At 37.2% G+C, this 72,089-nt stretch overlaps 1 pseudogene; it reads right to left on the bottom strand.

The window, feature by feature from the left end:
- Nucleotides 1–39,537: 39,537 nt before the first annotated feature.
- On the bottom strand, nucleotides 39,538–41,928 carry LOC105074233 (cysteine--tRNA ligase, mitochondrial pseudogene; annotated as a pseudogene).
- Between the last annotated feature and the right edge of the window lie 30,161 nt (nucleotides 41,929–72,089).

The following is a 72,089-nucleotide window of genomic DNA, read 5'->3' as shown; positions in this document are numbered from 1 at the left end:
AATTTCTCAATAATGAGAAAACAGTAATGATATTCATTATATCATGTTAAAAGAGAAATAGCATTGGAACTTGCTATCCAAAATGCCAGACTTAGCATATGAATTAACCTTCCTTTCCTTTCCAAATTCAGTTGATACAGAGAAGATGCTTAAGAAAATGTACATGAATAATAGCTCCGGAAAACAGCAATAGATGCTAAAACCAGACCAGAAATCTGAAGCATGATGAAGTATTTTCTAGAGGTAGAAATAAAGGTAAATATTGAATACTTGATTCTGTTTACATTCAAAAATTATATATTGCCAGGAAAAAAAAAGCCAGGTTAGAGGGCAAATAAGTAGCTCAGGAATGTATTTGCATCTTGTATGACAAAGGGTTAATTTTCTTTATATACAAAATCATTTATTAATCAATAAGTAAAAAGTAAAGCTCTCTAACAGACACAGCTGGTTTTACTAATCAGAACTGTATACTTCAGTGAAAAAATATATATATATACTTGTCTCTTAACACTCACAATGACTCACAAAGAAACACGTACACAAACACATGTGCGCACAAACATGTGCTAACACTCAAATATAAGCAAGTATCAGTACAATAAAAATTACTCAACCTTGTCAAAGAAGTGTAAATTAAAACAAGACAACATATGTTCCCAACTCACTTTAAAAAGAAGGAATAATAATGCAGAGATTGAAAATAGTTTAAGGGAAATAAGGTATTATAATTACTTCTGTGTGTATATGTATGTGTATATATATATATATATATATATAAATTTTGAAACATACAACAGAAGTATTCAATACTCTGATCCTGGATTTTCACTTCTAGGAATCTCCCTAGAGAAGTCTGTCTTTGAATGAGTGTATGCTGTTTTTTAATAGAAAATATTGGAATGTGCATCAGCATCTGACATCAGGATGTAAAGTTAATTTATTATGATACTTCAGTGCAATACAAGTCTAGGCAATCACTGATATGATGATGTGATGGATATGTAATTACTTACATGGAAGTATTTTTATCTTGTGTTAAGAAAAATAAGAAGTATTGCCTGTAAATATTAGCATTTGTAGTACTGAGTAAAATAAAATGTTGCAAAGCATAGTGTAGTGTCTTATATATGCACTGATTCTCATTATTCACAGAAGTTATGTTCTATAAAGTCACTGCAAATGCTGAATTAGTGAGCACTGAACTGATGTTCCTAGGGGAAATACAGGATTCGATTCCTGCCAGCCTCTGGCCACAACATTTTTATAAACCTCAACATACAACTTTGTTCTGGTTCTGTGTATATTTCTGTTTAAAGACATCATATATACATATATAAGTTTATATATATATATACATGTGTATGATTCATTAATTGAACTTACAGCCATCAGTGCTGTAGATCAGGCCTGTAGGAAGCTCTCCTAACACATTTCTTTTCTCCATAGGGTTTATCACAACCTTCATGCACATAGGAACTCCAGACAGTACTCCAGCACTACACCTGGGAGGTTATTTTAAATAGGAAAATCAATAATAAACACAAAATTATGAAAAAAAACAGGCAATCAATAGAGAAATGACATGTGTTTATCGTATGAGAGCTGAAACGGGTAGGCAGAATGTCACCTTGTTTGACTTCAATAGTCAAAGACAAATATATGATATCACTTATATGTGGAATCTTAAAAACAGATACAAATAAACTTATTTACAAAAAAGAAATAGACTCACAGGCATAGAAAACAAACTTGTGGTTATCAAAGGGAAAAGAGAGGTGAGGAGGGATAAATTAGGAAACTTGGGACAAATGCTACTATATAAAAAATTAGATAAACAGCAAAGACCTACTGTGTAGCATAGGGAAATATATTCAATACCTTGTAATAACATATAATGGGGAAAATCTGAAATATATATAACAATCTGCTTCTGTATACCTGAAACATTGTAAATCAACTGTACTTCAATAAAATGTTTTAAATTAAAAAAAGATGCTTATAAGGTGATCTTATCCTCCATATTTCATAAAGCAATGATCTAGTGTGATAAAAATCTACTGTGTCTTCATAAGAATATATCCTGAACTAAAATTTATTTAAATTAACATTCAGAAGTAAACATTATTAGATAGTCATCAAAAGTAAGTATCTTCATGTTCACATATTGTAGGTGATTTTCAACTGAAAGCAAATACCGTGTCATATCCAGATCAAGGGAAAATTTTAAAAAGTAAAATGTATGCTCTTAAAGGCAGAATAGAAGTTTTTTATATTCAGAGACTCAGATCTTACAGAAAAAATACACTGATAGACTTTAGGATTTGAGAAAAGTAATAGAGTAAAACAATGATTTCTTTCCTGCCTTCAACCAGAAGAAAGAATCATATCTAAGAACAGCAGGGGACTGAATTAGAGGCAGAACTAGAAGAAACTGGGACCTGGGATAAATTTCCAGCAAAAATATAAGTGAATCTACTGCTACGGTCCTTGAAAACTAACTTTATTACAGTGTATTCTGATTATAACCCATGCCCTGAGTTCATGGATTGCACGATTCATGGTATCAATTTTCCCAATTATTTTTATATCATTCCAGCTGGATGTTGCATCTGAATGGATGTAGAAGATTGGCAACACAGAGCTGCCTCTAAGAATTGATTCAGTGATAAAACATATGGGAAAACAATTTATAAAGTGTTAAATATTTTTTTCAAATATTATACTGTATTATTATTGCACTTGCTTAAGAGGCCCAAAGCAGATCTACTTCTTAATATAGCTATCAGCATGCTTTTCAACACACTGAAGTTAACAAATTTTAAAATAAGTCTCACCAAAGTTTACTATAGGGAAGTTTTAAGAGTAGAAACATACAAATAGCATTTAATCACTCATGTAGCAAACGATGCTGAATTCTTGCTTTAAACCAGACATTACTAATGTTTCAAGAGGCATTTTAATGGGAGGCAAAGTAATAGATAAGTGTATTGCAGAGTTATCTGTGCTTTGATGAGGGCAAGTGCAGAAAGCTCTGGATCTGTGTATTAGGGGTGTATACCTCAGACTTCCAGGGTGAAGGGAAATTGTCTATAAAAGGAAACATTGGTATCAAGCTGTGCAAGATGAGTAGTTTACCAAAGTCATAATGGCTGGTGATGTGGTTATGAGTCAAGGACTACTGGGTGTGGTATCTTTGGGACATGGGTTTTGAATAAGGGAGTGTTGAGAGATAAGCCTGAAGGTTGGAGTGGGATTTCTATCCTCTGGACAATGGAAGACCTTTGGAATCTTTTAAACTGGGGAGCTAGGTGATTTAGAACAGGGGTTAATACAATCGTTCTATAAAAGGCAGATAGTAAACACTTTAGACTATTTGCTTAGCTTTGTATTTAGCACAAAGACAGTATAGATAAGATGTAAACACAAATGAGAGTGGCTTTGTTGTAATAAAAACTTATTTAGCAAAACAAGTGATTGGCTGGATTTGGTCTATTGACCATAGTTTACCAACTGTTGATTTTGAAGTTCACTATGGCTGAAGAATGAAGAATGAATTTAAGAGAGGCAAGGATGGAAGCAGAGAGAATATATAGGCTATTGTTACAAAAATGCAAGTATATGAGTCACAGTTAAGAGAATAGCAGGGCATGGATGGATTTGAAGAAGATGAATATACACAATATTAGAAATTTAAAAGGTGAGTTGGTGATATGAGGGATGTAGATGGATGTGACAGATGTGGGTTAAGGATGACATGGACCACGGGGAAGGTGATGGTACCATTTACTGAGACAGAAAGCATAAGAACTGGAGCAGAATTGGTGTTGAGTGGAAAAGAAATGACATCAGTTGTTTTACACAACATGAAATCTGAATGATTATATCCAAATAGAAAGCAATGGTGGCTAACAGGTCAGAAACTCAAGGCAGAGATCTGGGGTCCAGATGTGACTTAGATGCTCCAACTCCAGAATTCTCCTATCTATGAGAATACTGAGGCAAAAAAATACCTAAACACAAATTAAAAAAAAAATAAAATAAACCACAACATCATCAAATGGTGAAGCCTATATTCTGTGGCACATCAGTGTGAACGAGATGGTAAAGGAGGTTTCCACTGAGAAAATAATTGGAATGTTGAATGACATAGAGTAAAAATACTTTTGCATTACTGAGGGCAGTTTTTTTTTCCTTTGTAAACTTTACGATGCTAAGATGATCTTGTAACTGTTATAAATCTTACATGATAAATTGGGAATGTTACTATGTGATCATTTCTCATGGATTTACTTTGAAAATGCAAGCCTGAGGATTCTGTACTTAATGAAAGCATATCAGCTATTTCACTGACAGGCAGCTTTAGACATTGAGGTAGTTTTTAAGCCAATAGTGAGACTAAAAGATGTCCTCTCACTGCTAAAGATAGTGTCTGTTAAAATTTAATCTATTGGGCATTAACATAATAAACTGAGTATTGATTAATTTATTGTGTATATTCTTCCTTTTTTTCTTTACCTGACAAAAATATAATTTTCCTAAATGGTTTTTCTGTATGCTAGAATTCCATGATAACATGCTTTGTGACTGCACAGATTTGAGCCATATCAGAATTCAAATCAAAAGCCCATCAAAACACAATTGCATTCAGCAAATAACAAAAATATGAGTGTTCAATGTATTCCTGTAAAGGTATGCAGTGAAAATATTTCACTATATAGATTTAAATTTTATTTTATGTAAGTGGAGTAATAGCAATTTCCAGGGCCATTTTCCCAACTTGTCTGCAGCTTAAATTGCAATTACACTGCCATTTTATTAAAAGTGTGAATATTGTGATACTAAACCTTTTATCTGGCTGTTGTGATTCTTCATGTTGTATGACACTTGAAGATACACTTGTTCATAACCCAGAGCAAATATTTTATCTCCTACTTAGTAAAGTTTCCACACTTTTACATCATGTGTGTGTAAACATCCAAGAGTAAATGGGAAGGGTCAAGGGAAAGTTTTCAGGGTTTATTAGAGTCGAGAACAATATACTATATTCACCCACCATGATCATTATCTCAATTTTCACATATTCTGAGCTGAAAAGGTGGCACGTATTTTTCACTTCTCAAAAAACAGTCAACTGGCTACTACTTTGTGTAAAATGTAAAGCTGCATCTCATGACTTGCATTTAAAATGTCTGCATACATAATAAGTAAAGTCAGAAATTTTATTGTCAAGTGCACTGTTATTTTATTCCAAAAGCTAAGGAAATAATAGAAGTGAATAATGACTATTGATACATTTAGCTGTGGCCCTAATCTGATGCTTATTCACTGGGAGTGGACTTACTGAGTTGAATTTTATACACGTATTATTAAAGGCTTGTGAAATCAACTAAGGTATTCCACATGGAAGATTAGCATGTCTTGGTGAACATTTTATGACACTATTAAGTGCAAAGTCAATGAACAGTACCAGGAGAAAGAACCTAGCTATAAATCAAAGACAATTTTCAATGAATCATAGGAATATTTTACATGATAAATGCAGTTAAAATGTGCCATCAGGGATTTCATTACAACCAAGGTTCGTGATTATACCTCTTTGCTTTCTCCCCCAAGTATGCTTTTCTGTGACCCATAAGACTTTATCATTATGGAGTTTATCATTCACTGTATGCTGTACTTCCTGACATGGATAATTTTGTGTGTGAAAATAGAACTTGGATGTATCAGTCTTCAAGAAATATTTGAAAGTCACATGTCATAAAGTGGTATCTCTCATAAAATCATATTAAAGATGACAAAGTGCCACATTTTTCTATTTATATTTTCCCAGTTAAATAATCAAATTTTCAACCTTTCTCTAAGCCACCCAAAAATATTTCTAACCTAGCTAAGCAGTGATGGTCATTTCAAAGTAGTCACTGCAACTTCTTTCCATCAGCTATTCAAGCAAAAATCTGACCTCTATTCAAAGACGTAAGATTGAAGATGGATCTTCATGATTTTGCCCCAGATTAGCCGACTAAGACTTGGACAGAATGATGTGCTTATAATGGACTCATTTAAGAGTTTTATGCAAATGATTTTTCTCAATTGATCTGCTTCAAATTATCTCCTTCTTAATTCCTTCCGTACTTAAATTTGACAAAGTTCCTCATTTGGTAAAATATTTCTAAGAGTATTGAATAGGAATTCAGAATGAGAAACAAAAATCTTGAAGTTGAAATAAATCTTTCAATGTCATTAACCATCTTCAGCAACACAAAATGAATCAAGTTTGCTGCCAAACATTAACTATTTCCTGTACTTTTCTTTGTCTCTTAAATATAATTCATCTGGCTATTATTTGTAGAAGCACATTTTGAAATAGGCATAGAAAATTGCAGTCTTTTAAATTTTCTGCATTTACTACATAATATCATAGCTAATTTAACTTTATTCATCCTACTGAAATTGAACTTGATTTTATATTAGTCCTTAAAATGAATTCCAACTTGGAAAATCAATAGGAAACTTGTAAATATTCTTTCTTACTTCAAGTTCTAGATAATTTTGGAATTCACAATGTGTGCACAGGTTGTTAAATACCATTCAAATTCTCTAAAGAGAAGTTTTATTTCATCTGGACTAAAGGCAAACTGTGTAAAAAAGAATTTAGAGTTAATCCACGTGCCTGGAAAGAGCAGTATGTGACCAAGGAATCTGGGTAAAGAGAAAAGAAGGCAAGTGTTAAAAATAGATCAAAACAGAGATTCGAGTTGTTTAGTGATATTATCATTTAATCCTTCACCTGAGCAAACTTGTGCTGAAATCCTTTGAGTGTTTCTCAACCCATGGAACATTCTTTATAGACACCTAGATTATTTACCCAAATCATGAAAAATACTACCAAACACAGTTAGGTACATTTTCCACTTGGAAATTTTCAGGAGGCAATGACTTACATGATTCCAAAGGCAGGCAAACCACATAGGAGGGTAGCTGAAAGAAACATAAAACACATTTGTATATATGCATGTATATATGTATATAAAGCTAGATACATATTTTATATTATGTTTATGTAGATAGAGATACATAAAGAGAGAGAAAGAGAGAGAGAGAGCTGTACACATTTTAGAATCTAAAACTGTATGTGTCTATTTTCATCTCATACTTCCTGGTACTTTTAAAGTAAATCACTCTCATTTGAGCATGAATTCGACCATTTCCAAATCCAAATACACAATAGTCATCTAAATATGTCCATGACATTTTAAAAATCACCTTTATTTTTCAAAAGCATGGTTAGGAGCAATTGAAAAAATTGTAAATAAGCTTTAAACATACACAACAAAAAATGCAATGGATGAATAGATAATTGTTTGGGAAGTTTCCATTATAATGATGTGAAGGCTTAGGCATACATTCTTGTATAAATATGTATATATTTTATTTACTTTTAAATAATATATTGATGAATGCTTTAAAAGCATTTGATGTGATTGCATTAACCACCAGTACATATGCAATAATGTGATCATTATTCATTGCTCTTATAGTTATTAATAACTCAGACCATTGTGTCATTTCTACAAGGAATTGATTTTTATATTTATTCCATAATTATATTGAAGGAGGTGACCCACTTTAACAAATTATTTAATATCACCAAAAGGTTAGATCAAAGATGTCTAGTTATGCTTTAGTGTTGACCAGAAGGTAAATCATCATGAAACATAAATCATGTCTTCAACTTCATCTTCATCAAGTTCCTTCTTTCTTTCTGATATCACCACTCTCTTCTATTTTCTGCATTGAGGACAACCAAACTTTTTCTCTTCCCTTGATATTATTTGAATGTTCCCCCCTCACTCTCAGGCACTTTGTGCAATTTTCACAATGGACACATAGGTTAGGCATCTTTCGCCCCATTTCGAAGGTGAGAAAATTGAGATAATGCAGTTACTGATCTGTCCAAGGCTGCATACTTACTAAGTATCAGAGACTTGAATCAAAAATAGTTCTTTAGGATTCCTGTCCTCACAGATCCAGTCTGGACATTTATGGTTAATAAATACCATTTCCTTCCTTTCTATCTTCTTCTATGTCATAACTATTCAAAGAAGAATCAATGAGTTAATAGCTGATGATTTATTTCATAAATAAAGTACAAATGCAATTGTACAAATACTGTGTTTTGTGCTGAACAGCCCGGGGGTTATTTATTTCCATGCATTAGTAGCTATCATCCTGACCCACTCACCCAGCTTCAAGGTTGCTTTCTTTGGAACTATCTGACTTTCAAACACTGGTTTATCCCCCGAGTGCAGCTGTCAGGCACAGCCTTCCTGGTGGCTGAGATTGATCCCTGAGTTGTCAGAGTGTCACTAAGCAACTTGGTTTCCCTCTTATCTTGCACTTCATGCTTGCACAGGTGTTAGTGGTGTCACCGCCAGCCCATGCCCACAGACGCTCCAACTGTCAACTTCTTGACTGACAAGTTTGCAAATCCTTCGCCATGTATTTCTTGTCCTCAGACTTACAGACCTTGGATGGTGATGTATCTACTGAATGTCATTGTAAGGTGCCAGAAGGACAACTCAGGGACTTGATTTCTCTCTCAATTTTATTTTTGATAAAACTTTGTAAAATCTGTCATGGAAACTATCTATCATATTTTTTTCCCAGGACCGACATTAGTCTCGAAATCATTTCCATTTCTTCCAATTTTATAGCTGAGTTTTTGGTGTAGCCTTATTGTATTTCTTTTCTACATTGTAAGTTTCTTCTGTTTTATATATATATAATATATATATATATATATATTATATATATATATATTTTCTTCCATCATTTCTCCTTTTTAAACAGAAAACAACAACAGCAAATGATTTGACATTTAAGAGTTGGGCTAGTTTGGAGTAATTTTTAGCATTATCAGAAATCTAAACAATTGTGTAGAGACATCTCCTTTTTTAGACATAAAATCACACACATTTCTTGCTGTCTATGTAACAACTGCACAGCAGCAATTCTCTACTTCATCTGTTCATCCCACTGCCGATGCCTTCACTGAAATCCCCATTGGTGCTTCTCAGCCCCCTCACCCCACTCAAATGGACTCTACCCAAATAGATTCATCTCCCTGGATTTATCTTTCTGAAACAGCTGATCATTTTATGACCCTTGTCCTTGTATAAAATCTAACATCATTTCCCACATGTTACAACCCTTCACTATTTGTCCTCATTTTCCTGATAGATCTAATAAAAACATTTCAGTCCTTATTCTACCACTTTCTTGTCAACAGAAACCCAGTCAGCTACTCTTTCTGAATTAATGTATCTTCTACAAACAGAGAGACTCTCCAGCCAGTATATCTGGTTCTTACCTAAAACAGTCCCATGATTTCCTGTGAACAGAAAGGGGTTTCACTGTCCAGCCTTACTCACTTCCACCCCACTGTCACTCATTACTTACCATCAGTCCAAGTTGAACCAAGTGAAGTCCATCAGACTTGCTTTCTCTTAGCCCTGAGTTGCGTACATACTGTGTCCAATACCTGTGCCTTTCACACACACACACACAAAACACCCTCATCTGGAAATCTTCCATTCAGCTCAGGCATAATATCCTCCAGGAAACTTGGTTTTTATTGCTGTCCCTGAAATGTCCTTGTGCATTTTTCCATCAGTCGTCATGCTGGAATCTAATAATCAGTTGTCTCTTTGTTATACCATAAGCTCCTTTAAGGCAACACTAGACCGTGTCTTTGTAATTATTCACCCAGTGTCTCAGATGATATTCAGGATAGTCCCAGTTCTTGATAAACATTAGAGATATCAATACTTAAATGAAGGGATGACTGTAAAAGGAGGAATAATCCCCACTGCTCTAATGTCACATTTGTCAATTTGTTCCTTTTCCCCAACAACTTAACTACCAGATTCTGGAAAGAAAATTGTTTCCCATACACACTGCAACTTTTCTGCATTTATATGCATGCAGTTCCCACACTTGTCTCCATCTGGAGAACTCCTACTCATCCTTTAAGACTCAGAACAAATATCATCTTCACCACAAAACCTTCCTTATCTACTCCAGCAGCTCCCTCCTTTGTGCCTACATAATATCTTGCATATGTCATAGCATTTGTGTTTTATTTCACTGATTTCTATATGTCTTTCTCCCTTGCTCAGTGTTAGAGAATGATGTGTTCACCATACAATATCCAATTCCTAACCCTGTACTGGGCACATATTAGGTGTTCAATGACTAATTGATCATTAAATGTGATAAATCTCAGATGATTTCTGACTTGAGATCAAGATTCTAACTATGGAGGATGTCATCTATATATTTAGCTGTTCTTACATAATATAGGAGTTAATGTTGATTCCTTACTATGAAACACCTCACCTTAGGTGTTTGAAATCATCTATTCTCATCTAGAGATATTAATTCAGTTCTAAATGAACTACCTCTTATCTTATTCAAGTGATTAAAAAAAACTAAAGTATTTTTCTGCATCAATTTTATGCATGTGAGCTCACGTTCCTGTACGACTTGATTTAATACTTGCCTTTAATTCCTGACAATTTTCTTAGGATCTTGGGCTACTTAGATTCTCTTTCATCTGATTTCATTTCCTATTTGACAGCCTAGAATCCAGCCACCACACCTTATCCATTAAGTAATTTAATAATTAGATGCAGAAAACCTACTATGTGCAAAGTACTATTCTAGGCTAGAGGTACATCAGCAAATTTAAATAGATAAAACCACCCTCCCTCTTTTTCAGCTTACATTCTAAAAAGGGGAGACAGACAATAATCAAAACAAAAAAGTAAATTACATTATCTCTCAGAAGCTGATAAATGTTGTTGCATACATTAAATTGGGGTAAGGAGTGGCAAGAAAGCAGAGATGGTCTGGTGGTTGAATTTGGAATAGAATGGTCAACAACTGACTTGTGAAAGTTAACTCTGAGCAATGACTTGAAAGGAGTGAGGAGGGAGCCTGCAAATTCTGTGAAGACTACAAAACGGAGACTAGTATGTGCAAATACTCAAGCAGAAACACATTTGGGCCATTCTAGGAAAAGCAAGGAGGCCATTCTGTCTAGAATAGAGCAAGAGAGGAGAAAACTATTAGAAATAGGAAGAGAAAGGCAATGAGAAGATAAGAGGTCATCAAAGATCTTGAACAGAAGCATTACATATCCGGGCTTTAATAGAATCACTTAGGCAAGTGTGTTGACAGTGGACTCTAGGCTGGAAAGCAAGAGACCAGTCAAGTGTTGAAAGCAATAATCTAGCCCAGAGATGGTGGTTGCTGAGAGCACGGTGCTGTGGTGTAGGTGATGAGTAGTAAGTATCTGAATGTGCTTTGAAGGCAGAACAAGTGGACTTATGAATTGAAGGGGAGCTCTAAGGAAAAAAGAGTCAAGAATGGTTACCAGTCAAGGTATCCTGAACAACTGAGAAATGAAATTGCTATTAAATGCTGGGAAAGCTGTTTTGGAAAGACAGGAAAATCAGAAATTTGATTTTCAATGTAATGAGGTTGAGATTTTTGTTAGACATGTAAGTGGAGATGTCAAGTAGACAATTTTCAATGAGTTTGAAGTTTAGAGAAGAGATACAAAATGAAGGTAAACTTGGGATACAGAGACAGTATTCAAAACCATGAGATTAAATAAAAGAGGATTTAAGGACTGGTTGCTTTCTTATTTGAAGACTCAGGGCAGTTGAAGAGGAACCATCATAGCAGACCATGAAAGAGCAGCCATGAAGGAAGGACATCGAAAGAAGTGCATGGTGTTACAAACAGGAAGGAGTGGGAAGTTGTATCCAAGTGAAAGCTCAAGTGGAATGAGACTGGAAAGTGGGCATCACAGTGGGCAGCAAGGAGGTTTGGGGCGCCCAGGCGACGCTGTTTAGTGAAAGGATAGAGGCAAGGCCTGACTGTATTTTGCTTCTGTGATCATTCCATTGATACTCTGGGAAGAGTTGAATCTTGTCAATGTTTTCTCACGCCTTTGGCATTGCTGCCTTCAGTGAAGCACCGTACTGTACGTAAGTAACTACATTGCCTTTGATACAAATAGTGCTAACAATAAAAGGAAAGGGGGAAATGGCTGTGTGACCATTTTAGGAAGAGAGAGAAGAAGAGACAAATGAAAATAGTTGAAATGTTGCTTCCATCACACTGTTGTCTGGAGAAGGAAGGCAGTGTGCAAGTGTACAGGTTGTGCAATGCGTAAACCCTGCAGAAGCCTTTCTCTTCAGAGTGAACATGAACAGCACCCCCCAGGGTTGTGCAGCTTAAATCTGGAATGATTGTACATGGTGGCTCTGCTCTACATTATTACGGGAAGGGAGCCCTAAATCTACCGTTGCTTTTGTCTCAATTTCCATGTTTTTCATGTTTGAGTATTTCTTAGCACAAAGTAGGATTCACCCAGTGTAAACAAATACATTTTTTCAAATAATAAGTAAATTTAATCCAACTCCTTTTGGAATGCACACAGCCACATGTTCTGTTTTATCACAAGCATTTTAAACCGTGTTAAGGATAATTTTTGATGATATGCCTCATGTACCAGCCTTAGAACTTAACTCCTTATAAGATGAATGTCTCTGTATCTTATACGTCCTCACTGGTCAGACTCTGGGACTGAGATAGTTTAATCACATATTTCATCCAATGATTTGATAAATGTGTCAAACCCTTATGCTTAAACGCATCTTTCCATCATTCAAGTATCCATGCCTTTATCCTCTATTTATATATCCACTCAATAAATAGCTCTTAAACCGCCAACATATTCCAGACTTAAAATGCTAAAGAGTCTAAGAAAATAAAGACGTGATGTCCACTGTTCACACCGTTAGGTTGTCTACTGGGTGCAGCAAAGTCTCCCCAAACTTTTAAAGAGCAACCATTTCACTCTCGCTTATGATTTAGTGGATCAGGAAAGTGTGCAGGGCTCAGCTGAGCAATTCTTCTGTGCCATGAGTCGGAGGCTGATTCTTTGGTGGTATTCAACTGGGGTCTGTGTCTAGAGGGATTAAGACAGTTTTACTCATATTCCTAGTGCTTGGGGGCTTGGAGGGATGGCTGGAAGGTTGGGCTTACCTGGCTTTTTCGCTCTTTCCATGTAGTTTCAGACCCTTTCTACATGCTCTCTCCGGAAGGTGAGAGAACTTCTTCCATCATAATTCAGAAGTCTAACAGTGAATGGTTCAAGAGAAAGAAAGTAGAAGAGAAGTCTTAGCTCCAGGCCAGGAAACCAGCTCATCTTTTCTGATGTATTCTTTTGGTGAAAGGAGTCACACATCTTTCCTAGATTTAAGTGAACAGTACACCGGCCACGACTCTCCAGTGAATTGTGCAGCAAAAGTTTTGTGGCTGTTTTCAATCTGCCACATTCACTCATCTTTTCATGGAGGAAGTACATTTATTAACCCAGCGCATAACAAGGACTGAAAAAAGAGTTACTAAGTCTAGGGAGTGTTTGATAAGATCATTTTCTTCTGCCAAGTATATCTGGAAAGCCTATGTCAGAGCTTAAGTGACAAAATATTTGCTTTGCCAATCCAAATATGGATAAAGACTTAAGAAACTGGAGCCTTGAATTCTTTCCATTTAATGCTCTGCTCGTTAAAGGAAGTGTTTCTGAGAAGACAAAGACCACCGCCATAATCAATAAAAATGTGACACTTCATTTCCAAGGGCTCCTCCAATTCCAAAGAACTCATCTCACTATATAGTCCCTCAAAACTGGGGCTGTATAGCCATGGAACAGCAGGGTAACCATCCAAAAAATGCAAGCCAGCAAAACGCCCTGTGCACAGTGACCCTGCCTGGAGTGAGTGTCAGACAGAGACACAAATCTATTCCCTTGGTTTCTTATGGAAAAAGGGAGTCATTTTGTAGCTGTTGAAGACAAGATAATTGCAATATTATATTAAACCCCCACCATCTTACACCCCTTAATGACCCAAAGTCAGTCTGTGGAAGAAAGATTGGTTGGACATAAATGTCAAAGGTTAGTAAGGGGTTATACAAACTACCCATGATTCTGCTGAAGTATTTTTAAAACAGGCTGTACCTGTAAAAGGATTGCTAGGAAAAGAGCTTTTGCATATCCACTGTGTAGCCATATGTGAGGCTACTATCATTAACAGAGAACAGCCTCACAGTAGAAGCCTTACTATCTTAGGAATAAATGGCTTAATGCATTCAGAAGGCAAACATTCTAGAATTGTTTCTACTCCAAAAATCACCAGGGCAAGATTATTTCCTGTCTGAGACTTCGCTAACCAGGTCCTTCTTTAAATACTGACTGAAGATCTTATATTTTCATGAGGAATTAAATACGCAATGAAGTAAAGTTGATTTCTAGGCCTCTTCTTGAATTTTCAAAAATGACCGAAAAAAATCAAATCAAACCTCAACAACAGCTCAGGAATCCTACATGGAGTAATTTTTGTTGTTGTTGTTGTTGAGGTATTTAGATGCTTCCAATATAACCTGTACCTTTCCTGAGTATGTCATTAAAAAAAGAAAAAAACATTGAATAAAGATATACCACAGTGGGAAAGACTCCATTAAAAAAAGATAGCTATATAAATTCTCTTCTAATAAAATAAATTATTTTAGTGAATTATGCATTTTTAAAGATTTCTTTCCCCAACATGAACAGTCTTGTAAAAATGATCTACTTTCCTATCAACATTATTAGGTACAGGAAATATATGCTTGTAGCAGTGCAAAAATCATTTTAACTAGCTTGTTTTCAAAATTAGAAGTTTGGTTGTGATTATTCTTTTAGAATTTTTTATAACAAAACATCAATTAGAAACTGAGAATTGTCCCCTCTCTGTAAAAATATATATATATATACTGAATTTTAGCTCCAAGTTATTTGATATCTAAACTATAGCTATAACAGATAATATTCTTTTTACTTTGATCAAGAAGTTATAAACAGTAGTGAAAGGTTAAGTTAGAGAATGCTCATGGTGTCATCAAAAGCTAGTATTTTCTGTTTATCTAGGGGTTTATGTTTTCCATACCTTTTGTCAACTCTTGGATTTCATTTACTCCTCACAAATCTCTGTGAAACAAGTTACAATAAGTACTTTGGTGTGAGTTGACTTTTTTTCAGATGAAGACACTGAGGTACAATGACACAATCAAATTGGCAAAGTCAAGTTTGAACTGAAGTCTCCCCTCTGCTGCCAAGGTTCTTACCTGTGTAACATTCAGTCCCTCCTGCTTCTGAGCCAGCCGGGTGCTACACCAGCTGCCAACTGGCCATTCTATATTTTAGTGCCAGACGTTAACTAGATGCTTAAACTCATTCTAAATTGCATCTTATGATCCTCAACTAGAGTTTGCTACTGTCCAGATACAGCTGAGACTGGGAGAATCTGCCGATCAAGAACAAAACCCACTACACCCTTTCTGATCTAGCCAAAACCCAGATACATAAGGAAACATTTAGTACTTACCAAATATCCATGGGTTCCTTGACCTTTCACAAGCTCCTCTGAAGTCAGATTGTGCTCATATGATTACTGACGGCCAGTTGAATTAGGAAGCACACTGACATGTGTTACTTCTGGGTCAGTGCAGTGAAGGAGGTGGTGAGTGTGTCACCTCCATTACCCAACTGCATGCTCCAAATTATAGAAGGATGGCCTGACTGGCATCAGACTGTGACATGAGCAAGAGTAAGCCAATATGGCGTTAAACCAACTGAAATTTCAGGGATTAGTCTAGTGCAGCAGTTAGCCTCAAATATTCTAGCAAATACAACAGTACTTTCTCAAGAAATAGAAAACCATTTCTGGGTCTGGTACAATCTGCATGATGGTTACCATAAATTAGATTAAGTAGCAATATTTCAGCTAGAAAGCATGTTTAAGAGTTCCTGAACTTTTGTGCAGATGGGGCACTTAGAGCTCAGACTCACCCTGGAAACTCTTCATTCCCACCCACATCCAGAGCATAGAATGGCATCTCCTCTGTGCTACAACCTCTGACACCACGTGAAATGCTTGGGTCACAGAGGAACCGAGAACCACAGCAGAAGAAGGTGGTGCTGAAGAAGACAAGAAATGACAGTGAAAAAGTCAGCCACTGGAAGATATTTTGAGATGCTGGACAGAGAAATGGAGGCTTTAAATATATGTCATTAACAATACAAATAATTAGGGATTTAAACACAGTATCAGAGAATTCTCCAAAATGCCACTTTGCACTTTCATCACTCAGTGATTGAAAGATGGAAAGATCTCCACTGTCAGGAATTTTAAACCCAAACACAAGAAAAGTGACTTGCCTTCCCTCTACACACTAACTTGGGGTATCAACAACATGGAATATAAAAAAGTAGCCATAAAACAAAAGAGAGTTCAAAGAGACATGTTCTTTTTCTTACTCCTTAAAGGATACCTGGATAATAATTTTGCCAAGACCTGAAAACAAGGAATAGAAGTTAATAGCCAAACACACTTGGGATGTTCTGTTTTGGTGCCTGCACGGGTGTAAAATATCTAATGTGTTTTAAATAAATTAGAACTCTTAGTGGTTTAGCTCCTCAGTATCCATTCAGATATCCATAAAGGAACCTCTGGGTTTTGATTGGATTGGACCAAGAATAAAACCTCAGCCTGCTTCTCAGCTAAAAGTTATCTTTGGCTAGAATTAGAGGCATGTGATTTTTATAGCTGGCTCTGATAAGCAGCGGAAGTTAAGTGGGTCTTGCTTTCAGTTTTTTTCTTGTAGCTGCTGGTACAACCAGGATGGAAAATTTAATGCTCTCTCCCATTCCTAAAATCCCACTAAAAGTCAAAATGAAGGACTCTGGACAATGTTGTCAGGGAGGATCCATCCATAGAGTTTGTTCTTAACGACATGTCAAATTGTAAAGAGACGGCAACCTTTTGTTGAGTGAAGCAGAGAGTTCCAGCATACACTGTAATTGAGTTCAGTACCTTTTCCTATATCTTTAATCCTAATTTCTCAACAAAGCAAAGGAAACAAAGAGTATCCAAACCAACTTTACATTTTTTAAGCATCATTTGACGTGGCTCTAGATATTTCTGTTCTTCTTTGAGATCCTTCTAACCGCACACAAGTGGATGTGTGCACACACTCCAAGTTCTCACTCACACACATGCACGTGTATGGACACATACACACACATGCACAGCCGAGGAAAGAAAGAAAGGCTTAGGAAGACAGGAGCATGTGTGTTCAAGTTCCTAGAAAAAGGGGTTTAGTTAATCACTGGATTAGCTTGAGAACTTTGAGTCATCTTCATGTATCTCTCTGGAATGACACCTATCTGCCTTGCCAATATCCAGCCTTACAAGTTTTATTACAGGTGTTTACAGCTATGTTGGATTCTTGCATATCAAAGAGTTCAAAACCATGACATGCGAATAACCTGAGTAGCAGTGACCTCTCTTACATCTCAAATGTGACAACTGATTTATAGCTAAATGATTCATCAATGATATTAAAACCAAATTTGGGAAGTTTTTCTAGTATTGCAAATACATGTTTTGAATGTTCACTTTTATCTTCTCTTTCCTGTTTCTACTATTGGAATTCTCGTGTCATGTGTTTGTTCCAATCCAGACATCATCACAGTTTTCAACCTTGTACATTCCCTGTCCTTGATAAATGAGTGTTCATTGATTTCTTTTCAAAGTGGCATTTCCAGTTTAATGAATGAGACACTCACTGTGTGACCTTAGGAAGAACACTTAACCTCTCTGGGCATTACCTTCTTCCTGTATAAATGTACATGAGAAAGCAGGAATCATTCAGTGATTTCTTCAAGTTCTGTTACTGGATAACATTTTAATACTCTCAAAGCTCAATTTTATTTCTTCTGAAAATATTTATTATTGCACACTCATCCTGGTGAACAAAAGAATAGTGAAATGAATACATTTCAAACAGCCACTCATAATTCTAGATTTTTCTAGAAGATATTTGCTTAGACTCTGCTTTCCAAGCATGTACTTCATATCTTCTATTGAAGCTTCTCTCCCTTGGGGAAGGAGACTGAAACTTAAAAGAAGCATTTGCATCACAGAAATTGTGGTCCCTATAATGCCTGTCCAAGAACAAGAATATATCAAAAGGCAAGGAGCCTTTGTCCTACGTGGAGGTTAAATACTTACCACTCCCAGGGAAAGCTTACATTTCTTTAGTGCTATGGGTCTGTGAATATTTTATGAATCCAATTGAGCTTAAGAATCAAGTTTCTCCGACAGACACAGTTTATTCTGAAGAATAAAGATACAGCAGAAAGTTATTGATTTTTGAGGGATCTACGCCTTGTGAAAAATTAAACAGACTTTCCTTCAGAATCGATACGATTATCCTTGATGCTTCACAACTGTTACACTGAGTCTGACACAAAGAATGTCTTCATCAGGGAGGGTAGTGGTTGTTTTGTGGGTCTTTTGAAAACCAAGGGCAGGTGATTTTCCCCTTTGAAAGAATCTCGCCTTTCCTCATATGCTTTCTAATCCTTGACCCCTTTCCACAAAAGCATGAGTGAAAAACACCTTCAGTTTTCTCAGGATCTATCTGCAGTTTTGCTGGCCTCTGTTAATAGTCACATGGAGGCCTGGAATTACCCACTGAATCCACTTCCAGTCTGGGTGGTTAGTTAAAATATTGACATTAGGTTCAATTGTTGCTTTCAGTTGCGGTCACACTCTACTCTCTGTGACTTATCAATTCTGATCATTTTTTATGTTTTGACAACTGAGCATGGACTGCCCATTCCCCTATCTGCTTAGATGTGAGAGTGTCTCTTCTCCCTTCCATTGAATCAATATAAAGTCCAACATCTATGCATTCCCATATCCCATATTCCTATCCAGCCCACTGGCAAATAATTGAAGTCCATTTCCAATATGCATCCATGTAGATCAAGCACTGTGATTGCTGCTAGCATAGCCAGAGGAGCAAGATATAAACCCTGGAGTCAAGGAATTCCTTGACTCACAGCATTTTTCCAACAGGGCACTCTTGGCAGTTGGAGCAAAGAAATCTTTTGTCGTGAAGATCTGCCCTGTGCTTTTGCAGAGCATTTAGCATCCTTAGTTCCAGTCCATTGTCGGTAATGCCCCTCTGTTAGTCCTTCTGTAATTGTGGCAACTGAAAATATCTCATTGCATTTATAAAACAACATTGGATAAATAGTATAGACTGATTTGTGCCTTCAGTGGGCTACTGAATGTCTGTCTTGATGCCTGGGTACCAGATATCTAACCTGCTTCTGAACACAGACTCACGGACTAAACTCTTTTATCTTTTGGTTCCCAAACTTTTTGCTCAACAAAGTCCCTGTTCTGTATGGGAATCCTAGTCCCTGACATGTAAGGGATCTGAGATCTCTTGTCCACCACTTTCATCCACGTAGGCACTGCCTAACTCACTTGGTCTCCTCTTAATGGGCAAACGGCAGCTCAATAAATCTAGTCTTTTAGAATGATGTCTTATTCAATGCTACAGTGCTCAGTAATTTCCCTAGCAGAATATTTGAGATACAGGGGTATTCATTTTCAAGATTTTATTAAATAATTAGCAATGTCACATAATATGCTTTTCAGGGTGATTTTACTAGGAAAACTACTTCTTTGGCTTTTTCATTAAATCATTCTTTAACTATTTATGATTAATTGAGCCACTACTAAATGCCAGGCATTTGACTGGTCTTTGGGAATACAGCTATAAGCTTAAACAAATACATTCACTTCCCTCAAAGATTTTACATTGTATTAACAAAAGAAACTAATCAAATAATCACACAAATAAATGAACATTATAAGGATAAGTGTAAAAGAGAGAGAGAGAGAACTCTGAAAGGAGGTAATGGAAGAATCATCTTTTTAGAGAGCACTGTGACAAATCTCCAGAGGGATTGTCACTTGAGATGAGGTCCAGATTTTACATTCTGAAGAAGAAATAGTAATTAACTAAGTGAAGATGAGAGGGGAAAGTATTCCAATCAGAAGATTAGCATGAGCAAAGTCCTTCTGGAGTCAGTATGTCAAGATTTATACATTTTAAAATCCATTCATATGTATATTATGTGAAAGGGATAAGAACTTTCAATATTTGAAAGAAATTAGCTGAATTCTGAATTAAGCCTGTCTGGCTAAAATGCCTTTATTGATATTAGACAAATCATTTAGCCTCCCTAGGCCTAGCTTTCTCATATGAAAAATGAAGCAATGGAACTTGAAGCTATTAATGGCCCTTTAAGTTCAGGCCCACATATCTGTTTAGTAAAAATAGGCAAGAAAGAATGACTAATACTGCTCTTTAAAGTATCAGAATTTGGAAATTTAGGAGAAAGAAATTTTAAATGCGCATAGTTTCAGAAAAGTTTTTATGACATTATACATTTTATTCAGGTTAAAAACATAAAAGTTATTATATTGTGTTAAGAGGATCTTTTAATGAGCCCTTGGCTTTTTAGAAACTATAAAAAATAATGTTAAGCCATAGTAAAAGGTAAATGTTAATGAAAAATACCTTATGCTGAATATTTCTTCTCTTACATGATTTTTTTCTAGCCTAGAATTGGTCATTATTCACACATAACTTTTCGACAATACCTATGGCTATTTCTGGTTATGCCAATTCAAAATTGGTGCTACGTTTTTGTTTTCCTTTTTATGTTCCTGGCCCGTGCCAAAAGATTTTCTTTTCCCAAAAGATTCTTTAATTCTCTGCTATAGGAATTAACAGCTACAGATTTAGACATCAATCTAGTTGTTGGATAGATCACAAGCCCCATGCATGTTAAGCTGGTTTGTATACTAATTGGCTAAATCCTAATAGTAATCTCAATCAAGTGCTCTCTCATTAGTTTAAATTCTTTTTCAGTTTTAATATGTTTTTAATGAAGTGCAGTCAGTTTACAATGTTGTGTCAATTTCTGGCATACAGCACAGTACTTCAGTTACATAAGAACATACACATATTTGTTCTCATATTCTTCTTCACTGTAGGTTACTACAAGATACTGAATATGGTTCTCTGTGCTATACTATATAAGCCTGTTTATCTATTTTATATATATTAGTTAGTATCTACAAATCTCAAACTCCCAATTTATCCCTCCCTACTCTCTTCCCCCTCTAGAAACTATGTTTGTTTTCTATGTCTGTGAGTCTGTTTCTGTTTGTAAGTCAGTTCATGTGTCTTTTTTTTTTTAGAGTCCAGATATGAGTGGTATCATGTGGTATTTTTCTTTATCTTTCTGGCTTGCTTCACTTAGAATGACGATCTCCAGGTTCATCCATGTTGCTGCAAATGGCATTATCTTATTCTTTTTTGTGGCTGAGTAGTATTCTATTGTATAAATATACCACAACTTCTTTATCCAGTCTTCTGTTGATGGACACTTAGGTTGTCTCCATGTCTTAATTATTGTAAATAGTGCTGCTATGAACATTGGGATGCACGTATCTTTTTGAATGAAGGTTCCCACTGGATATATGCCCAGGAGTGGTGCTGCTGGATCATATGGTAAGTCAATTTTAGTTTTTTGAAGAATCTCCAAATTAGCTTTTACTTTAAATTGAATCTGTCTTCAACTCCTAAGCCAAATCCTGACAGAAGGACTGCTGTTGAGAATTACTATTACCAAAGTGAATTGAATTGAATAGAGTTGATTCTAGTCCCAACCATCTCTATTTGCTTCAGCCGGTCATGCCATTTCTTTGTTCCTTATGTCCTCATTTATCAAAGTAGTGTTTGAAAAGAGATCTGTGATTTTCCTACTATGTTTCTTTGTGCCTTAGGTCTTAAAGAAGCACTCCTGAAAATGTTTTGAGAAAAGGTAAAGAAAATACTCAGTTTACAGAGCAGATATACTTATTGACTTATATTTTGGCATTTCATGGAAGATTTCTCATAACAAAGAGTTCTGTGGCCATACAAACAAGACCCATACTGAGCTGGATTTTTTTCTTGATGTTCCTCCTATTTCTAACTTTCTATAAATCTATAAATTGAACAATTGATCCATTAATTTTATTTCTAAGAAGAAACAGACTATCTATACAACCTTAGATAGTACCTGTCTTTAATAAAACATGGATTTGTAAAAGGGAAGACAAAAACATTTCCTCAGACAGCAAGATAAGGCAATTCAACTTCACAAAAGAGACATTGATTAATTCTTCATTTAGTAACATGCTGGGTATACAGTGGTGAACAAAACATGATTTGCTATCTTAGAGCTCATGGTATATTGGAGGAAACAGAAACAGACACATTAGACCATACACACATAAAATGACATGTTAAATACTGATGCAAAGCATGAAAAAATAAATCAGGGAATAGGCACAGTGACACAGGTTTTATCAATTACCTCTTGTCATGAACAAACAATCCTAAAATGTAGGGGCCTGAAACAAACAAACAAACAAAATTTTAATTGTTCATAATTCAGTAATTTGAACTGGGCTCAGCTGTGTGGTTCTGCTGGCCCTGCAGGAGGTTAGCTAAGCACTGGGCTCAGATGGATGGCTGGGCTTCTCGCCCTTTCTGCTTGGTTTCTCCACAAAGTGTGTACACCTGATCTCCTCCTGGGGTTGCTCCACATGTTCTCTTCTGAAGTATAGCCAGACGTTGAGAATGACTTGAATGAACACAAAAACAGAAGCTCTTGGGGTTACTTTGAAGGTTTGGGCCCTGAAATCCTAAAGTAGCATTTCTATTTGTTCTATTGATTACATTGATTAAACTGAGCTGCAGGAATAGCCCAAGTCCAGCAGAAGTGACTGCAAAAGTACGTAAGGAACCAGGGATCATGTTTTACTCAGAGCCACCAACATAGCAATGCTAACCCAAGATGCTCCAGTGTATAAAGCATGGAGTGGCATAGGCTTTTCCATGCAGGTGACTGAAGTGGAAGTGAATGGGAAAGAGTAAGTCAAGCAAAGATTTGGGGAATTTGTTTTCAAGTCAACAGAAGAGCAAATAAATGGCCCCAAGATGAGAGAGCTTGGTTGTATAAGGACTGGGTGGAAGATGAGCATGAGCAGAGGGCAGGGACTGAGTAGGAGAAAGGTAAGAGATAAGGTCAGAAAGACAGGGTTCATACCACATAAGGCCTGAAAGATCTTGGCCAGAAGCTTGAATTTTATTACTATTTGTTTCAATAGGAAATTATTGGAGAGTATTGGCCAGAGAAGTAACAGTTTAATTTTAAAAAGAAATCACTTGCTTTCCATGCAAATTGATTTATTAGCCCTGGAATGGGGGCAAAGAAAAGAGAGAGGAAGTAATTGTAGCCTTGAATGTGAGAACATTACAAGTAGAGGACATGGTGGTGGTGGATTAAGAAGTAGGTAGATTCTGGAAATGTTCTGGAGGGAGACCAATAGGACTTAGTGATGAATGTGATTGGGCAAAGAAGGGCATAAATTTAGCATGAAACAGAGTTGAGATGATGCCAAATGCAGATATGGAGAAACTAGAGACAATTTTTTGGTGGGAGCTTGAGAAATCCAGAGATCTTAAGTTTGAGATGTTTCCTCAATATTCAAATGGGTTTGAAGACTGGACAATCAGAGATCACAACGCAGGGACTGGAGAGAGCCACGAATGTTTCTAAGGTCTTTAAAGCCATTGGACAGCATGATATCACGTAGGGTTTGAGTATGAAGAGATAAGACTAGAGCTGAAGCCTGAGAAAGTGTGAGGGCAGGAAGAAAAGAAAGGGTCAGCAAAGGAAACTGAGTCACCCTTTGCTGTACCATCATCAGGTTGCATTAACAGCACTCCAGCAGCAGGGAGAGTGTAAATCAGATGAGGGAGGCCGCAGGAGCAGGGAGACAGACTGGAAGCTAGAGCGACAGCACAGCTGAGAGATGACAGTCTTCAATTCAGGGAGTAGCACTTAGAGGCAGAGGGGGAAACTGGAGTTCATTTAGGGAGAGAAATAGTAGGATCTGGTGGTCTACAGGATATGGCAGTACTGTCAATGGTTTATTTATTCAACTTTTTCTTCATAGAACAAGGATTTGAGGGCTTGAGGTCAAGACATTTTCTCAAAGGAAGACTGAATCATTTGAAAAATTGAGAAAATGGCATCGAACATGCTTTGCATTAAAACACTGAATACATAGAGAGATGGCTGTGCTTATAACCCAGGACAACACAAAACCATTAAAGTGCAGCTTCTGCAGCAAAATTTGGAGATCGTTTTCTCAAATTTCATTTTTTTTAAGTATGTCCTATTTTGATTGCTTATAGTCTTCTAAAAGACAAGTTCAGAGTGGCATCCATGGGAAAAGAAATGTGGGCAAGAATGAACCCACTGGTATGAGTCTTGGAACCTTACAGAACTTTGATTTGACTTCAGGTTAAATACATTCCAGCTGCCCCCTAGTGGCAAATTGTTGGGGAACAAAAGCTCTGCATCTCTTGGTACCTAGTGGCAGAAGTGTGTATTGGTGACACCAGCATCATACCTAGAGGGGAGCTCTTAGAAACTAAGGCATTTTATAGACATCAGAAACCTGACTGTATATTCATAATTTCATAAGATATTGGTTTGTCTGTTGTCATTGCAAACAATGAGGCTCTCAGTCCATAGGACTGTTCAGTGATGGAGCTACCATGTCATTGGTCAGTCAGAAGTCAGTCATTTCTTGATGAGTCTAGTCATTTATTCTTTTTAATTACTGAAATTCTGAGTTTTTATCCACAACCCAGGCATCATCACCATCACATGAACATCTGGGCTTACAGAGCCTTGAATAGGCATGATGGCAAAAGATAGTGTCTTTCCCTTGCTTGTGGCTTGAGATTCTACTCCTCAATTTTTTTTTCCTGATTCCCTGTCCCATGTTTATTGGCTATGAGAAATGCCATCTCCTTCAGGAGAAACCCAACTCCCACTCGTAGTACTGGGATACCTCCTTCTTCCTTAAAGAACATAATCACATCAGGACATAATGGTCCAACTTCAAGTGTCCACCCACTCTTGCTCCTCTTCGTTATCTTTTCATGGTTGAAGCAAAGAATCACCTTTATCATTTTCCTAACACCCTTCCAGTACAGCTTCTCATTTACAAACAATGTCCCAAAGAAGGCTATGTACAAATTAACAATAAAAATCCACAGTTTACAAAGGTAAGAATTGTGTTCTAAATCAAACACACACACAAAAATAATATTTCTTCCCAAAGATGCATGGAAAAAATTTTGTACTTATTTTTTACTGGAAGATATATCCAACCTAATTTATTAAACAGAACAATTCATTTGTAAATTTAAGACATCTTCATAAGGTAAATGATATCTCTTCCAGGAGTATAATGTTAGCTGTTTTGCACTCACATAATAAAAAAATTTCTTTTTGTGTTTTTTTTTTCTGCAAAACAAAGATACCTGGTGCTTTCATCCAGATAAATTCACTTCCAAGGAGATAGGAATAATTTTAAAATTGTTTAAACAACATTTGTTATTTAAATTATAAATTTTTAGTGTAAGCTCCCCCCTTCCACCAGATTCAAAACTCTTAACAATTAAAAGTAAAAAAATTAAAAAAGAACCTTTTGAATGCATCTCACTCTTCAAGTGCTGTCATTTAGGAATTAGCCATGGTTCTGTGTACCCTATTTGCCCTCCTCTTAGACCTTTGACCTTCTTAAAAGGCTAAAGAAATGACAAATTCATCTTTGTAATAACAGCATCTAGAAATAATCTGGTTTATAATAGATGCTCAATGAAAGTTTGTTGAAAGGAACCAAGATAGAGGGATATAGGTGATGACTTTGTTAGCAAGAGATAAAACTCAAGCAGTATCCACTGGGAGACAGGATGTCAGTAAGGGGGAGCTTGTGAGATGATTAATATTGATTGACAGGGAATTAAAGTTCCTTCATTATACTTTGAATTAAAAACTTGTAACCTATTCATAATTATTTTATTGTGAGTTTATATTTCAAAATGTTGAATAAACTTTGAGGCTGAACCCATGGATGTGAATTCCAGCTAAATTTGAGGCTGTGTGCAGATATAGCAGTGAAGTAGACGAAGTTCACTATCGATGTCGGCTGTCTCTTACCGCAAAATACTTAATTTTCTTCCTACATTGGCCAGGGCTATCCTGTCAAGAAAGACTGTCTAATGTATAATCTCCATTATTGGAACATAAACATTTTTAAAGAAGACTTTAGAGAAGAGGGAGATGCTAAACATACAGTCATACCATCTTGATGGAGGTATTCTAGGCAAAACAGAGGGAGTAATTTGGAAAGGGGTTTTGGGAAATAATATCCCTCAATTATAAGACGTAAGCATCACTTGATGTCACTTAGTGAGTCCATAGTTTAGGCTACTCATAATTGTTACACCTTCTGCCACATCCCGTTGAGCTGATCTTTCACTCCGAGCCTTTATAGTTTCTAAGGATGCACATTAAAGGGTTCAACATCACCTTTCTCAATAAGCTTCTTTATGAATTTTATTTTCCCTTCAAATCCTATGTTTACATCAACTTTTAACATTCTTGAAACACACGCCACTTTATAAATGAACAAAAACATTCAAGATTTATTTGCTGGCATTCCAAAAGGCAGAGATATTGAAAGACCCTTTAAATCGAGTGGTGAGAACCCTGGTGGTGTATTCAAATCTCAGTTTTCACTAGGATGGTAATCAGCAGCATACCTCCATTCATCCCCAAAATTAATATAAATAATAATAGGCATCAATGACTATTTTCCAGCAATTTTAAACCAATTCATTTGTTTCAGAGTCTAGGATTGATTTTTCAGCCCCTAAGGAAATTAATTGCTTTGGTTTTAATTTTAGTTGACTTTTTAAAGCCCTCTTGCACAAGCAGCACTCATTTTTTTCCCCACAGAGATTTATCTAAATGGCATTCCTTCTTGCTATGTATGACTGTAGAGGTAATTTCTCCAGATTATATTTAACTTGAATTGCCTGTCCAAAATGGTAATTTCTGCAGAACAGGGGCAACAGATATGAAGTAGTCCAGGGGGCACACATTTTAAGGCAGAATGAGGCTAGACTGAAATCTCACCTCTGAAGCTTACTAGATGCAGGATGGAACAAGTTATTTTTCCTCTTTAATTTTCATCTTCATGTGTTAAATTCTGTATAATATCTTCTTCCTAGAACTGTTTTGAAGACTAATCAAAACAACACCTATTAAGACCCTGGTACAAATAAATACAGAACAAAGATTTGTTCCCACTATTTCCTTTCCAGATTTTCATTAGTTACTGTGTCCAGGTTTTGCTAAAATGTCCTACTATGTGTCTAAATAAAGTGAGCATTTGCAGCAATTTACATTATTTACTTTTTGAAGAGAAAGTGCAGTCAGACAAGTCTTAAAAATACCTCATGGGGACTGAAATGTGTATTCCACGTTATGTACTTGCCCACCAATAAAACATGGCAAGAGATAAGAAAAATTTAAGAACATGGTCAGAAAGCTGGGCCAGAACAGCATGCTGGACCTTATATAATGCATTAACGGCCATAAAGAAATGAGCAGAAATAAATGTAATTAGGTGCCTCTCCGTAAATAACGTTTAATATGCAGTGCTAGCCCAGTGAGCTAATGAAAGAGAGACATTTTAATTATAAGAAAATTATTTCTGTAATACATCAGGCAGAGTGTCTTAAACATGGCCTTAAATATACTGTGTATATCAGTTAATTGCTCCAATGGTGACGTTAATTTCACAACTTTTCGGGACAAAGTTTTCCTATCTGCTAGATGAAGTTAACCAGGAGAAAGTAAGTGTAAACTGAGTGTTTAAAAGGTGGGCAGACATAAAAGAATGTGGTAACAAACTCCACTGAGGTAATGTTTTAGAAATAATTTAGACTGTGCTAAGTGAATGGAGTAGTATTAGAAATAAGCAAAGGCCCTCCTGAACATTTGAAGCTGTGAAGAATTTCCCTCGCTCTCTGAGTTCTGGTATATACACACTGTGTGTTTTAGCGGGGTCGTACCACTCAGACAAAACACCCAGGCATCTCGCCTTCCTTCCAGGAATTTAAAATAATAAATAGCTTCGTCAGATTCCAAACACAGCTGGTTATTTTCTAATAATATTTGTAGAAGCTAACATCAAGCAACGTCATGTGCACGCCTTCCCAAATGGAAACATGGCATCAATAAAGCATCGTTTCATTTATTTGATAGAACAAGGAGCTGGGAGAAGAATGGCAGATGTTTCCATCATTTTATCATCGACTTTCTCTGGAACTGTCTGCCAGTCGGCAGGCTTTTGCTGTTTTCTGTGCTGAATTGGTCAATGGTAATGCGGTTATCTGTACTCTGACTCATTACCAGGCAAATTGAAAAAGAGCATTTATTAAACAAGTCTGGCCAAATACAACACTCACAGCACTATCAAAAACCAAGTAAGAGAAGGCTTGAAATGCTGTCCAAAACAGTTATCAAAAGAGAATTATAAGGCATCATGTGGCAGAAAATTACAGGGGGTAGCTCTGCTTTGGAGGTCATGAAATATGGCATGAATCTACTGTTCCCACAGCTCATATTATCCTCATATTCTAAATCCACCCCTGTAATTAGTTCGTGCTGCCATGGAAACATCTGAATGAAAAAAATCCCAAGGTTGGAAGCAACCTTTAAGAAAACTTATCAAAGTATTTACATGATGCTCACATCACCTCTAGAATCTCACGGAAAAAATGCAAGCTTGAACCCTCACTTCCTACAGAGGTCACTGATTTCACTGGGGAACATCTTTGACAGTGGGAATTAATTTCTTTGTATTATTCTCCAATTTTACCTCCCCTACCTTCTATAATTGTGTTTTGTTAGGGGATAATAAGCTAGCTTAATCATTTTTTTTCATATTCAGAAGAAATTTAACAGATAAGAAGTAGTGCTTGCTATAAAACAGGCACTGTTTTGGGTACAGGAAATAAAATAATGAATACAAAAGAGTCCTCAGGCACATGGAGCTAACTGTCTCGCTGCAGGATGGCTGGGAAACAGGCAAACACAGAAGCAAGTCCGGTACAGTAATATGCCCCAGGACAGGTGTTTGCATGGAACGTGATGAAGTTGTCCAGCAGGTAGTTGGATTAGAGACGATGCCCAAATGCAGGACAGAGGTACGATGTGTTGTTTTCTGCCAGGAAACAGATAGCACTCACATTTGTAGCAAGTTCAGCAGCTAATAAATATCTTGGCTAAGCCCTGTTGGGTGACCACCGTGTAGCAGTTACTTAAACATGTATCTGTCTTCCCTAGACCACATCACCTGATACTTATAGATGCCATGTGAGATGGGCACTATTATTATTTTCCTTCTTATAGATGAGAGGATGGAAGTCTGGAGAGGTCAAGTCATCTGCCCAGAGTCACCCAATGAGCAAGCAGCTAACTGAAGGCTTGAATCTTAATCCCTGAGAAGCATCTTTCCAAGGTAGCACTGTGAGGTTGAGCTCCACAGCAAAGGCAATTTATGAATCAGATTCCTTCTTTGCCAACCTTCTCCCTTTTAGAAAACACTAGGTAATTTATAGAATTGCAAGGGAAAACTTTAGTGCATGACCCAATCCTGGTAACTTGGAGCATTTGACAAGTTAAGATGACAAGCTCTCGTGTCACTTGGATTCCATTCTAGGGGTCAGTTCCTTAGTGTCTACTGCTTTAGGTAAGCCCCACCCCCACCCCCAGCCTGACCCCTGCCTCCTCATGTAAGCGTCTTTTATCTAAATACCCTCCCCCTAGCTCACTGAACTCCAGCCCACTCACCTTTCCTTTATTCCTCAAGCAACCCTCCCAAACCTTCCCACTCTGGGCCTTTGCACTTGCTTTTTCCTATTCCTAAAACATTATTTCTCCCCTTAGTTCCTTAGTATCTCAGATCAAACATGGGTGGCCAGCTTCGCTGCTTTAGAATTCCACTGCTCTCTACACCCACAGCCCAAAGTTCTCCCCATCGTATTAGCCCACACAATTTCCCTCAGCATATTCATCATCCGATAGATGGGGTATATTTATTTGCCTAATAAGTATTTTAATATTCCCCACTGGAGTGAAAGCCCCAGGAGGTCCAGAGCTCTGGCGGGTGTGGTCACTATGTGTCCCTAGCAAGTAGAAGACCACGTGGCATCTACTGAGACTGGAAAAGATATAAGGAAGTTTCATTAACTCTTTCAATAAATATTTGTTGAGTGACTCCTATGTGTTGAACCCAAATGCAATTAAAAAAATTTGCCAATACCACAATAATATCTATATAATGCTATAGAGCTAAATCTCATTTTCACCAGTTTAAGATGAGGAAACTGAGGCTGAGAAGTTAAAACTTCGGGTCAGAAGCCCAGTCAGCCAGCCAGAATATGAATGAGGGAGAATCAACATCAAACGCTAACTCCAAAACATAAATTTCTATATTTCAGAAAATATGGTGAGTGCTGAAACAAAAGTGTGACAGTGAAGAGAGATTAGAAGATAGGGAGGAACTGATTCAGCCTGGAAGAGTCAGAGAGGTTTCTGAGAAGTGACTTTTTCCCTGGGTTTGGAAATTTGAAGGAGAATTTGACAGGAGGAGAGAAACAGCAGGGAGACATTTCTGCTGGAAAGGAAGCAATGTGCATGAAGCACGGGTGTGCAAATAAACAAAGGTTCATTTAACACCTGCCTTTTTGAAAAGAGAGCCTGCCATGGCTGCAGAGTTTTACAAGTTGCTTGTAAGAATATCTACAAAACAAGATTTAGCCTCTAAAATTCAAGCCAAGACACTGAGAACTATCATTCAGCCCAATGAAAGTGTAACAAATTGGCACCTGGTTTGGTCTACCAAGCGGAAACAGGCACACTGAACACCGCCGCGTGGACATCAGAAGCTCTCCGCCGTGAACGGGGATGGAGGCTGAGCACCCGAGGTCACGGGCTTGCCCTCCTAATATATTATAGTCTCATAAGAAATGCAGATTACAGTATGTCATTTTTATATTCATGTTCCTTTGAAACCCGCCATCAGATCTGCAAGGTTAACTGCCCATTGAACAGCAGCATGAAGTCTGCAAAAGACATGAGTATTGATTGTCATGCTTCAGGAGATGTACTGGCATCAGAAATTTCCTCTGAGAGCAGCACATGTTATTTGCATCCAAAAGGCATTGGGAAATTGTTCCTAGGACAGATTTAAGTTATAATTCAAGTAATTGTCAAAAATATTCCATTATTGATGTAAATATTAAACAGAGTTACTGGTTCTTCCTATCCATGTATTAGCATTAAATCCCGATTCTGCAGAAAAGCCTATTGCCTGTAAGGGGAAAATTTCCTGACAGGTTTCTGGTAGTGTGAATGTGCTAATGTGTCTCAAAACCAAAGTGCATGAGGACTTTTCTGCCAGAATCCTTGCCCTTAACAACTTTCCCTACCCCAGGCTTGGAATTAGCTAGGTTTATTCAAAGAACTCTATTTCAAATAATATCTATCACATAGAAATAGATTGTGTGGTGTGTCTGCGTGTGTGCACTTGTATGTCAGTGCATCTGTGTGTTTTTCTCCAAAGAATATTTTACTTCATTTTATTTCCATAATTAGAATGAGAGTAAGCCCTTGTTATCAGAAATCAGACAGTACAAAGGCTATTTTTTCTGATAAGTTCTTGTAGTGGGTTCATGTTTTAGAGGTGTCCCCTTGAATTGCTTGCATTTTAAACATCCGTAATAAATTATGTACCATTTCTCACTGTATTAGCACTGAATCATTTACTTTTCCAGGAAATAAAATCTTTTTATCTGTTTCATCACTTTTTATTTCATGATCATGCACATGTAAATGTCTTAGGAATTTTTTTTACCCTCAGGGGCTTTGCACACTTACCAGGAATAAAAATGAAAAGAGAGGTAACCAACCCATTAGACATTTTTTTTCCTCTCTAACAGCCAGTAGAAATGCATTTGCAAGCTAAAAGAGGGGTATGGTTTGAACTAAGAAAGCTGTTAAATGTACCTTTAGAACTCTATGTAGGATATAAAATTCTGGAGATATAGCTCTGTTTCTACCTCATCTCAACCAGCTTTAATTTCTACACAAAGGGAATATTAAGTCTTGAAAAGGCATAGGAAAGGACAAAGCGTATTTCTTTGTGAGCACATTAAATATACCAGGCTTCTACTTCGTCATAAAACTTGTATGAACAGGTATAAGAAGAGGCAAGGAATAAGGGACATTCCTTTTCCCAAGCTAAATTCGCCACTTCTCCCCCTAACAAATCATTTATAGATTCTATCAAAATGTGAGTTAATGAATTATAGTACTGAATTGCCACTGGTAACATGATTTTGCTTTGCTTTTATTTAAATATCCTGCTCAAACCAATTCTTTTAGATGGAAAGAGGTAAATAAATGAGTTAATTAGCACAGGGTTATTGATATTTTTAGAAAGAAAGTTGTAGAAACTCTCACTTTTTATGGAAGAGGAAATAAGAAATGGTATTGCAAGTAGAGAAATTAAGTTTTAAATTGACATAAGAATTATCTTTTAGAAACATTTTAAAAAGTGATATTTATAAAATTAAATCTATGTTTTGAGCTACTCCACAAGTCTTGATTTATATTAGAGATGATTCCATGAAAGCCCTACAGAATTTTTTTTTCTTTGTATGTAATTTATAGTCAAATATGGATATATGATGAATAAAACCATTGTTTCTGGGTCTTATTATTTTGGCTTAAATCTCAAAGTTTGGACAAAGCAGACATGTGAATAAGCTAGTTAAACCAGTTGCAGAGTTGAAATGCACCCTTTTGTTAATGTTAACCCACCAACATGATTTCTCCATGGGCCTCCTGGGAAACTTCCTTAATAAAAAGAAATCTCAGATGCGAGGTATAAGCCAGACTTCAGCCTCACAAGAACTTGAAAATATTTGATTTCCTACCAGTTTAATGGGGAAATTTGAGCTGCTTTGGGATTCTAGTTTAAAGCAATTGAGAGTCCCACCCTCCCTAAGAGAGAGTTGGAGTTAATAGTAAGTATGTTTCCAAGGCGTTGATCCTCTACAACAGCATCCTTAAGAGCTGCTCACAACCGTGCTCGGGATGATGGGAACTGAACTTGAAATCTTGGCCATGAGAAATTTGCTTTTCTTCTGATACAGATGCTTCTTTTGACTTCCATCAAATCAGCATCATCTGAAGGGTATCTTTGTTACTGGATTTCTTACTTCTTTAACTAAGAACTGTAACATGCAATCCACTGATGCCCTTCCTATTGGAAGACAACACTTCTTGCTGGTGATTCATGTAACACAGGAACTGAGAAGACTCCTTTGCCTCCTTCCCCTCGGTTATTTATAGGACCACAAAAAGTCTACATTGCATAAAGCCAAGATGACCTTTCAAAGCAACCAGAGCTAGAGGAATCCTACCATTTTAAAAATCATACAAGCACAATTTTTTTTTTGGTCATGTGGAGTGAAGCTTTGAAAGGAGCCTCGTTTTAAGGTTACAAGAAAGACAACTTTTTAATTTTGAAAGCCAGTAAAATGAGATTTCCTTAAAAGCTCTTTTTTTGTATGGGGAGAATTATGAGATTAGGTGTATTTGTTTTGTATCATCATTCCTTCTCTGCCAGCTCCATGAAATAACCTTTAAAAATAGCTGTGCTGTAACAGCTAAAAATGGAAATTATTTTAGATTTTTTTTTTCTGTAGTGTGCAGAAACACCTGAAGGGATGTGGCATTTCCTGTGCTTAGGAGGCTCTTTACCTTAAAACCCTGAGTGGAGGGGATGAGAAGAAAATACAAAAAAAAAAAAAAATTCATTACAGTAGAATTCAATATGCAGGATATAAAGAACTTCTGATGTACAATTGAGGCCAGATCTGGAAATTTGAGTTATACATACTTAATACATTAATAAAGCAGTCACTCAAAACCTATGGTCTATAGTATATCTTCATCTTTATTATGCTTGGGGCTGATTTTTTGTTTGGCAGCAAATGGAATTTTAGCTTGGCAGACAGAGGGTTTGCATTTAGCAGATAGTCAGTTCTACCAAGCTTCTACAAATCAGCTATGGTATAGAAAGCTAAGGAGAGTCTAAAAGGAATTGAGAGCGGGTTGTCATTGCTTGACACTGGTCTTGGATTCATAGACACCATCTTTACTCATTTCCCCACTTGCTAGATGACCATCAACCTGTGAATGGTCCCAGCATAATCTCAGGATCTTCATCTATTAAAAAAGAATAATATGTTTGCGTCAGCACAGTGATGTGGGACCTGGAGGTGGCATGTTCTTTGATGGAGCTTAAGCTGGATAAGTAGTAACCGGTTTTGTTGGTATTACCTTGTTTTCTTTTGTTTTATTACGTGACTATACAAACGTGCTATAGTGTCTTCCAGATGGATAACACAAATACAGCATCCTTTAATTCTGCTCCTCCCCTAGTCAACACACCAGCCAGTTTCTCTGCTATGATGAAAGGAAAGATGGCCATCTCCATGCGCTCACCTTCCATTCTGTCTTGATCCTACTCCAATCAAGGTGTTGCTTCCATTTTTCTCTCATGTTGCCAAATCCCTTGTGTATTTCTGTCTACTCATCTTATTTGACAGCAATAGAATCAGTGAATTCCCATTTCTCAAAACATCCTTCTCTTGACCTTCTCGCACACTCTTTTCCCAATTTCCTATCTGCCATGCTGGCCTTTCTATGCCAACATATTTATAAGGTTTTTACCTCTAAATAAGCATATTTCTCAGTTTTAGTCACAAATATCTTTTATTCTGGTGTAGTATATCTATAATGGAGGGCCACCCATTTCTGTGGCTTTAAATATCACATATACATTGAAAAGTAAATCATATGCTTCTCTCCTGGTGAGAACTCTCCTGTGCATGTCAAACCATTGATTTGAAATTTCAGAATTTTCTTGTACAAAGTAATGCTTTTGACTCAACATTTCATCTCTATCCTAACTCTCTCATTTCTTCATCATTCTGAATGGCTTTATCATTGCTTAGTTGCCAAGTCACAAAACTTAGATTTCTGTAAGCTACAATAACGAAGAACATCATCTCTGTAGTTTAAGTCGTGGCCCTGCCATATTATGCTAGGCGACTATCTAAGTCCATTCAGGCTGCCATATACTGGTTGGCTTAAAAAACAGAAATCCATTTTTCAAATTCTGGAGGCTGGGAAGACCAAGATCTAGGTGCCAGCAGATTTGGTGTCTGGTCAGACCTGTTTCATGGTTCACAGATGGTCATCTTTCTGCTGTGTCTTCACATGGCAGCAAGGGCAAGGGAACTCTTTGGATCCTCTTTTATAAGGCTACTAATCACATTAATATGGTCTGCACTGTTGTGACCCAGTCACTTCCCAAAGGCTCCACTTCTAAACACCATCATATGAGGGGCTAGGTTTCAAAATGTGAATTTGGGAGGGGGCAAAAATATTCAGCCTATAATAATGACTTTGCACAATTTTCTGTACCACTCTGTGTCATAGCTTCCTTACTTGGGCTTCAGTCAGTTTGGGTTGATTAAACAAAATACCATAGACTGTGTGAATTAAACAATAGAAATTTATTTCACGTAATTCCAGAGGCTGGAAAGGTCAAGATCTGGATGCCAGCATGCCCAAGTTCTGGTGAAGGCCCCCTTCCTAGTTAGCAGATGATTGTCATCATGCTATGTCCTCACGTGGCAAAGACAGGCATCATCACTTTCAGGTCTCTTCTTCTAAGGGTACTAATCTCATTCATGAGGTCTCTACTTTTATGACCACATTAAAAGTCCTACTTCTAAATGTCTTCGCATTGGGAATTAGAGCTACAACATATTAATTTTTAGGAGGACACGAACATTCAGTTATAGCAACTTACAGAATGGAGACAAGGATAATAATACCTTTATGCTGAGTTATTGCAAGGACTACATTAATAAGTTTATTAAAGGTGTTGTGCAGAGTGCTCTACCTAGAGAAAATACACAGTAAATGTTAACTAGCATCATCGTCATCATCATCAATGTTGCATTCGGTGTTGTCACTGTCATCATCATCATCATTATCCTTGGTTTTTACTGTTATGCTCCACATCCAACCCATGAGAATTCAGGTAGATTTCCAAATATATTTTATAGTGTTTTAAATCTACCCTTTCACTCCTTCTGTACCATCAGTCTAGTTCAAGCCAACACCACTTTTTACCGTATTATTGCAAAAGCCTTAGAGTTGGACTTGCCAATTCTTTTCTTACTGCCTTCTAGTTCTCCAGTGCAGGAAACATGAATTTCCAACCTGCCAATCATTTGTCTCAATAAATTTACATCTTGTAATTTAGAATAAAACTAAAACTCCTTACCACATCTTAAAAGTGTTATAGTCTATGGCCGTATACCAACTCTACAACTTTACCTTATTCCATTTTTTAACTTGGTTCATCAGGAAAATAACAGTTTTGTATATTTAAAAAAAATGTTTTAAGCATGCCTCGCTACTTCTTGCCTCAAGTTTTTCTCACATCTTTCCCCTGGTCTATCTTCTTCTGTTTATCATATTTATTTTTGATTAAATAGCTTTAAATATTTCAAATGGAAGTGGAAATGAAGCTATATGGTACTTGGCAGATGAAGGGCATCCAAATTGCTGCTGTTGTTTCCAAGATTAATAATTAGTTTCACAGAGCCAGTTTTCAAATAGAAACTTTACAAGTTGTCACCCAAGTGAAAATTTGAAACCTACTAAAATACCAAAGAAAAGTAAAAAAGAAGTATTAGGAAAAGAAGGAGAAGGAGAAATAAAATTTAAAAACTACAGACAATGGATAAAGCAAAGCTCTACTAAAAATAATGTCATATGGCTTGAATGTTAATGCCCAGGAAATACATTAATATTAATATATTACTAACATATTAATATATTACATGTAAAACATATTTATGTATTAGTGCATATAATTTAAAATTATATATTATGTACACACATATTTTAAATGCATTTATACATATATTTACCTACATATATCTGTATTTAAAATATATAATTCTCAATATCAAGAAGATTATAAGTCAATTTTATTTTTAATGCAAAAGTGTTTTCTTTCTTAATTGAGGAGTATTATTTAAGCAACTTTACAAATAGGAAAGTTTTACACTAACTATAAAATAATAAAGACAAAAACAATCATCAGAGGCCAAAACTCAAATGCGGCTGCTGTTTTCACTGGGACCCGATGACCTCCAATTATACCTATTTTAACAAGATGAACCTGGATGGGTTTACTGAAGATTCCTGACAGATACTGGAATATATATGAGAAGAAATTGCCATGAACTCAGTGTATAGTATAGTAACTTCCATAAGAGAAAACTTTTTCAGTATAATGAAGAAGCTGACTCCAGGCTTTTTTTACATCAAAAAATAACTGTTTAAATGAATCTCTGCAACAAGATATAGGAATTTCAGGAGAAGTATTTTTTGAAATTATATAGAGTGATGTTTACCTCAACTGTAAAACAAACTTTTTCTCAGTTAATTGTGTAGCCTACAGTGATATAAAGAGATAAATATTGGAAGAAAACCTAGCATTTAAAACAAAACAAACTATGCCTCATTCTATTTCTTGGATTTTTATAGCTTTTTATTCATCACACACTTTGGTAGATAATATATGTAGTTTAGTGAGTTTGTACTAACTCACATTTTATGTGTTTTTCTCTTAGTATTTTTTTTTCCTAGCAGTAAAATTTTGTCATCCTTTGAGTAGATGAACAGAGAAATTTAAAGCTAATTAAAAGCTACAAGCATTTGGTGAGGTTCTTTGTGTTCACTGAAGCACAAAACAATGTTTCTTAAAAAAGAGGGTCCAGAAATATGACTTCTCAGATATCTGCATGGCCTCTACATAATTTCAGAACTTGCCAAAACACTTGTATTTATGATAGTGTTGGCACAAAATAATGAGTTACCCAGATATTTATGCTGATTTAAGAAAAAGAAAACAGAAGCAAACATAATATATAAATGATGAATTCAAACTGAAACAAGACTAAACAAGACTAAAGCATACTATATGAACAAAGGTTGTAGCTACATTAAAATGAGAATAATGACAGAAAAACTGAATCAGCATGCAGTGCATAGAAGAAACAGTGTACTAAAAAAGTAAAGTAAATTGCATTCTAGCAGTCAGAGCCATATTCACATTGTAATTGCTGATTTAGTGTCAACAAAAGAACATCATTTGTCACAGTAAACTAATGATGCTAGTTTGGACTTTACTGTTTGTTTAGTTTTGTTTGCACTTAATTTATAAATTCTTTTGACTTTATAGCTTCATATAAGCTATAAGTAAATAAGTTTAGATACTTTGTTTATGTTTGTAGTACTTAGCTATCATTATAATAAAAATAATACAAGTTAACAAGGAAGGTTAATAAATACCATGAATTATCAAAAATATCATAAAATTGAAATCTTTGTTACAATATTGTTATTATTCACACACATAAAAATCAAGTATATTTGCAAGTAAGCAAGGAGTCTTTATGCTTTTCCCCTTCATTCTTTTCTTTTTTCGAGTAACATTTTTATTCTGAGATAATTGGAGTTTCACATGCAGTTATAAGAAATAATATGCACAGTTCCAATATACACTTTACCCAGTTAGCCTTAATAATAACATGCTGCAAAACAATAGTACAATATCTAAACCAGAATACTGGCATTGACAGAGCCCAGGTTAGAATGTTTTCACCACTGGAGTCCCCCATGTTTCTCTTTTATAGCTAAACCCACTTCTTTTCCACCTTGGCCACAGCTCCCTCGAATCCTGGCCATTGCTAAAGTGGTTGCCATTTTTTATGAACTTGTTATTTTTGGAATGTTGTACAAATGAAATCAAAGGGTATATAACCATTTGGGTAGGCTATATTCACTGAGCATAATTCTCTGGATATACCTTAAGGTTGTAATGTGTGTCAATGGTTTTTTTTTAAATTGCTGAGTAGATTCCAGAGTATGGGTGTACCACAACCTATTTAACCATTCACTGAAGGTTAACCTGAAGGTAACCACTGACAGACATCTAGATTACTTCCAGGGTTAGAGTAGTATAAATGAGGCTGTCATAAACATTTCTGTATAGGTTTTGTGTGAACATGTTTTCATAAATGCCCAAGTGGGCAACTGTTGGGTAATATTTTAGTTCTATGTTTAGATTAAAAAAAAAAAAATTCAAACTTTTTCCAGAGTGGCTGTACCATTTTACATTCCCATCAGCAATATATGGGTGAAAAGTTTCTCTGCCGATTTACCATAATCTGGTGTTGTTAATGTCTTCCCACCATCACCCTGCCATCTATCTGATAGCTGTGTATTGGTAACTTGAGGTTTTAATTTGCATTTCTCTAATGGCTAATGATGTTGAACATCTTTTGATATGCTCATTTTTTTTTTTTTTAATATAAAGCTTTCATCGGGACTCAAGGCAGACTGGGCTTCATGAGTCCTCAGCTCCCTGGTTTGGGGTCTTCTGTCCTCGGGTCCAGTAGCTCCCACGTGGACGTGCTGCTCCTGTCCTTGATGCTGACGCTATGGGCGGCGAGGTCCCTGCGCAGTGCGTCGCACGCCTCCAGTAGGGGCCGCCTCTCCAGGAGCTGCTGCCGCCGGGCCTCCCCAGAGGCCTCCCCCGTGGCCAGGGCGAACTGCCGGACCTTCAGCCGGAACCGGACCAGCTCCTCCACGACGCTGTGCAGTGCGGCCAGGCCGCCAGCCCCTGCAGCACACTGTCGGTCCACCAGGGAAACGCCGACCATCTCAAAGAACTGCTCCACGTAGGACACAACGGCACCAAACACGGCGGGGCTCCTGGGACCACCGGGCTCCTCTGAGGGCGCCTTGAGCTGTCTGTTCCCATGGTGGACAAGGCCCATGACGGCGTCCACCACCCCCCGCGTGTTGAAGTCATCTGCTAAGGCATCCTGCACAGCCCCCTTGGTGTGGCCCAGGCTCTCCCACAGCGCGTCCTCCTGGACGGGGCCGCCGGCCAACTGGCCCCGCATGTAGGCGCGAGCGTGCTCCGCGAAGGCGGCCACGGCGTGGAGCAGGCGCCGGGCCTCGAGCAGGGGGCCGTCGCCGTAGTCCACGGCTGACCTGTAGCCGCTCCGCAGGCAGAAGAGCCGGAAGACGTAGGGGGAGGCGGCCCGGAGGAAGTCCTTAATGGTGATGTAGTTCTTCAGGGATTTGGACATTTTTTCTTTGCCTTTCACATGCAAATGCCCAGCATGCAGGAAGTAATTGCCCCACTGCTGGCACTGATGGAAGGCCTCGCACTGAGCGATTTCGTTCTCGTGGTGCGGGAAAGCCAAGTCGATCCCACCCGAGTGGATGTCCAAGTGACTTCCAAACACCAGGCTGCAGATGGTAGAACACTCGATGTGCCAGCCGAGCCTGCCGTTTCCCCAGGGAGAGGCCCAAGCTGGCTCCTGGGGCTTCGCTGCCTTCCACAGGGCAAAGTCGCTGGGGTGCCACTTGTCAGAGGCAACTGGCTCTCCCACAGGACCCGGGGCCACGCCGACCAGCCTGCCGTACTTGTCGCCTCTGGACTGCAGGTCGAAGTAGACGTTGCCTTTTGCTGTAGAGTAAGCATGCCCACGAGCAATTATTCCTTCGATGAAAGCAATGATCTGCGGGATGTTGTCGGTCACCCTCAGGTACACCGTGGGCGGGAGAACCTTCAAGGCCGCCATGTCCTGTTTAAAATCTTCTTCATAAAGATTGGCAAGAGAAGCAGGTGACACATTCATCTCATTGGCTCTCTTGATTATTTTATCATCCACGTCTGTAACTCCCATCACCATGATGATGTTGCACCCGAAAACCCTGCTTAGGATCCTTCGAATTATATCAAATCTCACATACGAGCAAGCGTGGCCAAGGTGTGCGTGATCGTAGACACTTGGTCCACAGGAATACCAGGAGACGGCGTCCACGTTGCTCACGATCAAGGGGTCCTTCCTCCGGGTGAGGCTGTTGTACACCTTGACGCCGGTGTCGTAGCCCGCGGGCTGCAGCCAGCCCTGCCCGGGCGCCACCGACGCCGCCCTCCCCGTTCCCGGCCCGGGCCCCGGCCTCGGCCCCAGGCCCAGTGCGGCCCGGAGGAGCGAGGAGCTCGAGCCGGCCCCGCGCGTCAGCAGCATGGCCTAGCCGCGAGCTCACACTCCTTTTTTTTTTTTTTTTTCCCCATGTAAAACATTGCTTTAAGTTTTAATGTTTATTTCCCCAAGACACCCTAGCCTGCACTCTACTTGGATAAATTTTACAAGCTAGTTTTCTGCTGCTTCTAGTTTTAAACTTTAACCATGTTTCTGATGACAAGGAATGCTGCAAAAATACTCTAGTTCAACAAAGAGTTATGATCACAAAATAATTTTTATCCATTCTACAGTGTTTCAGAATTACCAGTTGATTTTTAAACACAAAGTAGATATAGATGCTAATGGTGGCTAATCTGGTATGTTTTTTATAGCAAACTGTTGTTCATGCAACACTTGTGCTCAAAGGGGAAGGCAAAGGATTTCCTACAATGAGCCACCTTATAAAGAGTTCTTTTTCTACAAATTAATTTATGTCACATTTAATTTAGTGTGCATAACCTCAAAACTGAGGTATTATTCCAATTTATAAAAACCACTTGCATAAATTTTATGCAAGTTTAAAAAATACAAAGTTTTCTCCCTAAAGTGGCTCAAAATAGATTGTTCATGGCTGCCTACATCTAAGATAAAAAGATTCTAAAACAATTGAACAGATTAGGCATATTATTAAAGGTGTTCAAACCATTACTTGATTTGTACATCAACTCAAACCCCTTCATCGGTCTTTATTCAGCAGTACATATGCACCAAATTCCATTTTAGAAGTTTCCATTTCATTTTCATAGAAAACAAAGTTTGAAAACAAGTAACATTTAAACACAGCACGGTATTCTATCACAACTGAAACTTCTTTCTTCTTTACAGGACTCAACAAAATCTAAAAATGAACTATGCTGTAGATTTACCTCATGCAAAGATCTTTATGTTATCTCTGAAAATGAAAAGGATGGCTTTTTAAAGCACATTGAATGTGCGGGGAAATGTGAAATTTTTTAATCCTCTTGAGTGAAAGATTTCTTCATTTACTTTTCCCATTTTCTAATTGGATTTATTTTTAATTGTTTAATTTTGAGGGTTCTTTATAAATACTAGTCCTTTGTTGAATTAATGAATTGCAAATATTTTCTCCCAGTGTGTAGTTTGAATTTTCTTATTTTTAATTGAAGTATAGTTGATTTACAATATTATATTATTTTTAAGTGTACAACATAATGGTTCAATATTTTTAGAGATTAAACTCCATTTAAAGTTATTACAAAATAATGGTTCTATTTCCCTGCTGTACAGAATATTCTCATTGCTTATTTATTTTATACATAATAGTTTGTTTCTATTAATCCTGTATACCAATCTTGTCCCTTTATGCTTTCCTCTCCCCATTAGTTTGTTCTCTGTATCTGTACATCTGTTTGTTTTCTTATATCTATTTGTTTGTTTGTTTGTTTGTTCTTTAGATTCTACATATAAATGATAATAGAGTATTTGTCTTTAGGTTCACCCAGATTGTTGCAAATGGCAGAATTTCATTCTTTTTTATGGCTAAGTAATATCACATTATGGGTGTATGTGTATGTATGTATGTATAAAACATCTTTATCCATTTATCTGTTAATGGACATTTAGGTTTCTTCCATATCTTAGCTATTGTAAATAATCCTGCTATGAACAATGGTGTTAATGTATATTTTCAAATTATTATTTTTTTAAACTTTTTTTATTGATTTATAATAATTTTACAATGTTGTGTCAAATTCCCGTGTAGAGCACACCTTTTCAGTTATACCAGAACAAATTAGTATTTTGATTATCTTTGGATATATACCCAGTAGGGGAATTGATAAATCATATGGTAGTTCTATTTCTACTTTTTTTAGGAAACATCATATTGTTTTTCATATGGCTGCAGCAATTTACATTCCCACCACGAGTATACAAGGATTCCCCTTTTCCACACACTTCCGAACTTTTGTTATTTGTAGAGTTTTTGATATTAGCCATTCTGACAGTTGTGAAGTGTCATCTTGTCATGGCTTTGAGTCACATTTCTCTAATAATTAACAATGTTGAGTGCCTTTTGATGTGCCTGTTAGCCATCTGTTATCCATGTCTCCTTGAAAAAATGTCTATTCAGGTATTCTGTTTATTTATTTATATATTTATTTACTTATTTATTTTAACATTTTTTATTGACTTATAATCATTTTACAATGTTGTGTCAAATTCCAGTGTAGAGCACAATTTTTCAGTTATACATGAACATACATATATTCATTGTCACATTTTTTTCTCTGTGAGCTACCATGAGATCCTGTGTATATTTCCCTGTGCCATACAGTATAATCTTGTTTATCTATTCTACAATTTTGAAATCCCAGTCTGTCTCTTCCCACCCCCTGCCCCCTTGGCAACCACAAGTTTATATTCTATGTCTGTGAGTCTATTTCTGTTTTGTATTTGTGCTTTGTTTGTTTGTTGGTTGGTTTTTAGATTCCACATATGAGCGATCTCATATGGTATTTTTCTTTCTCTTTCTGGCTTACTTCACTTAAAATGACATTCTCCAGGAGCATCCATGTTGCTGTAAGTGGTGTTATGTTGTTGGTTTTTATGGCTGAGTAGTATTCCAGGTCTTCTGTTTATTTTTTCATTGCGTTTTTTATATTGAGTTGTATGAGCTGTTTATATATTTTGGATATTAACTTCTTATCGATCATATCATTTGCAAATATTTTTCTCTCATTTAGTAGGTTGTCTTTTTATTTTGCCAATGGTTTCCTTTGCTGTGCGAAAGCTTTTAGGTTTAATTATGTCCCTTTGCTAGTTTTTGCTTTTATTTCTTCTGCCTTGGTGCTATGATTTATGTGAAAGATAGCTGTGCTGTTCTCTTCTGGGAATTTTATGGTTTGGGGTCTTAAATTTAGGTCTTTAATCCATTTTGAGTTTATTTTTGTATATGGTATGAGGAAATGTTGTAATCTCATTATTTTCTTGTTGTCCAGTTTTCCCAGAAGCATTTATTGAAGACACTATCTATTCTCCAATGTATATTCTTGCCTCCTTTGTCATAGATTAATTGAACATAAGTGTGTGGGTTTATTTCCAGGCTCTCCTGTTTCATTCATTTATGTGTCTGTTTTTGTGCCCCTACCATTCTGATTACGGTAGCCTTGTAGTATAGTCTGAAGTCAAGGACTGTGATACCTCCACCTTTGTTCTTTTTCCTCAAATTGCTTTGGCTGTTCAGAGTCTTTTGTGGTTCCATATAAATTTTAGGATTATTTATTCTAGTTCTCTGAAAAAGGTTATGGGTATTTTTATAGAGATTACATTAATTTATAGATTACTTTGGATATTATGACCACTTTAACAATATTAATCTTCCAATCCTAGAACAAGTGATATCTTTCCAATTCCTTCTATCGTTTTCAAAACTCTTCTTCAATGTTTTATAGTTTTCAGAATATAGGTTTTTTTACCTCCTTGGTTAACTTTATTCCTAGCACTTTATTCTTTTTTATTAGATCATAAATGGTGTTATTTCCTTAATTTCTATTTCTGATGTTCATTATTAGTGTATAGAAAAGCAACAGATTTCTGTATATTAATCTTGCATCTTGAAACTTTACTGAATTCATTTACTAATTCTAATAGTAGTTTAGTGGAAATTTTAGAGTTTTATATATATAATATCATGTCATCTGCAAATAGTGATATTTTTACTTCTTCCTTTCCAATTTGGGTGCTTTTTACTCCTTTTCCTTGTCTGAATGCTGTACTTAGGACTTCCAATACTACATTAAATAGAAGTGGTGAGAGTAGGTATCCTTGGCTTGTCTACGATTTTAGAGGGAAAGCTTTTAGCTTTTTGACAGACAGTATAATGTTGGCTGTGGGTTTGTTATAAATCACTTTTATAATGTTGTGATGTGTTTCTTCTATACCAACTTTGATGAGATTTTTTTTATCATAAATGGATGTTGAATTTTGTCAAAATCCTTTATGATGAATGCTTTGAAAAACTTTTTGGATAATTCTAACATCTCTGTCTTTTTCATACAGTTTGGGTTTTTCATGTGACTTCATATTCAGCTAGAGGTTCTTCATATGGCTAGTGATTTTCTAATGAAATTTGGATGTTTTTGTGTTATATTTTGAGACACTGGATCTCATTAAAACCTTCTGTGTCAGCTAATTTTTCCCTGACGGTGTTCTCCAGAGAAGAGAAGCAAATGTGGGTGAAAATCCAGTTTCTCCACTCTCATTGTGACTGCTGGGTTGGGGTATGAGTTCTGGCTCCCACTAGACTTCTAATGTCAACCTCCAGCTGGGAAGGGAATGTCTCATACTGTTGCCCACATGGCCTTCACTGACATCACGAGAGAGCAGCTTACTAGTGCTGGCTGATGGTGAAAATCTTGATTCTTCATTAAGCCTCCTCTGATATCTCTCTAATGAGGACAGTGAGTGAAGTCTCTTCACTGTCAGATGGGGGTGAAAATCCAGGCTTCCCATGTGTTCTCCACTGACACTGCAGAAGAACAGGGGCTCATTAATAGCTGGTGGAGATAAAAGTTGTGGGTCCCTATTTGTCCTTTTCTGTTACCACCTAATCAGGGAAGTTTAAGCACCTTGTTACAACTTGCTAGGGTGGCCATCTGGACTTCTCATTCAGAGTTTGTGGCTATGAGTTTTGAGGTGAACAGTTTTTTTCTGTGGTGTTTGGCTAGAGTTGAGTGATTGTCATCTAAGATTTTTTTTTCTTGCTAAGCTACCCCTTTCCTGGTTTTTTGGCTAGAGAAACCAAATTTTGGGGGGACATTTTTGTCATCACTCTTAGGATTTCTAGGATGCCAGCTATATTAGCTCCAAGTGTGAGAAATATGAAGCCAAAAGACAACTCACCATCATGTCCTTCCTTGGGTCCAGAGGTCCTTAGGTGCTCTGTCTTTCTCTCTCCTCCTATCAGAGTTCCCTTATTTATTTATTTATTTTTAAATATATAACATCCAGAGTTTTTGTTGTAGCCTTAACAGGAAAAATAGGAAATAGTACATCTACCACAACTTTTCAGAAGTGGAAACTTTCCCACCTTCTTAAAACAAAGAAATATAGTGAACTCATACAAATAACTCATGGTAGTCCCAACAAAATATGTTTTTTTTTTTTAACATATATCCAATTTTAATCCCTTGGTACACTAAATCTTTCTACCTACCTGACCTTCCATTTTATATTTTTCACAGCAGTTCAAATGGTCTCCCATCTGAAAGGGACTGGCATTTTCTTCCTCAGCTCTGTATTCTAAATGTACTTAAAATCTGCTGTCATTTTGCCCAGCAAATAACCATCAAGTGTTTAACCTGGACTGAACCCATTTACTGTTTTGTTTGCTTGTTTTTGTTTACTTATTGGATGCTTTCCTGCTGCATCTTGTCTCCTTACTGCTTTTATATTTTATATAATTGGACAAAAACTTGCCTGATGAAACAAACTCTGATTCTGTGCATGGCAGGATCTCAACCTTTAGCTTCTGTTCACGACAAATCCTACAATCAATCGCTGCTGAATTTAAGAAACTCACAGATACAAACCATCTCAAAGGATGAGGCTTTGAGGATGGAAGACAAAAGGGTTATTCTCTGGTACCGAGCCCCGACCCAGACTTATTGACTCAACTAATTCTGGTACTTCCTGACCTCAGAGACTTAGCCCTTTTTTCTTGACTTCCGGGCCTTTGAGTTTTGATTCACTCTTGACCAAACTGAGTCACTCTTTGAGTTAATTCAGCTTTTAATAAACACTGATATCTGCCCAACGTAGTCCTTGTTACCTTCTTTCCAAAGCTCTTTTTCCTGCAACTGGTCCATTCTCAGCCACGCATTGAAGTGGTTTTGTTTTGATTATTAAATCACAGCTCTGGAAACCTTATATTCTGCTAATCCATCTTTAAACTAGTTGTTTTATGAGGTATATGTGAAGGTACTTAGAAAAGTTAAAAATGTTTTTACTGACATGCAGGGAGTTATTATCATTAAGAGTTTATTTTAAAGTAATTTACTGCTCAACTATGTTTATGGGATTCAGAACTAAAAAGTGGCCAGTACTTCTTATGGAAGATGGTATACATTTGGCCCTTTCAGGATGAGGTGGAGGGGGTAAACCCCTATCCGTCTAGTAGCCTCCTTTATTAATGTAGTATTCATTTATCACATATGTATATTTTTATATATAATCATACATTTTCTCTATAGAATGATATAATTTGTTATTACTTTATGATAACATAATTTATATTAAGTAAATCTGTATTTCTTAGTTGTTTGGAAGAACTAGAAAAGTCAACCAAAGAAAGAAAGGGGGAAAATTGAAATATTTTATACACTACCTAGATTATGATAAGCAGTGGTGTGTAAGGTGCTAGTTTTCCAAATATAATCTGTAAATTTCTCATGTTTGCTGCGAACGCTCTTTCGCCACTAATAGTAAAGGATGCCACATCAGCAAAATGTAGTTTAAATGACTTGCCTCTTTATTCCTGATTGTGTTTCCCTTCTATGAGTAAGGAGGCAAAGCAGAACAGAAAACATAGTGGGAAATCATTGCTTTTCCTGCTCCAGCATTTGTTCCTTTTTCTTTAAAGAACAAGACCCCTGTTTTATTTTGGAAACCTCCCTCTTTTGTTACCAATATTTTGTGAAAAAAGACCTACTCCATCTCTGCTTCCTAGGACTGCCACTCAACCTAGTTCTGGCCAATCAGCAAACTCAAGCTACTGCTACTCACGCTAACATCAACATTAGTGGTCAACATCATTTATTCATCTGAATCCAGCTCGATCTTGACTTGCAATGTTTATGACTTCTTTTACCTATACCAGTGTGCACTGGGTGTCTGTCCACTGTAAAGAAAGGTGTCCATCCCTGTAAATGAAGGAAGGCTGAGGAACACAGGAAAATAAGGAGATAGACTGTTTTTGGAGAAGTCTATACAAGATCTAAAGTGGAACAGCAAAATAAAATTCTCTCAGAGAAGAATTTGGTAATATATTCAGTCAACATTTTCAGAAAGTATTTCTACAGTGCCTATTATGTATCAAATACAAAGAAAGCATTTAAGATATCAAAGGAAAAGAGTTGTCCCCACATTACAGGAGGTTACTATCTAATGGAGAGGAAAGTTAGCTCAGGCTGCTGTAACAGAATCCCACTACAGTGGTTTAAAGAACAGAAATATATTTTCCCACTGCTCCGGAGACTGAAAAATCCAAGATCGAGGTGCCAGAATGTTCAGTTTCTTTTTTGTTGTTGTTTTGAGATGTAATTGACATACAATATTATATTAATTTCAAACATACAACATAATGATTCAATATATATACATATATATATTACAAAATAATCACAATAAGTCTAGTTCAAATCCATCAGCACACATAGCAACAATTTTATTTTCTTGTGATGAGAACTTTTAAAATCTACTTTCTTAGTAACTTTCAAAAATACAGTACAGTGCTATTAACTATAGTCAACATGCTCTATGTTACATCTGCAAATGAAGTTTTGGGTGAGGGTCCTATTCCCACTGTTCCTCACCATCCTCACATGGCAGAGAGAGAGAGAGAGAGAACTGATACCCCTTCCTCTTTTTACAAGGACACTCGTCTTATGAAACTAGGACACCACCCCTATGATCTCATTTAACCTAATTACCTCCCTAAAGGCCCAAATCTCCAAATATACTTACATCTGTGGTTAGGCCTTCAACATACGAATTTGGGGGAGTGCAGGACACAATGCAGTCCATGACAGTAAGTAACAAAGCCATTTGAGTTCAGAGAAATACCTGGTTGAATAATGAATCATCAAGCATTTTCTAAAATGGTCTGTTTATTCAATGAAATACAATTCTTGAAGACAAATTCTAAAAGCAGCTTTTCATAACTAAATGCCTAATATACAAATATGCATCATGAGGGTAATTCTTAGTGAAAACAGTTCTGCCATGCTAAAAAACGTTTTGTAGGAAAAATGTTTACTTTGCAAGATACATTGAAAGTTATAGTTATCACACGTTTAAGGATTGAGCTATGGATACTAAGACAAAATGATTGCAAAATAATCTACTAAAGCATGCCTGAGCTTAACTTGTATATATTAATTTTACCAAGTCATTCTGCTGAATTTGTCAATGAATGCAATAAAAAACAGAAAAATCAACCAAATCAGAAACTGGACATGTGAAAAATTAATATAAATAAGCAAAAAAAAAAATCTATTGATTGATCTAACAACAGATTGAGTTGACAAATGATTGAATCAGTTAATTGATTTGAGCCTTTGCAATTCCAAACACTAGAAAAGGTAAAGCTTCCAAGGTCAAGTTGGTGATAGAAATGCATGGGTTGCAAACAAAAAATGGGGCTTGGTGAGAGTTGCCTTTGACAGCAGAATGCCAACAACTAACAAGTAACTCCCTAGGCGCTTTTCATGAGAAATTGATCTGATTGTCACTACAAATTTAAGAGGTGGGTATTATTGACAGCACTTTGTAGATGAAGAAAGTAAGCAACACTTTCCCTCTCGAGGCTCAGCCACAGATCAGCGACATCTGAGCTACAACACAGGAAACTTTGAGTCCAGGGCCCTGTTCTTTTTATTTTAACATGCACTGTGTGCTGGAAAGGGGCGGCGTTAACTACAGCTGCATCTGTTGACATGTGTGATTAACAATGGGGGAGAAGGACCATGACAGATGAGAGATAAAAGAACCCCATGATCCTATGCTCAGTGCTCATTTATTTTGCTCTTGTTTTCACAATATATACATTGAAATGCATGGCCTTCTTTTTAATTGCTTAACTATTTTTAAAAAATGTTATCATGTGCTTGATTTTTAAAAACGAAAACAGATCTAAACATGCTCACCTTACAGAAACAAAAAAAAATAGCAATTATCTCCTTTACTCGTGGCCCATCCTCAGTGCCACTCTCCTGAGGCAATGATTCTCTTCAATTTTAGTTATTTTCTTTTGTTTTTTAGCACATTTCTGAATAATGTGTTTATGCTACTATTCCTCGATTCAGTAATTTAGACATTACCCATCAGCTCCCTACGATGGTATATGGGGATGTGAGCTCTCGTTACACCTCCCACCACTCCCACTTCTTCTACATATAATTAAAAATCTCTACTCAATCTGATGACTGTAATTACGTCTCATTCTTGAGCCAGGTAGTGAGCAGTAATTGCATATTCTTTCTTGTACAGTCCTTTTCTTGTTTAGCTTTATTATAGTTGTTGTACTGTTTTCTTTAACTCTGTTACAGTTAGCCAGATACAAGGCTTTCCACTTTTTGCTGGAGTGCGGGGTGGTGTCCTGCTAGAGCCCTCCAGGCTCCTGCTGCAGTCAAGGTTAGTTAATCGCTAAGGTGGCGTCTTGGAACATTTCTGCCTTTTTCCTGAGTCCAATGCCATCTTTCCTGGATCCCAGGCATTCTTCATTTTGCCAAAACAAATCTACCAGTAGCTTCTTGGGGGAAAGCAGAAGGGCATGAAACTAAGAGGGACATTATTTGTGACCAGACAAGTCAGAACAACATCTCTACTGGTCATCCCTCATGGTCAATCAACAATTTATCAGTATATACATTTCTAGATTGAAGACTATTTCCTTTCAAAATTTTGGAAGCAGTGTTTCACTAGATTTCTTCTTCCAGTGTCTTGTTTGAGAAGTTTATTGTCATTTTGATTGCAATCTCTTGTAGAGTATTTCGTATTTCCCCTAAACCTCAGAATAGTTTAGGATTTTTGCCTCTGGTCTTTTAAAGTTACATGTCCTCAGAGTTATATATATTTTAAATGCATTGTGATGAGTACCTGATGGATCCTTTTAATCCAGAGGTCCATGTCCTTCTGTTTGGGGAAATTCCTTTTTCTATAATGCTATCACATTTTCCTTGCTCTTCTTACTGTTTTTCTCAAATTTCTGAAACTCCTGTTGGTTGGATCATCCTGTAACTGTCTTGCGTTTTCCACTCATATCATCCGTTACCCTTTTGTTCTCTGGAAAGCCTACATTTTTATCTTCCAATGTTTTTTTTTTTTTCTTCACTTTTTGAAAGTCTAGAATGTCTTAACTTTACAAGCACTATTTCTTGTTTTCTGATTTTATTAGCTTCTCATTTTTGTTTCTTACATGAAATGTATGTTCTTATCTCCACAGAGTTTCAGTGATGGTTTATTGGGGTTTTCTTCTGTTCTTACTATTGTCTCTGAGGTAGCATTCTGTTTCTTTGTATTGGCCTCTGACTTTTTGCTGGAGCCTTTCTCTAAAATTCCTGCTATTTTTCTTGTCCATTTGTTTTTAAGAGTGTGAAATGACAATGCTGCTCGGGCTAAGGCTTCTGACTGGTAGGGTCTTCAGGTAGTCAGCTAGATTCTCTTTAGAAAATGCAAAATATTATGTTGTTTCTTTGTCTGGAACTGCTCAGTCTTTGCAGAAAGGAATCTTCCAACCTCCTGCACAGGGGTTATAACCCTCTATTTTCAGCTGGGCAGCTCAATTTCCTGGTGTCTGGTGGTCCTGAGTTCAGAGTGTCTGCGTTAATTTCTCTAGTGAATGAATGTATCTGGGATGGCATAATAATTGCCTAACTAGAGCAGGGATGGGGATAGAAGGTTTAATTGTTCTTTGTGTTAACTTTGAAAATATTCCATCTTTTCAGCCTTCTGTATCACTGTACCTTTCTTGGTGTCTGCTGTCTCTGCTTCAGTGGGTTGCATTCATCCTTCTCTCTTTCTATGAGCACACAGTCCTCAACTAGTCCTGCCGATGGAGTCACTGTTCCTCCAGGTACTCTCCATCTTCTTACGTTATGGTATGGGAGTCAGCTATTTCCTAGTTTCATCAGTGATAACACCTTTGTGTCTGTCTCTTGATCTTTTATTGTTTTGGAGATTACTTTCAAGAGACAAAAGTTTTGAGGTCTTAGAATACATTTTTTTAACCCCCTTCTTTCTTGAAACCGGAAGTACCATATAACCAGGGTTAATATGATGCAGGTGCTGAATGAGCTTTACCTGAAGTGGGAAGTAGGAGAAGCAGCCTTTGTAGCAGACTGAATTTTTATGGGTTGAATGTTTGGAGCCATTGGCTGCGTGTTGTGTAAGAACCACCAAGGGGAGTCATTGTGAGTGAGAGAGATGTGTAAGACCTTTAGAGGGGAACGTTTTCTCCAAAAGAATTTTGGTATTCTACTTAGGCAAGACTAGATTCTCTATTGTTTTATAACACATAACCACAAACTTGAGTCAGGAGTTTGGCACAGGATGTCTGTATTCTCTGCCTAGCACAATGCAAAGTGAAAATTAAGGTGTTACCCTAGCTGAATTCTTTTCTAGAGTCTTTGGAGACAAATCCACTTCCAAGCCCAGCCTTGCTGTTGGCAGAGTTCTGTTCTAGTGGTTGTGAGACTGCAGTCCCCATTCCCTCGCTGGCTGTCAGCCAGGGGTGGCTCTCTTCTCCAGGAAGTTGCATGTATTACTTGACACATAATCTCCTCCATCTTTAAACCAGTAAAAATGCACAAAATATCTCTCATATTTTAATATCTGACCTTTTTTTTTGGTTTGTTTTCCTGGAACTAGACCGAAAAAAAGAGAAAAGCTCACTGTTTTTAATAGGCTCATGTGCTTAGGTCAGGCCCACCCAGATACTCACCTCATTTTATGATCAACTGTGCCAAGTAACATAACCTAATTATGGGAGTAAAAGCCATGATATTTAGAATCTAATGGATTATGTGGGCCTTATACCCCAGAGAGTGGGAAATCTTGGGGATCATTTTAGGATTCTGCCTACTGCAACTAGAGATACAAAGTCCTGTCTTATTCATTGTTTATTAAACATATATTTGGAATAGCTTTTAAACTTATAAGAAAGATTTCCAAAAACATTCCATATTCCATATGTCACTCAGGCAGCCTCACCCAATATTACCATCTTATGTAACTATCGTAGATTCATTAGAACCAGGAAACTGACCTTGGTAAAAGACCTTAGTCATCCCTTTACTGCACAGAGAACTGGCCCTATACCTTCTTGCACCACCCTTTCTTCCTTATAAAATTCTTCCTCCTCTTTAAAGTATTGGCAGAATGTTTTCCTTCTGAGGGTCCTCATTCTCCATCTTCTGAATACTCCATGCCCCTTTGTGAATGCCTGTATTACAGCACTTAAATAATTAGAGAACAGTGTATCTATTTTCCTGACCTATAACCTGTATTTATTCAGCATATTATTTATTAAGTCTTCAATACATCAGATAGGGAGCTACTAAATTTGGAAACCATAGGTATTCACTTTCTGCCCACCCCACTGTCTAGGTAAACCCCAGAACATAAAGCACTTAATTAATATTCAGCTGAATAAATGAAGTGTTAGATTATTCACAAGTAGTTTTTAATGACACTGTGATTAAAAGTCCTTTGACCTCAAGTTAGAATGAGATGGTATCATTATATATTAACATATATAGTACACATTTTTATAAAACTTATGTTGGAGGGTTATTTATTTTTCCTTCATTTTAATATATTAATGTGCAAATTTTATTTGTCTGATATGGACAATAATAGCAATCTATATAGTTATGTGCCTTTTAGCCCATGCATAGTCTCTTAGATCCTTTTGTAAAAGTCATGGAGCCTTTTCCTCTTTTATTTCCATATGGCTAAAAATGAATTTCTTGATAATAATACTCACAAATTCATTGACTAGGTCCTTAAACGCCAAGGCTTGGAAGCTTTCTCTGGAGACTAAAAGAGAAATGCGCAACTGCAGGAGGTAATTCCTAATATTTCAGTCTCCTACGCACAGATGAAAAGATGGAATGATGCTGGTCTCTCTGCCAAGGACAGATCAGGGAAAAGGGTGCCCATCAGAGCTCCACCCTGTAAAGGCAGGAGTCCTCATCAGGAAAGACCTCAGAGCAGAAGAGCACATAACATATGGAGAACATCACACAGCCAGCAGGACAAATTAATGGCCCCATAATAAAATACGTTTTCACATGCTATTAAAGCTGTTGTCGCACTTCGTTGCATAGGCGACTGGAAGCTCACGGTGATGGAAGGTGAGGTCAGCTTCCTAAGCCAGCCTGAGTTATACATGGGCAGTTCACTCCTGTAAAGTCCTCTAGAGCTTAGGGAGTTCTCTGGATTCAGTTTGGTCACTTTGGTTAAAAGGAAATAAGTCATGGCCCTTCCACACCTAGACTTGGAAACAGAGGTGCAAAATAGTCCTTTCTGGTAGGCACTGCTAACTGGGGTCCCATCCAGATGACAAAAAATGGAAAGGTGACTAAATCTCCTTTAGGAAAATTAGTTGCTTACTTAACCGAGTGTCTGGATTATGGAGGATGCCGTATAGTTTCTGTGAAAGGGGGAATGGATTGACACTTCTAGAAGCTAATGTCTTCCAACATGTATTACCTTAGCATTCTGTGTGAAAGTAATCCACAGAAATTTGCTTGAACTTGCATTAGGGGCCACCCAAGCACTTCAGTGAAAAGTGCAACCTGTTCTACTCAAAGAGTATTTAGTGACCTAGTTAAATACCAGAAAAGACAAAAAAAGACATTTTCCACTACCTGATCATGTCTGGTTGTAAGGTTTACTCATTTCTGAAGAAATTAAATTAAAATAAAATAAGAAGGTGCCTTATTCAATTTTTTACCACGTAGTAGTTGCTCAGTAATATTTGATAGTTAATGTATGAATACCAAAAATAGAAAGTAAATGTGGTGGGGGTAGAAATGGCTCTGTGTTGGAAATCAGAAAGATTTGTGTCAATATTGGGTCTGCATCTGCTTTGCTGTGTCACCCTGGACAATTATCCCATCTTTCAGAACCACGTTTATCTCATATTTTAAAATGAGAGAAGTAGACCAGATAAACTCTCAGCTTCCATCTTTCTCAAAACCTCCATAATTTTTCTAGGTCTTCAGTTAATAGCATCTTCCTTAGAAGTTTCAATCTGCTAAGAGTATAAATAATAAAATGGAAATTATAAATACTGAGACCATTGCTTCATAATCTGTCCTTTATCCCAGGATGCCTTAAATGCATTCCGTTTCTTATAAACTACAGACCAGTTAGTCACAAAACTTTTCTAGTTCAAGAGCTGAATGCCTGCCTTGTCTTGCACGGATCACAACGAGTGCAGCTGACCTGGCACATAATTTATCATGGCAAGAGGGGGTGGCGAGCCCACAGGAAAGGGAGGTAAACTCCCTTTATGCATTCCAATCATTAACAGCTTTCGCTTTGTGTGTCTCCTCTCAGACTTTTCTCTTTTACTCATCTGAGACTCTATTTCCTGAACCTAATCTTGCAGATGGCTGCATTCACCTGTGACAAGACTGTGGCAGTGCTGCCAGGTCATGTTACTGGCGGTCAAAGCATAAGTTGACAGGCTGAAAAATCCAAGAGTGGGTTCACAGACCAGTGTATCTTTAATTACACCATTACTGTGGACCCGGCACAATTTTCCCAACAAGGACAGAAATACCAAAGGGACAATGGAAAAAATGTTTGCACTTTATTAGGCTGTTATAATATTTTCTTAAACTACAGATGGAATGCAGTATCTGCTTCTGCACAGTCAAATACCGTGCACTTGAGGGCAAAAGATGGTTCTGTGAACTAAGTTTTTCAGAATTCTACAGGTCCTCAAACGAAACAACATCTTCTAGCTGTACTTATTTCAAAAACTCTAACAGTCAGGAATACAAAATATATAAAATAAAGACTATTCATGGCCATATAAACTTAAAGAATTTATTCCCCCTAATGCTTAAAGACCTGCAAATTAAAATTAAATAGAAGATACCATTTTTTGGTTTTGGTCAAAATTAAAGCATTAAAATTTTTCATCTTGAGGATGTAGAAAAATGTGTACATCTCTTCCATCTCACTGTCAAAGCATCATCCCAGTGAACAGCAATGGATTTGGATACATGTTGATTTCCTTAAACAGATATAGAAAATCACAAACATATGTAACATAGAAATGTTCATAATAAAAACAAGTATATACAAAATTACATAATTGATGGTTTCCTAGTGAGATACAGTTAATTAAATAAAAAGAATATAAAATAAAGCAAAAGCGCTTTTGAGATGCTCAGAAGTTGGAAGAGTCAAATCATGGATCTAAAAAGAGATGTCAGTCAAAAAAACCCAAAAGAAGGTTAAAATGATTATCACAAATGAAAGAATCATTCCCTCTGTGTAAATTGTCTTCCATCCCCTTTGCTTTGATGAAAAGAGCTAGTATCTCCTTTGTTACCCTCTGTCCTCTGAATCTCTAGCTTAGCTCGCTCTAGAAATGATTTATCAAACATATATTTACATGTCTCTCTCTCTACATTTAGTGGATCTTCTAAGGATGAGATCAAATTTTATTCGTCTCTGTTTTTCAGTACTTAGAAGTATATCCCAATTTGTCTAATCAAAGGAATCCTCTGAGTTGGTTTTTAAAAATTAATATTTGAAGCTGATGATGACTGCATCTGAATCTCTGAAAAGGGGTCCAGGATTTTATTAAACATTCCAGGTAATTCTTATGTTCAGATTAATTGAGAAAATAACATGTTAGTACATAAGAGATACAGATATTTAAAGAAATATTATGCAATGCAAGTTTGAGACAAATCATAGGCATTGATCTTCAAGTGACTTGAGGTGAATTATGCCCTATCTCCCTGCCATTGGGAGAAGTCATTCTGGTGGAAGAGGGCTGCTCTGACACTCTGCCACCTGCGGTAGTGTTCCCTGTCCATTCTCTGGGTGATGATATTCTTGGGCAGTTTTTGGTGGTCATGTATCTACGGGTTATATTCCTCTCCTGTCCACCAGTTTTTGTCAAGTGGAGTTAGTACAGAGGCTGATACTGCCATCTGGCTCCCAGCTTCTGAAGCAGCATTCAGGAGGGAATGACACTGCACTCTGATATAGTTTGGTGCCATTCAGCAGCAGACAGTAGAAGAGATACCGTGTGTGCTAGTGATGGTGAGTCTGCATCTGATTATTTAAGCCCCTCCAAGGAGTGAGCATTCCCCACTCTGCTCCTTGAAAGGAGCAGCTCCAATCCTAACTGTGTCATTTTTTATTGTTATACTATGAGGGTTCCTTGCCTTTGCATACCTTATTTCGGTACCTTTTCTTTGTAAATAATTCCATTCCAAATACTTTTTAGTTTACAAATTCTCCTACACGTTATACTATTTCAGACTAATGTAACTCATTATCACCTTTAAAAAAAACAGATAATAAAAATAAAGCAGAAGGAAGTTAACTGGCTTCTCAAGATCTCATGCTTATGAAGCGTCAATGGAATGGAGGGTCAGATTTATTTCTCTCCTGAAACAGCTTCTGGCTCTTGATGAAATGATCTGGACAATTGGAGAGGGACCAGAATCCTTGCTTAGTGAGTTATTCTGGGAGTAACTCCCTTGTATAATTTCCCATCTGTTATTCTGTATCAGGACTATAGTAAATTTAAACGTGTAGATTTTTAAGCATTAATCCTGATTAATTTCTCAGTAGAGGGACTGGGAAATAGAGACTCAAGTATGAGACTATTGGGGAAAAGAAAATTAACCGACTTGATAAAAGGTCAGGGAGATATTTAACTAAAGAATTAGTTCTTTAACTCATGACACGTAATAACCAGTCCCTTGGTTGTTGTTTTGGTTTTTTTTTTTTTTGCTTGCTTATTTTCACTACACCAGGGTGGCTTTTATTTCCTACGAATCATATGATTGTTTTTCTCAAAGATTTCTTTCTACTGTTAAATCTTACAGAAGAAAAAAATAGATTTCTTAAGAAACACTTGTTTGTTTGTTTTTTCTATCAGCATTATTGCTCGATGTTTAAAGTATTATTTTCTTATTATTTTACTTGGATAATTAGCATTCCATATCAAAACCCAGTGACAATGAAATTGTATGTTTCAATTGTTTTTTCTTACTAAAAACTCGATATTAGGTTAGGGCTTCCGTAAGTATATTTTAATCTGCCAGCTGCTAATTGACTATCTCCAGTACTTAAGACCACGAACTCCAACGTACATTCCTCATTGCAGAATTCTATAGCGTTTTAGCCAAGATTACCACAAGTGCAACAGGAAAAGGATGCCTTTCCCAAATGCATACTCCTTTCACTGCTGTCCCTTCCACTACTCTGCTCATCTCATGATTAAATCAAGTTCAGATCATGCTTCTCAACCCTCTCCAATGCCATGCATCATTTCGTAGAAAAATATTTATAAACAGAATTAAATCAAAGATTTGCACACACTGCAGTCATTATGGGTGATTAATTTTCCTTTCTAGGCTCCATTAAGGGCCTCCACTGATATTCTTACCAGAGGCTGAGGTCTCTAATTTATTCCTCACCCCGGCTCCTCACAACACCCCCTTTTAATGGTCCAGGGTCATGCTGGGACACTCATTAGTTTCCTGCTAGCTGTGCTGCCAAGAAGCCTCCGAGGCCTCAGTGTCACCTCAGAAATCATTAACGTAACTGGCACTGCAATCTCCACCTGCCGAGTGCCGAGGAATCATTTAGAGACTGAAACCTGCTCCTCCGTAAATGAGCATTTTGGAGGAGAGAGTAGAGAAGGAAAGCTCATGTGTGGCCGTCATTTTCTACAAACAAATGAGATCTCAGCAACCGAGATGAGAAGCCAGCTGTTTGCCAACATCCTGATCATGTTTGGGGAGCAGCGATGGTCTGGGGTAGAGGAAGATGTGATTTACTTCTGGCTGGAGAAGTAGATGGAATGATATATTGAGGGTCCGAGGATGTCTAATCAATTTGTGATTTTCTGGGGCTGCCTCTCACTTCCACTGTGTTCATACCGGGTGGTAGAATCTATTTGCAGATGTGCCCTGAGGAAGTGATGATACTATTCTTAGCAAGGGTATGGAGAACCCATTCGACCTTCAATCAAAGCAGAATGCATATACGTTTATTTATAGGTGGTTTATAGTTAGAGACACAACTGTCAGCGTCGTTCCTTATGTCACCTTTCAAAATTATGCCTTATGCAATCAGAAGTGCAGGTTGTATGTTAGCACTGCTGACCTGAAAAATAGAGTTATCCTAAGAACAAAACAAATGAGCAGGAACAAGGGTCAGTGAACCCAGGGTTACAGCCTTTCTGAATGCATAAGGAATATGAATCTTGCGTGGAGAAAATGCAAGGACTCTGCGTAGAGGGGTTCCTCTGGACAAGAACTCTGCCTTTTTTTTTATCTTTGTAAACATCAGAAACATTTTTTCTGCCCAGTGTGTTTGGTCACTACAGGCTCTGGTTTAGTTCTGCTGCCATGGCAGCACCAAGGAGTCCGGTGTGGTGGGGCAAGGAGGCTCTGTGTGCACCAGAGACCAGCTAGGATGGAAGCAGTAATGCATAGTTGCTAAAAACATGGACTGCAGGATCCCAAAGACCAAAGCTAAGGGTTTATTCATCAGCTGTGTAACCTTAAACACATTGCCTTAACCTCTTCAAATCCGGTTTTCTTTATTCATAAAATTTGGTCAATAACAGTGTCTCATTCAGAGTTATTGTGATGGTTGAATGCTGTTAATTCATGTAGAGTACTCAGCCCCGATCCTTAGCATATGTTAAACAATCAATGAATAGTAACCAGAGCTGGCTGCCTAATTTGCCAGACCCGGTGCAAAATGAAAATATGAGTCCCTTGTAGAAAAGTTTTCTAAAATTCTGGGGTCTTTGCAATGACATATCATGTTGTTTTTTTATTTGTTATTTGATATCATACTCTCTCAGGCAAGCGCAAAATCTCGGATGCCTGAGGGCTTTCTCCATGACTCGGAAGCAAAGCAGGCTCCCCACTTCCCAGGTAACCCACCTCCAGCTGACGTATGGGATCTCTTCCCAGAGGTGTGCTGCTGTCCCAATCCATGGCAGCACCTGCGAACCTCAGGAGATTGCAGTTTCTATGTGAGGATGTGCATAAAGGCAGGGCAGTGGATGGGCAGTAGGTTTGTCCTTGCTGAGTCAACTCCAGATTGGAATATGGCTCTGCCCACTTTGGGCAAAGGAACCCCCCCCAACTCCTGGCTGTAAACACAGCACAGTGTGCAAGCCTCTCCTAGACCCTGCTCACATCTTACCCTACTCCCTGCAGGAAGTGAAGGGCAGGAGCAGCAGCTGGGCAGGCATAGGAAGGGGAGGTTGACTGGTTCTCAGGGTTTTGTGGGGCAGGCAGCTGAGAACAGGTCCTGGGGAGGTGGGGTCAGCAGAATCAAGAATCACGTGACAGATGAGACTCCAGGCCCCCAGCTTCTGCTCCCCTGTTCCCTGGGTTTTTACTTACAAAGCATCAATTTAGAGATAAATTTGTTAAATACTTCAATACATCAGTCGCAGAACATTAAACCCCAAGTGTGGAGTCCTGATAACAAGGCCCCATGGGCCGGTATGTCATTCATGACGCCGAGCAAACCACTACGACTAGGACTCCCACCACCCACTTCGGATCTTGACTTTGCCGATAAGGAACCAGATGAAGCTGGGTAAAGCCCTTCCCTGCTCTGGTTATGGGACCCATCACTAAAGTAAAGGGTTACGTGGTACCTCAGTTCTCATTTTTCCTAAGTTTTCCTTATTAAAAAAATAGTTTGTCCAGCTTTTTGAAGACATAATCGACAAATAACAGTGTGTAACTTTAAGATGTGCAAAAAGATGATACATATTGTGAAATGATTATCATGATAAGGTTAGTTAATACGTCCATCACCTTACAAAGTTACCAGTTTTTGTGTGTAGTGAGAACATTTCAAGTCTACGCTCTTAGCAGATTTCAACTAGATGATACAGTATTATTAACTATCGCCACCACGCTGCACATTAAGTCCCCAGAACGTATGCATTTTATAATTGAAAGTATGTGCCCTTTGACAACATCTTCTCATTTCCTCCATCTCTCATCCCCCAACACCCAGGCCTTAGCAAAAACCAACCTACTGTCTATTTGTTGTCCTTTTGTCTCTTTGTTGTCTGTTGACAGACACATAGGGAGATTGTTTCCACACCCCAGCCACTGTGAAGAATGCTGCCATGAATGCAGGAGCGCAGGCATTGCTTGAAGACAATGATTTTGTTTTCTTCAGCTGAATACTCAGAAGTGAAATTGCAGAATTGTATGGCAGTTGTATTTTTACTTTCTTGAGGAATCTCCATACTGTTCTCCATAGTGGCTGCACCCATGTACAATCCCACCCACAGTGTACAAGGCTTCCATTTTTTCCACATCTTCACCAGCATTTGTCATTATCTCATGTCTCGTTGGTCATAGATGTGCTAACAAGAGTGAGATGGTATCTCATTGTGGTTTTGATTTTAAGACGCTTTCCTTAAAGGCAGGGACTATTCTGTAATTGTGTTTACAGACTTCATAGCACTTTGTACAGAGAGGTATTCAGTAAATACATGTTGATTTACATTCAGTTAGAGGCCCTATTTCTGTAACAAGATAATTGTAACTTCCTTGAGGAAGAAACTATGCCTTAAATACGTCTTCAGGGAGGCAGCTTTATGCAGTAATAAGAAAATGGGCCCTGGAATTGACCGGTGTGGGTTTCTATCCTTGGTATACCCTCTGCTAGCTGTACTATTTGGATGCAAAATTCTCTGAGCTTCTAGGTTCCTTATCTACAAAACGGGAATAAAATATCTATAGTCTAGAGATTTTTACGGATTTAGTAAGGTAATGCATATTAAATACTTTCTGTTATCAGGTGATTGTTGCATAAATGGAAGTTCTCTCGTTAAAACTTAGCTACTGTATGCAAATTGGCTTCATCTGAGTTAACCAACAACACACGCCTTAACACACCTCAGTTATTTTATTTGTATAACTAGTCTGGATACTGTGTTCTGTGCAAATAACTTGGATGAGGCTGGATTAAAGGAGTTTCATTACTAAGTTCATTATGATGTCCTTGGAAACCACTGGGGTTTAGGTCAGTGCCAAGTTCTAAAGCTGTTGTAGGTCCTGTTCATGTCAAATGGCCGGTAAGATAGAGCCTTCGTGTTCAGGTAGGACTGAAAATGATGTAACACGTGGTCAGCCAGTCATCTTTGCATGATCACTTATATGGCCTCTTACTTTCTTCCCACACTCCTTGACCTTTAAGGAATTCTTCCCCTGGAGGCCCACAGAGAGCCATTATTCTGGTCCCCTGGGGGAATTCTGTGGGTTAAGGAAGAACCACGATGATACATGATAAAACACTTCTTGTAACTTCTTTCCTTCTCATCTCTGATCAGATGCTGACTACTTTGTAAAACAGTTATTCCCACAGTGACATACACGACAGACACAAAGTGAACCTGGCCTGTGATGAGGGATGATGAAGCCAGACTATGATGCCCAGTCCTGCAGTCTGTGATGTCCATGTGACCGTCCAGGTGCTGAGGTGTCCATGCCATCAGAGCCGTGTGAAGAGTGTCTGCAGAACTTCCTCTTCAGCCTTACTGTGCCCGTTCTGGATGGCCTGGCTAGTCTTACAAGAGAATCAGCCAAGTCCTGTCTACAAAGCTCCTTATTTTAGTATCACTGATTAACTCAGGCCCTAGCACAGGACAGTTAGGAAGGGAGGGATGGAAGGAAGGAAGAAAGAAAAAGAGGTTTATGAAGTTTTTCACTAATCTTTAAGGGGACTCAATTGAGTCACTGGTATAAAACTGCTGGAGTTTGTCTAAACTTTGGAATAGATTTGAATACTTCCTCTTTTTGATACAGTAAATGTACCCGGATGCATATAAAAAAATGTTTGTATGAAAGGCAGCTCCAGATAGCCTTTACCAACAAATTATAACACAACAACATACACAGATAAAATGTATCATTTTGTACATATTCCAGGTTGAAATGTTGTCGCTGCCGTGTTTGATGTTATAAAGCACAGCTGAAAGCCTCGAGGAACTTTTAGTTTATTGCAGACCATCTACTCGTGGAAATTTAACTATAGCAAGATTCTGTTCTATTTTCCTTTTATCCAAGTAAGTTGGTAGTTCGCCAGCAAGTATTGAGTTGGAATAGATAATAGGAACTGGACAGAGCACAAATGGAAGACACAAAGCAATAACTAGAAAGAAATGTAATTGTAAGGAACTTTATAAATTATCAGTCAATGATATTCAACAAAATGATAAGTTTTTTCTGATTGAATAGGAGAGATGTCAGCATGGATTCTTATCTCTCAGGTATCAGTATGTTCCCTTTGACCATGCATACATTATGGTGAAACATGTGTAATTGTGTGTGTGTGTGTGTGTGTGTGTGCATGTGCGTGTGCATGAGCACACCATATAAATTAAATGACACAACCTATAGGCTTTAAAATGACTGTGTTTTGTATGGGCAAGTCACAAGAGACAAAAATCTCTCTTAGTTGTGAATGAATATCCCCTAGACTGAGGGATATTTTGCAATAGTAAGAAAAATGATGAATTAAAAGATGGAATAATTATTCTCAAGAGCGTGACATACACTGCCGGCCACCACGGCAGGGTCCATCGGCTGGCTGGCTTTTGCGTTCCGCCGAGTCTGCACACAGCCTGTGGCAGTGTGGTTTTGCTGAGGTTATTCAGTGGGCAATGACATCCCAGGCGCCAGAGATGCGAGTACAGGGAGTCAGATCAAAACACTGAGACCACAAATTAAATGCCTCATCGACACATTTATGAAGACTGTGAAAAGAGTATGAACTCTTACCTACTTGCTGTTTTTCTGAGGGAGTTTCTGCTGTTTTTAAATCTTCAAAAAAATTTTTTTATGGAAGGGATATAAATAGAGCTCTGAGAGTTTGCCTTTTTTTCCTCCCTAGAGTAAATATTGGAGATAGCTGATATTCTGCTGCTATGGTTAAAAAAGTGACATTCCAGGTTAGTAAATGGTAAAACAGGAAGTGATAGGAAGCTAAATGTATGGAGTTGAAATGCTTTAGGCAGTACTGAATCTAGACAAGAAAACAAGAGCTAGAAATAAGGGAGTGTTAATATCTGTATGGTGAGTTCTGTATTTGAAAGTGCTAATAGTATAAAAAGGAATTCTAGAAAATTCTAAAATAAAATCGGAAAATCACCATCCCTTTCAATTTGGGATATGATAAGAAACAATCCCTTTTACCACTGATTTTGGTAATTCCTTCCTTTCTTCCTTCTTTCCTTCCTTTTTCCCATCTTTGCATCAGGCCATCTGTCATTAAATATTTATCTATCTAATATCTGTCATGCACCAGTCACTTTGTTAAGTCCTTAGGGCACAAATATTAATAAATCAATAATCGCAGCCCTTGATTGTCTCAGAATCTCTACGTTAGGTATCATGAAATTTCTGTTATTTTATTCCCCAGCATTCTTAGGTTTATGGCTGAGTTATTCAGGAGGAAACTCTTTCTTAGAATTTTGCTACTTGTTAATAGTTGGCACTGAGTTTGGAGAATGATCTTGAAAAGCTCAATTAGATTAGATTAGATTAGCCTAAATCGAGGATAATGGTATGCTTGTCAGAGAAAGCTACTGGAAGATGTGTTTAGATGCCGAGTAAAAGGCATGAGATGTCCTCAGTCCTTGTTCATCTCTTCTGACAGTTAACCCATTTTCAAGACAGCAGAGTGTACAACTGGACAGACTGCCTAGAAAGTGAAGTCCAGCACCCACCAGCAGGAGCACTTGGACATTTAACTTAGAGGCAACGCAGCATCATGAATTTGCCACTTAACAGCTACTTAATTCATCTCTTATGGGCCTCAATTTCTTCATGTACCAAACTATTATGGCGATATTAATATCTACCTTGCAGATCTAGTTTGAGGATTATGTGGGTAAAGATTTGTGAAATCACTGAGTAAATATTTGTTAAAACATTAGAATGGTGCCTGGCACATGACAAACATTGTATAAGTATATGTGATAAATAGTTCCCACCAGATAAGAGAATTTCACCTGAATATATTTCAAGAACATTTTATTCTTCTCTGTTGACTGTATTTTTTCATTAATGGTAGACTCAATTACTGAATCCAAAGAGTATATACCACATGGACAATTTTAGAAAATAGGGTTTCTCTGATGACTCTGTGTCATGCTTAGGAATGTGCTCCAGAGGGTGTGATGCACCATAAACAAAAACGCACAACTGCATCAGCATCCTAGTAGAACTGACTGTGTCATGAGGAGCATCCTGATGTATTTCTTACAGAAAACTCTAAAGTTAAAACTTAGAGACCATAGTATAAAAAGAATGTTTAAATATGGTGTTACACATGAATTCTGGCCCATTTACCTGTTTGAATAGATAGTTGAAGAAGGAGAGAAAGGATGGAGGAAGAAGAGAAAGAAGAGGAGGAAGAAATGTTACATATGTGATATTAACATTATTTAATTTAAAGATAAGCTGAATATACTTCAATAAAATTTTTTTTAAATAATAAAAAATAAAAACTATGTCTTGCCTCATCCTTATTTACCTTGTTAGGTACCTAAAGTCTTTATTCCCCAAATTTGACTTCTAGATACAACCTGCAGAAAAAAAATTTTTTTTAATTGGAATTAGAAATAGTCAAATAAGCACAAATCACTTTTTAACATGAATATAATAAATAATAGATATTGTAAGCATTATATGACATTTTTGAAACCTGGTTTATATATGGAAAATGTAGTTAATAGTGTAATTGCAGGATAATGGGGATATGTAATCCTTTGGAAGAATTCACTTGGAATGAATGACCCTGCAGATCTGCAGTGAAATAAGTCTAATTATTTATTGAAATGATAGAAAAACAATGAATAAAGCCATAATTCATAAAGAAGATAATAGAATCACAGAAAACAAGCAGCATGGGACGATAGCTAATAAATCATTGTATGCCAACTTCCTACTATCGCCAAAATTAATAGGATAATACATTCAAAAAGTGTCAATATTGCATGTGATTTTTGCATTTTAAGGTGTATGAAGTTGCTCAAGTACATTTTAATTTTAACATATTATTTGAAACAAGTGATTGGTTTCTGTGTTATTGCTGACTAGTTTGTGTGGCACATGTAGAAATGGAATTAAAGAATGTGGATGAAATGTGTCACACTCTAATGCATTCACATGTCAACATGGAAACAGGATGTGGAGCACTTGGGTTCCTTCTTGGCTGTTCCACCCTCTCTTTATTGCTGTATATTTTTAGGAAGTTTTAATATTAGGAAGTTTTTGTCCTCCAACTTTATTCTTTTTCTTTTTTTCAATATTAATTTGGCTATTCTAGACTCCTCCCATTTCTGTTTGAATTTTTGGATTGGTTAGTAAATTTCTGAAAAAAAAAAGAAACTGATTTTGATAGAGCATGTGTAGTATTTGTTGATCAATATGGGAAGTCTTGTCATTTAGGCCATATTAAATCTTCCAATCTGTGAACATGGGTGTCTTCTCCACTTATTTAATTACTTAATTTCTTTCAGCAGTTTTTTTTTTTTGTGTGTGTGTGTGCTTTCCAGTGTACAAGTCTTGTACTTCCACGGTTAAATTTATTGCTAGATATTTTAATATTGCCATGCTATTATAAATGGAATTGTTTTCTTGATTTCATTTTCAGATTGTAAAATTAATTTAATCTGAACACTGTCTTCAGCCCTAAAAGTTTATAAATTACAAACATAGTTCACAATATTCCTTGATTTAAAAATAATACTTAACATTTATGAATTAATTTTTATGTGCCTGGCATCATTCTAAGTATGTTATATTCATATACAAGTGTGTGTGTGTATGTGTATATATATATATACATATATAAATATTCATTACTGTAATCTTCATAGCTACACTATGAAATTATTTCATAAATGAGACCTAAAGAGATCAAGTGGTCTCTTCTTATGAAAACAACAACAAAATAATAGGATATTCTCTTATATCTCTCAGAATATCTCTTATATTTTCATTGAATTTTCTTCTGCTACCTGGCTTCTGTTTCCTGTGAGGTCACTTTTTCATGTTAGTTAATGTTAGCTTTTGTCTTTCATGTCTTCTGAAGCTTGACTGTTGAATGGAACATTTTGTCCAGCTGTAGGATTTATTAACTGGTGACCCTCAGTGTAGGAAGATCCTGACTTTTTATAGGGAAGACGCCATACCCTAGATGAAGGTACCTATGGTTTTCCTCCGTTGGTTCTTCAGCCTCTCCAAAAATGAATCTGACACTCTGCTGTTGGAGGATGGGTGAACTGGCTGCAGGAGTTGTGAGGACAGTCTAGGAGAAAGGAATATGAGTGGTCATTTTTTTGCGGTTTGTAGATTTTCACTGAATTCCCATTTCCTCTGTGAAACCTCACCTTTACCCCTCTGCTTTGCCTGTATCCCTGAATTTGAAAAAATCTGGTATTCTCTGTGTGTGTGTGTAAACATATTGCCAGGGGCAGATGGAAGGCTGGGAGGAAAGGGGAGAAGAAGTGACGGTTACCTTGAGGAGGGTCTATTTCTTACAGATTTTTACACTATCCTCTGCTATTATCATGATGTATCTTCCTCATCTTCTAAAGCATTTGTGCTTTCAAATTCTAAGTCTTCCTGATCCATGGACATGAGTTACTGGACGTATGACTTGGAGTCCTACTCTGTTCATGGACTTATGTTTCAGCCTTTTGAGGTGTACTGTCAGTTAGTAGGTCTCTGCGTGTTTTTCACTCTTCCAAAATAAATCCACTGCTTTTTCCCCCTTCCATTCTTTATATCCTAGTAGGCATATTTTCGTCTTATTCACTCTCATTTTAGTAGTTTAAAGAGAACTTAGAGATCAATGCATATAATTCACCCACCATGACTACAAGTATCTCAGGTATTTTTTCACACACCTCTTGTTTTCTCCTGAAAGCATCACGATGCTTGGCGCATAGTAAGTAATCAGTAAAATATTGGTAAATCCCCTAGAATCAAGTGGAACTGAACGGGACATAGTTTACAATATATGTAACCAATGTAACTAAGTATTATAACTCAGTAAAATTATTACAGTATGACTAGTGAAAAACATGTTTTTCTTTGAATTGTGTGAGTTAACTCTGAATGTAGCCAAAATATTCAGAGAAAGAAAGCCAGTGGAAATAAAGACATTTAGTCAATAAAATCTAGAACTCTGTTGGATAGATGTGATGGCTGGATATTCACTGTTTGTGTTGCCTTACTTGTGGTAAGGTTGCTGCTTGAGAGCCACGGTCCAGCCATTGAATGCATTTTACTATCCCTCTTGCATCCCAGTTGAGATACTGTGATTCAGTTCTAAATAATGGAGTATAGAGTGAATCAACGTACAGGACAACAAGTCTTGGCTCACAGAAACATTCATCCCTCTTTTTGAGTAAACCTCAATGTCTAGGGAAGCTGCATGTTGAAAATCATGGCCCATATATCAGATTTGGTCCCTGGTTGAGAGCATAAAGGAGAGTTCCCACATCTCTGAATTCTGAGTTAATTAGACATGATAGAAATTTTTAAAAAATTAAACCATGTTATTATATAACACTAAGACTTGACAGCTTGTTACTAGCATTACTCTAATCATAAAAATAACAGGCAAATATAATGTCATCAGTCTTTCATTAGTAGGCAGTAAATAAAAAGTTGATTTGAAAATATGTTAGTATATGGCATAATCCCTAGACCCTCAGCGAAGACCGAAGACCATCTGCCTTCCTTAGTAATCATTTCTACTGGGAAGCTCCTGAAAGTGAAACATTGTGATCAAATATTTTAAAATTGTTATTTCTGTTTAGTCTCCTCTGTGTGTGTCTATGTTGCTTTACATCAGGTATCCTTTCCTAGCCTTACAAGACAAGGACACCACTCAGTAATGGTCTTTCCTTGAGGTGAAAGTCACAAGTTATTGGCCTAAAATCCAGATATGGATTCTAATTACTGATTAATTGAGTAAAATTGAAAACCACTAAAAATGCACCTGGAAATCTGGAATGTTCTGCTTCTGTTGACAACTAGGAGATCTGACAAGTGCACTGTGTCCCAGTGTGGCCACGTGAGCTGGAGCTGGCTGGCTTCTCCTCCTCTTTGGTATGTATATCCCTTAGGGTCAACCATTCTCTCAATGTATGTGTGCATCCTATACCTGGACTCATTTTTGTTACCTGTCTGGTCCCGATAAGAATTTGGATTACAACCGTTTTTGCAATGATGCCAAAACCTTAGAACATTTAGTCGTGAATATATTAAGCTCGTTTTGTGGCATTTGAATTGGGTAGCTTTGCACAGATTTATGATCGTTGTGTAGAGTCTTGGGTCTGAGGTTATCTTAGCTGAGTGTCAGGTGGATTTTTATATTGTTATCATTGTCTTCTCTTTGCATATTAGTTTATATTTTTTAAAAATCTGTTAGTTACATTTAGTCTTGTCTACTTACTTGCTAGCAGGAAACATGAAGCAGTTGTTGTGCTTCGTCTTGAAATGGAGAGCAAATTTAAGACGTATAAACAGTTATCCATATGTTAGCCTACACAAGCTTAATAGGAAAAGTATGTCTATCATTGATCAGACTTCCAAATGTCTTTGGAAGAAGTTGTCATCAACTCACACACCATTCACCCAAATCTGTAAATATTCTTAGCAGCAATTTCAGATGTAAACTTGGGCAAATCACTGTCCATTTAATTATATTTAGTGTTTAAAATAGAAATTACTTTTATTTATTTTTGGCAGCCCAGGATCTGGGGAATTCTCCACTTGTACTATTTAGAATGTGTTCAGTTTCAAGTAATAGGAAACTTGAGTTCAAAGGCCTAAACAAACAGGGGTTTATTTTTCTTCTATTACAAGAAGTCTGTATCTTGTTTTCCCTGGCATTGACTCACTCGTTTGATATTATCAGTGTTTGCATCTCTGTAATGTTTCTATTCTTGTCACAGTCAAAAATGATTACTACAACTCCAGGCCTTATGCCCGCATTCAAAGCAGGGCAGGCGGCTGGGAGAAGAGACGACCTCAGTTGAAACTAGCTGTATTATCAGGAAAAGCAAAAACATCCACAGAAATCCATCAACAGAGTTCAACACATGCCTCATTGGCTAAAGAGATTTCAGATGGTCAGTTCTAACTCAAAAAGAAGTTTGGACTGAAAATACTTACAGGAGATGGTCAAGGCAAAAGAGGCAGGAGTGAGTGTTCAGTTAGCCAACCACTTGGATGTCCCATAAACCATACGGGTCGTGACAGGAAGTACCTACTATCTCCTACTGTAGATGGACAATGACTACCCAGTCAGTCTTGCTAAGCATGTGCTCCCATTGCAGCTTTCTGACTAGATGTTCACTAAGGAGCAGAGATCATGCCACAGTAGCATGGAAATTCTAGGACCAACATTGTCAAAAATGCAATAGCAATTTCTAGAGGCGGTGGGGTGATGATGAAAGCAGGACAAGCTGTGGCAGCCCGCAAGCAGCACCATTAACCCTGTACGGGTTTGTAGCATGGTTTTGCTGGGTCCCAGCTACTTTCTAACCTGCCTTATCCCTGCCCTTTTCCCATGCCTGATCCTGTAGCCTTCCTGCATGATCTTCAAATGCCCAGTGTTCTTTCAGTTAAACTCTTCATCTATTTCATGTATCCAAGAAGGTAACACAGGGATTGGCACAAATAATTGTTGTAAGCAAAGACTTTCAGGGAAATAAGGAGAATCTGGGATATGCTATTGCGAGTTGGGTGAGACTAAAGGCAATAAACAAAAATTAATGAGCATTAAGGGATGGCTGTCTGGCAGTCCATGATATGCAATAGGAAATTGCAAATAAATTACGTTATTATCAATAGTCACTTGGTAGAAGTGCTCATTGAAACCAATGTTTAGAGAACCAGAGACATGAGAAATAAAATTCAAGAATGCAGAGTGAAGTGATTTATTCCAGTGGGACAGGAAAGTTTAAATGGTGTGATAAGTTCAAATCCTGTTGTTGTTTTTGTTGTTGTTCAAATGCAGACAGAAAACCAAAAGACTCCTATGCCTTGTCTGAAAGATTTCCTTATCTCTTATGGCCACTGGACTAAAGCCAAATCCCAGACACAGAGTTTGCTTCTGTGGGTTGCCAGATTATGGTGTTAATTGAATTCACAGCCTCTCACAGTACATTTAGGGATAAGGAAAGAATGACCTATAATCTTTAGAAAATTGGTTTATATGAGGAATGAGAGGATCGTGACTACCAAAGCTCAATCCACTTAGACTTCTTTGGCAGCAGAAGTGACCCTCTTCCCAATACACTGAAGATGTTTCCTGCCTTGCTTGAAAGTATTAAAAGGTTTGAAATATCACTAAAGAATATTTAGTTATTCTTGGTTTTGACAGAATGGTCAGGGACTTAGATTGGTTGGCTGGTGATAAAAGATTTGGAAGAGAATTATGTGGGGGAAGCTTTTAGAATTGGCTCTGAGTGTAGAAAAATCTGTATTCTACAGGATCTTATTTATAATATTGATGATGAAACAAAGCCAGACAGATTACAGTCATGATCATAAAATTATAAGTGGAGAAGCTTGAACTAGAATGTGTGGTTTAGAACCCATAATACTGATGGAATGAATTATAGACATACTGAAAAACAATGCAATTGTCCCTTATAAAGAAAATCATGAAATTTTAATAGCTTTGTTGCATGAAAGTTTCCCAAAGGTGTTCTTGAAATTAAGCATTAGAATATTCATAATTTATGGAACAGCTGTGACTAAACAAAATTGTTGGTAACTTTTTTCATGCCTCCTCACTCTTTCTGGATTCGATGATTTTAGAAGCCCTAA

This window comes from Camelus bactrianus, chromosome 24, assembly GCF_048773025.1.
Source record: "Camelus bactrianus isolate YW-2024 breed Bactrian camel chromosome 24, ASM4877302v1, whole genome shotgun sequence".
In the NCBI taxonomy this organism is placed as follows: domain Eukaryota; kingdom Metazoa; phylum Chordata; class Mammalia; order Artiodactyla; family Camelidae; genus Camelus; species Camelus bactrianus.
This window is presented reverse-complemented; position numbering and strand designations above follow the sequence as displayed.